The 72,089-nt window shown below is 34.9% G+C and overlaps 4 protein-coding genes across 9 annotated transcripts; all 4 read right to left on the bottom strand.

The window, feature by feature from the left end:
• Positions 1-16,119: 16,119 nt before the first annotated feature.
• LOC116113016 lies at positions 16,120-20,852 on the bottom strand. 4 transcript variants are annotated; one of them, XM_031399148.1, is made up of 5 exons: positions 20,563-20,852; positions 18,106-19,188; positions 17,903-18,021; positions 16,466-16,573; positions 16,120-16,333 (listed from the first exon to the last, which is right to left on the bottom strand). In XM_031399148.1, exons 1-2 carry the CDS (start codon positions 20,589-20,591, stop codon positions 18,183-18,185), a joined length of 1,035 nt encoding a protein of 344 aa, XP_031255008.1. In that variant the 5' UTR covers positions 20,592-20,852; the 3' UTR covers positions 16,120-16,333; positions 16,466-16,573; positions 17,903-18,021; positions 18,106-18,182. The 4 variants fall into 4 exon arrangements, with proteins under 4 accessions (XP_031255008.1, XP_031255009.1, XP_031255010.1 ...); XM_031399149.1 differs by having other exon boundaries at positions 17,903-17,988; XM_031399150.1 differs by having other exon boundaries at positions 17,903-17,976.
• A 774-nt stretch (positions 20,853-21,626) lies between these two features.
• On the bottom strand, positions 21,627-23,757 carry LOC116113116 (L10-interacting MYB domain-containing protein-like). Its single transcript, XM_031399262.1, has 5 exons — positions 23,743-23,757; positions 23,564-23,635; positions 23,015-23,083; positions 22,316-22,648; positions 21,627-22,235 (listed from the first exon to the last, which is right to left on the bottom strand). The coding sequence occupies exons 1-5, from the start codon at positions 23,755-23,757 to the stop codon at positions 21,627-21,629; spliced, it is 1,098 nt and encodes a 365-aa protein (XP_031255122.1).
• Positions 23,758-47,557: 23,800 nt separating this feature from the next.
• On the bottom strand, positions 47,558-51,202 carry LOC116113070 (GATA zinc finger domain-containing protein 10-like). Its single transcript, XM_031399226.1, has 2 exons — positions 50,559-51,202; positions 47,558-48,421 (listed from the first exon to the last, which is right to left on the bottom strand). The coding sequence occupies exons 1-2, from the start codon at positions 51,146-51,148 to the stop codon at positions 47,776-47,778; spliced, it is 1,236 nt and encodes a 411-aa protein (XP_031255086.1). The 5' UTR covers positions 51,149-51,202; the 3' UTR covers positions 47,558-47,775.
• Positions 51,203-54,350: 3,148 nt separating this feature from the next.
• Positions 54,351-60,241, bottom strand: LOC116113164. 3 transcript variants are annotated; one of them, XM_031399321.1, is made up of 4 exons: positions 60,029-60,241; positions 57,602-57,873; positions 57,427-57,531; positions 54,351-55,393 (listed from the first exon to the last, which is right to left on the bottom strand). In XM_031399321.1, exons 2-4 carry the CDS (start codon positions 57,783-57,785, stop codon positions 54,654-54,656), a joined length of 1,029 nt encoding a protein of 342 aa, XP_031255181.1. In that variant the 5' UTR covers positions 57,786-57,873; positions 60,029-60,241; the 3' UTR covers positions 54,351-54,653. The 3 variants fall into 3 exon arrangements, with proteins under 3 accessions (XP_031255181.1, XP_031255182.1, XP_031255183.1); XM_031399322.1 differs by having other exon boundaries at positions 57,602-57,839; XM_031399323.1 differs by having other exon boundaries at positions 57,602-57,774.
• Between the last annotated feature and the right edge of the window lie 11,848 nt (positions 60,242-72,089).

Here is a 72,089-nt window from a genome sequence, read left to right as displayed (position 1 = left end):
GAAGATAACTTGAACTGTAGACCTTAGATTTTGAAGCGCAACTTAGGCACTTAGTAGCACGATCTTGGTGCTTGAAAGCGTGATCTAAGAACTCTAATGTGTGCGATTTGAGAGGTCTAACTGTGCAATCTAAGAGATCTTGACATGCGATCTGGGAGCTTTGATGTGCGCAATCTGAGCGATCGGATTTGCAATTTAAAGTTGAAGATAAGAGTGATTTGAGCGATTATAGAGATCTAATGCGCGCGATTTAAGAGCTCTAATTCGGAACAGGCTTCAATATTTTGAAGATTACTTGAGCTGGAGACCTTAGATTTGAAGCACGATCTAGGCGCACGTAAGGACGATCTTGTCACTCGTAAGCGTGTGATGTGGTTGCTCATAAGTGCGAGCTTGGAGCTCAAAAGCACGATCTGACGATTTGGCCACGCGATCTAAAAGCTTTTATGCATGCGATCTAAGAGATTTGACTACATGATCTGAGAGATCTACTGTGCAATTTGAGAGATCTGGTTGTATTATCAAAGAGCTCTGATGTACGTGATCTAAGACATTTGATGCATGTAATTCGAGTGCTCCAATACGCGTAATTTGAGAAATCTAGCCGCGTGATCTGAGAAATTTGATGTGTGCAATCTAAAAGATTTGATGCACACGATATGAGAGATCTGGCCACACGATCTAAGAGCTCTGATGCACGTAATCTGAGAGATTTGATAGGCATAATCTGAGAGCCATGATGCGCCCAATCTAAGTGCTCTAGACGCATAATCTGAATCTAAAGATCTGAGTGATCTGAGTGTGAAATCTCAACAATCTTTATGCTTGGAAGCGTGCGATGTGGTTGCTCAGAAGTGCGATCTTGATGCTTAGAAGCTCGATCTGAAAGATTTGGCCGCGCGATCTCAAATCCCTGATACATGCAATCTGAAGATCGAACCATGCGATATTAGAGATTTGGCCCCACAATCTGAAAAAGCTTGCCAACCAATCAAAAAGCTTTAATACAGGCGATCAGAGAGCTCTGATACACACGATTAAAGAGATCTAATGTACACAATATGAGAGATCTAATGCACGTGATTTGAGAGATCTAGCCGCGCAATCTTAGAGCTTTGATAAACACGATCTTGACGGTCAGAAATGCACGAGCTGAGAGATTTGGTCGCACGATGAAAGAGCTCTGATGCGTGCATTTGAGAGATTTAATGTGCTCGATCTGATGTGCACGATCTAAAAGATTTAGCCATGCGATCCGAGAGCTTTAATGCATACGATCTGAGAGATCTGATACGCGATATCTGATGCACGTGGTCAGATAGCTCTCATGCGCATGATTTGAGCGATCAAGATGCAAAATCTAAAGCGAAAGATCAGAGTGATCTAAGCGATCTTGGCGTTTAGAAGCACGCAATATTGCCACTTGGAAGCCCAATCTTAGAGATCTTATGCGCGATCTAAGAGATCGTGTTGGGCGATCAATGAGTTCTGATGCACACGATCTAAGAGATCTGACACGCATGATTTGAGAGCTCCGATGTGCGCAATCTAAGAGATCTAATGTGTGCGATCTTAGAGATTTAATGTGCGTGATCTAAGAGCTCTAATGCTTATGATCTGAGAAATCTGATGTGCGCGATCTGAGCGATTTGGACATGCAATCTGAAGCTAAAGATCATAGTTATCTAAGCATGTGATCTGAACGATCTAGGAGATCTAATGCTTGTAATTTGAGAGCTCTGATTAGGAACATGCTTTAATATTTTGAAGATAACTTGAGCTGTAGACCTCATGTTTTGAAGCGCGATCTTAGCACTCAGAAGTGTGATCTGAGAGATCTGATCGTGCGATTTGAGAACTTTGATGCATGCAATCTAAGGATCTAACCGCGCGATCTGAGAGATCTGGTCGCTCAATCTAAGTGCTTTGATGCGCACGATCTGAGAGGTCTAGTCCGTGAGATTTGATACACGCAATCTAAAAGATTTGATGCGCGCGATCTTAGAGCTCTGATGCATGCGATATGACATATCTGATACACGTGATCTAAGAGATCTCATGTGTCTGATCTAAGAGATCAAACTGCATAATCTAAGAGCTATAAAGCGCGTGGTTTGAAAAATTTGTTGCACATGATTTAAGAGCTCTGATGCACGCGATCTAATCGATTTGGACATGCAATCTAAAGCTGAAGATAAGAGTGATCTAAGCATGCATTCTGACAAATCTGATGCATGCGATATGAGAGCTCTGATTCGGAATAGGCTTCATTATCTTGGCACTCAAAAGCACGCTATCTTGCCACTCGGAAGCTCATGATCTAGCTACTTAGAAGTGTGATCTTGGTGCTCGGAAGCGCGATCAGAGATATCTGGTAGGCGTGATCTAAGAGCTATGATGCGTGCAATCTGAGAGATTTATTACGCGTAATTTAAGAGCTCTAATGTGCGTGATCTGGACGCACAATCTGAAGCTGAAGATAAGATTGATTTGAGGGCGCAATTTGATAGATCTGATATTTGATCTGAGGGATATTGCCACGCAATCTAAGAGATTTGGCCAAGTGATCTGAGAGCTCTAATGCGCGCGATATGACAGATCTAATGTGCACAATCTGACAGATCTGATGCATGCGATCTGAGAGATTGATGCGCATAATTTGAGAGATCATACCACGCGATTTGAAAGTTCTAATGCATGCAATCTAAGAGGTTTGATACGTGCGATCTGAGAGCTTTGATGCACATGATCTGTTTATCTGTTGCGCGCGATCTAAATGATCTAATGCACATGATTTGAGTGATCTTGCTGTGTGATCTGAGAGCTCTGATGTGTGCGGTCTAAAAAAACTTTGATACACGCGATTTGAGTGATCTGGATGCACAATCTAAAGTTAAAGATTAAAGTGATCTAAGCACGCGATCTGAGAGATCTAATGTGCGCGATTTGAGAGCTCTGATATGAAACGTGCTTTAGTATTTTGAAGATAACTTGAGTAAGGGTGTACAAAACAGGATATTCGATCCGGTTTTCCAATTTTTTGAATCCAAATTTTATTCGGTTTCTGACTGATCCGGTTTTTATTCAATCAGAAATTTTGGGTCATACCAAGCGGATATCCAGTTGTGATCTGAATTTGAAATGCCTTTTTCTAAGATAGCAAAGGCTGAAGGACGTTAATGGCCTTCTCCCTGCCCAATAAGCCCTCACTCTGTCTTTAGCCTATTCTAATATCAACAGCCACATACCCACACCATTACCATTAACATTACCATCACCATCACCATCGTTGATCAACACCATCCACCACCATCACCATTTTCAGCAACAACAACAAAAAAAAAAAAAAAAAAAAAAAAAAAAAAAAAAAGACCATCACTAAGAAAATACCAAACTAAAATCAAGAAACTTGCACCCATATCAAATCAATCCATTAAGAACACAAACAACAAATGACTTTGCGTTTTTGAGAAACATCCATTCAAATTGCTTAATTAACAGATATATCTTCTATAGAGAAACTTGAATGACATCAGAATGCTCATGTCCCAAGCTTGGTTGATTTTCATCTTTGGTATTTTGCAAATTAGAATTGTCCGTAATCTCATCCTTGGAAGATGTCTCAAGGCTGCCATAGTTATGACTATTGTTGGAACGACAATGGCGACTTTGAAAGGTGAAGCTATTAGGGGCAAGTGGTCATGCAAGTTGTTTAGGGGAGGAGGCGGTTGGAAGAAAAAATGGTGGAAGGGTTTATATATTTTATAAATTTAATTTTTAATTTTCATTAATATTTTATTTTATTAATTACTAATCTTTTATACATATTTTTATTATATAATTGGGCCTAAATCAAACCATTCTATTATATAATTGGGCCTTAGGGAAATCAATCTAATGTATATAAAAAAAATCTGGATTCGGATTCGGATTCAGATATCCGATTTTTTTGAAAAGGCGATCGGGTATCCAACCCAAAAATTCGGATATTTCAAAATTATGATCTGGATTTTCGGATATCCTTTTTTTTGGATCAGATTGGAACGGATACAGACTGGATATTAGATAATAGATTTTTTTGCACACCCCTAAACTTGAGCTATAAACCTTGGATTTTGAAGCGCGAACTTAGCATTGGAAAGCACGCGATCTGGCCGCTCGTAAGCGTAATTTAGGCACTCGGAAGTGCGATCTTGGTGCTTGTAAGCGTGATCTGAGAGATTTGGCCACGTGATCTGAGAGCTCTAATGCGTGCAATCTGAGAGATCTAACCGTGTGATTTAAGAGATCTTGTCGCTCGATTTGGGAGATTTTGTTGTGTGATATAAGAGCTCTAATGCGTGCAATCTGAGAAATCTGATGTGTGTGATTTGAGACGTCTAATGCGCTCGATTTGAGCGCTCTGATGCGTAGGATTTGAGAGATCTGATGAGCGCGATCTGAGAGATTTGGTCACATAATCTAAGAGCTCTGATGTGCGAGATCTGAAAGCTCCGATGCACGCGATTTGAGAGCTCTAATGCACAAGATGTAGAGATCTGATGCGTGCGATCTGAGAGATCCAATGTGTGTGATCTAAAAGATCTGATACGCATGATCTTAGAGATCTAGCTACACGATTTGAGAGCTCTGGTGTACACTATCTGAGAGATCTGATCCAAAACAGGCTTCAGTATTTTGAAGATAACTTGAGCTGTAGACCTAAGATTTTGAAGCATGACTTTTGTGTTCAGAAGTGTGCAATCTGGCTGCTTGGAAGCACGATTTAAATGCTCAGAAGCGCGATCTAAGAGATTTGGCCGCGTGATCTGAGAGCTCTAATGCGTACGATATGAGAGATCTGAGCGAGCAATCTAGGAAATTTGACCGCGCGATCTAAGATCTCTGATGTGCGCAATCTGAGAGATTTGATGCATGTAATTTGAGAGCTTTGATGCGCACAATCTAAGAGATCTGATTTGTGTAATCTAAGAGATCTAATGTGCGTGATCTAAGAGTCTAATGTGCGTGATTTGAAACATCAGGTCACAGATATGAGATATCTAATATGCGTGATCTGAAAGATCCTGCCGCCCGATCTGAGAGATTTGATGTGCACAATCTAAGTGATTTGAAAGATATGATGCACGCGATCTGAGAGCTCTGATGCACACGATCTAAGAGCTCTAATGCGCATGATCAAAGAGATCTGATGCACACGATCTGAGAGCTCTAATCCGTGCGATCTTAGAGCTTAGATCTGCCCAATTTGAGAGTTATGATCCAGAATAGGCTTTAGTGTTTACAAGATACTTTAGCTGTAGACCTTGGGTTTTAAAAAGCGACTTTGGCTCTCGAAAGCGCGCGATCTAAGAGATCTGGCTGAGCGATCTGAGAGCTTTGATAAGCATGATCTTGGCACTCAAAAGCGTGCGATCTGAGAGATCTGATGTAAGCGATGGAAGAGCTCTTATGTGTGTGATCAGAAAGATATGATGTACGCGATATGAGAGGTCAGGTACGCGCAATATGAGAGATCTGGCAGCAAGATCTAAGAGCTTTGATGCATGCGATTTGAGAGATTTTTGCGTGCAATTAGAGAGCCTTAGTGCGTGCAATCAGAGCGATCTAGACACGCAATCTTAAGCTAAAGATCAGAGTGATCTAAGCGATTTTTAAGCTCTCGGATCGTGCAGTAAAATCTCTAAGATCGCGCTTCTAAGAGCAAGGATCGCTCTTCTGAGCAGCTAGATCACATGTTTTCAAGCACCTAGATCGCACTTTGGAGTTGCCAAATCACATGCTTCCGAGCGCCAAGATCACGTTTCAAAATCCAAGGTCTATAGCTCAAGATATCTTCAAAATACTGAACCTTGTTCGGGATCATATCTCTCAAATCGCGTGCTCAGATATTCTGATCTTTAGCCTTAGATTACACGTCCAGATTGCTCAGATCACGGGTATCAAAGCTCTCAGATCGGGCATATCATATCTCTCAGATCGCGCTCATCAGAGCTCTTAGATCGTGCACATAAAAGCTTTCAGATTGCAAGGCGAGATCTCTCAGATCGTGCTTCTAAGTAGCAAGATCACGTGCTTTCGAGCGCCTACTTTGCGCTTTCAAAGGCCAAGATCACGCACTTCCTAGCACCAAGATCGCGGTTCAAAATCTAAGGTCTACAGCTCAAGTTATATTCAAAATACTAAAGCTTGTTTCGGATTAGACCTCTCAAATCACGTGTATCAGATCTCTCAAATCGTGTGGCCAGATCTCTCATATCACTCGGTTAGATATCTTAAATCACACGCATCAGCGCTATCTAATCGCGTAGCCAAATCTCTCAAATCAAGCTTTTGGTCGCTAAGATCACGCTTTCGAGTGGTCAGATTGCGCACTTTCAACTACCTAGATTGCGCTTCAAAATTCGTGCTCTACAACTCAAGTTATTTTCAAAATATTGAAGCCTTTTTCGAATCAGATCTCTCCGATCGAGCGCATCAGATTTCTTAAATCGTGGGCTCAGATCACTATGATCTTCAGCTTCAGACTGTGTGTCCAGATCACTCAAATTGCATGTATCTTAGCTCTCAGATCGCGAGCATCAGCGCTCTTAGATCGCGCGGCCATATCTTTCAGATCACCAATGTCAGATCATTAAGATAGCTCGCATCAAATCTCTCAGATCACGCGTATCAAAGCTCTCAGATCGCAAGGCTCTCTCAAATCACATGCATCAGTTCTGCTAAATCATGCACATTAGATCTCTTAGAATGTGCACGTAAGAGCTTTCAGATTGCGCGGCCAGATCTCTCAAATCATAGGCATTAGATCTCTTAGATTGGGTGCATAAGATCTCTCAGATTGCGTGCATCAGAGCTTTCAGATCACGCGCATCACATCTCTAGATCGCACGCATCATAGATCCATTCAGGCAGCGGAAAACAAAATCAATAATAACAAGGATCGTTCCATAGAACCAAGATCAGGGTACAATTTTACAATTTATATCACAATAAGAATCTGCAGAAAATTAATCTAGAGTTTAAGAAACCATACGCACGTTTGGAGGCTCCTCCAAATTTGTCTCTGAACGTTTTTGGTACCGACCCAAGTGTAGGGTCGAACCGACGCAGTCCACACGAAGACAATCGCAAGGAACTAAGGAGGGATTTGCTAGATTCTCTTTAGCCTTAAGAATCAAGAAGAAATGAAGAGTGTTTGATTTTAGGCAAAAACCAATATTGGCGTGGGAGAGAGATTGGGGCTGTGTGTTTTTCTTTTCAATGAAAAGTGAATAATGAAATTCCTTACTCTTCACAAAGAAACACTTTTTTTTATAGTGATGTTTTTAATTGCTCTATTCCCATATGGAATAGGCTTAGGCTCCAACCCAAACACCATATGTTTCCAAACACTCTCAATTAGATATTTATTTTAATTCATCATTATCTTCAATTAAAATCAATTAATATATATATAAACATTTAACAATAATGATAATTTATTTAAATATATGCTAACACATATTTAAATGTAATTTCACTTATTCAATTTTTCTAACAAATTAAATAAAAGGCTACGACCTCAGCAAATTTAATTGCATTATGAAATTAACAAAATACCATTTCGCCTAGAAAGACGAAAACGCCCTTCTTTTTTCCTGAGTCTTAAATTATCTTTTATGTGTGTGACCCATAGGCTCCTCATCATACCGGTAGTGTGTAGTATCGCGATTAACACCAATTAATCGTCTCACTAATACACAGACCAAGATTGGCCCCCTAGCAAGGCATCATGGCCACCCAATAGATTTGGATTCAACAAAGTAGCTACATATCAACGATAATGGTTACCGTACAATTCGATCCTTTCATCATACCAATTAATCATCTCACTAATACACAGACCAAGATTGGCCCCTAGCAAGGCATCATGGCCACCCGATAGATTTGGATTCAACAAAGTAGCTACATGTCAACGATAATGGTTACCGTACAATTCGATCATTTCATCATACGTTATCTCAACGAGACGAAGACATAAAAATAGTGTCAACCTTGGTTACTCTAGATATTATGTATTCAGTTTCTGGACCAATGACCTGTATTATAAACTGGATAGAGCAACAACTCAATCACATTGTGGCCACAGTTTTACTGTCATTGCCAGATACTGAATTGCGCCATGAGATAACGTCTCCCGTACCTGGGAGTGATGAATCCTCTGTTTATCCACCATAGTCTTGATACACTCCTTGATGCAGCCAATCACTATCGTATTGACAACTCTAAATAATTGTGTTAGGCTAGTGTTAAACTGCACCAATCGGTGCACAAGGCGCTCTGGTGATCTCAAGTCTAAGGATCACATGCACCACCATTCGTTAGAGGATTTGTTCCATAGACACTAGAGTTACCATTCATATGGAATCCTCTAGTGAGTCAGTCCAGTGAACTTGCTGCGGTGTATTCGCCTACAGCAAGCACCCATGTGTTGCACCAGGTTGTCACCAAACAACCTTGACAAGTGAGATCAATCACTACCTTTCAACAGAGTCGTTCAACACTATGATGGCCTTACCGTATTATCTGTGCCCTTACTTCAGAATAATACTAGGGCTACAGACGTTTCTAGAATGACCACCATAGTGCTCATAGGGTTCTCACTATCAAGATTTGAAATACTTGATACCCTCGTTACGGTTTCACCATTCTAAGGACATATATCAATACATATTGCAATAATAATGATTTACGCGATATAGAATAAAATGCCTTTTATTGATTAATGAACATTATTACAAAGAGTCAATTCTACAATAATTGATTGGCTCTAGAACATCTACTCTAACAGCTTTCCCGTATCTTTGCGCGCTGTAGTGAGCATGGTATAAGCTTTTACTCGTTTCCACGCTTTCAAGCGACCTACATGCATTTTTGGAGGCAGTACCACCTTGTCAGAATTTGGTGGCATGTCCTAGTCCAAACGATCCAACCTCTGGCTCACGTTTGGAGGGTGTTGTTGAACTTCTCTAGGTATCCCATCAGAGTAGGATCAACCTAGGAAGATGAAGGGATGTCCCCCACAGTACTTTGGGGAGGTGTAACTGATTTGGGATGAATAGTTTCCTGGCCATGGGGAATCTCCTCGTTGTTGGTGCTAGTATGCTCGATTTCAAGACCATGAGCCACGAGTTTTTTTATGGTAAAACTGATTGATCAGTTGAGAATACCGAATAAAGAGTTGATGTGAAATCAGCCCTATTTCTAGCGCCAAACTGTTGATGCTGGATTTTGACAGCAACGACCTTGCACATGCAAAGTGCTAAGAATGTTTTAGAAATTACACATGATTAATTATGTGATTGGTTAAGGGTCATGGTTTTCACAGTTGCATGCAAAGACTTAAAGTAAATGAGACGATGAGAATTTTTATAGTGGTTCAGATGCTTAAAGCGATTCCTACATCCACTGTTTTCTTTTATATGATTGTTCTTGGTGATTAGCCAAGTTACAAGAGGTCGCGAGCGAACAAAATTACAAGAGCTTGGTATTCAGAGAGAATATTAAGCCAATCTCTTTCCCGTAGGTTGTCTTTGGTATTTGTTTTGTTAATTTCAGAGAATCTGATCTCGATTTTGTGAGGGGGACTCCTCTATTTATAGTCACTGAGTTCAGGGTAATGATTACAAGTCTGCAAATGAGTAGCTGTCGTGAAAGTCCTTCCTTGCATCCCATTGGTTGATAACTTAGGAAATATCCTTAAATTATATGGGGCTTGGACAAGTGTGCGAACAAATTCATTCATAGACAAAACTTGAGTCGGCAGGGTTGGTGACAACTATATTCTTTATGTCTTGGAGCAATGTGGCAGATTCTGGGCGACGCAAAACCTTCCTAAACTCTTATTGGTGCTCGCTGATATAAGCTTACATCAGCCCTGATTTTTTAGGCATAGCAAAAAAGTTTATGTAAAGAAGTTGAGTCTGTTCACCATCCTAAATACAACAAGAGAATTGATTTCAATTACTGTTAAACAAATCCCATTAACACCATTTTACGTCCAACAAAAGGGAAAAAACAAAGACCAATCACCAATTCCTTCTTTTAGTTTTATTTCTTCCTATTAGTTTCTTGTTTTATTTAGTTTCTAGTCATTGGCTACCTAAAAGCTTATTATATTATATATTGAATAAAAGTAATTGAAGAAACAAATTCTATAGATCTTTGCATGTCCTTCTCAGAGTTATCTACAACATTTCACAATATAAACAACCTTAACAAAAAAATCACCTGGCCTTAGAGCTTTGCTTCATTGTCCACTTTTGATCTCCACCACTTCCAAATCCTATGAACCAGACACAAACTAATTTAGTACTACATTGAAATATGAAAAACCAAGAACAGCAACAAGTCTTTCACAGTTACTTTCACCCGAGAAATACTTTTCACAAAACCCTACACCTATACACACCATCTACAACAACCAACGAACCATCATACAACTTTTGATACTCTTTATAGAAAAAAAAAAGTTGATGAATATCTACCTACTTCGTTAACCCTTCAATTTTCTTTGTTCAGTTGTCGATGATTTATCTACTGTTAACTCGTAAACAACCCCTACGTCGTCAAATGTCGTTGTTGTTCCTTTTGTCATATACCAACAACACCACTTCTAAATGTTTTTTTCCTTCACTTGTCGTAGACGATTTTCCATCACTCTGTCAGGGTCGTCGATTTTAACTCGTCCTCCCCTTTTGTTAGTTCTTGTTTCATTGGTTATTGTCAATGGTTTCTTTTAGGTCATCGTCAATAGTTGCCGTTTAGTTGCTCAAACTCCAAACAAAGATAAAGCCACAACAAACGAAAAGCCAATAGACTTTTCATTTACTCTTTTTCTTTTTTTATTCAATGTCAAATGTTGTGGACACATGTCAAGTCCCCAGTGAATCTTCCAAGAGAAGCTTCGTTCCATTAATCGAGAAAGATAATTAAAATTTAAAATTTTACTACTCTACTTAAAATTACTATGTTACCCTTTAGTAGACGGAAATTCCTAATAGATAATGACAGAAAGTACCAGTTTGTCCTTTTCAAACTATTTGGGTACCACATTGTCTTTACTTCAAACCTTGGGTGGGTGTATGTCGTTCGGCCAAAAACAAAATATTAAATTTAATTGGCCTTTTTGTTTTGAAGTTTAGAGTGAAATATTAAATAAGGAAAGAATTAAAAATAATGTATCTGATGTTGAAATACGAAACAAAATAATAACACACATATATAAATGTTCTGTATATATCCATAATGTCCATTTGATAATATTTAGATGTCAAAATATAAGATTTTTATTGTTTTTGTTTTTGAAAACGTGAGTCATGTGTCACCCCATTTGAAAACGAATTAAGACAGATGCGAAACCCATTTGAAAACGAATTAAGAAAGATGCGACATGGGGACATCAAATTAAAGATTCTGGCTAATCCATCCTAAACCATTGGAGATTAAATACCAGGTTCTTATTCTAAGTCACTAAATTAAAATTCGGATTCAATTGCCCAAAAGCATAGAGGATATCGGCAATTCTGCATTAACAAATCAAAACTCTAGCATATCGGCAATTCTGCATTACAAAATCAAAACTCTAATGTTATACAATACCACCAATGCAATCTATAAACACTTAATATGCACAACACACCACTTCATTTCTAAACACAATTGATACATAAATCCATCCAATACATATAATCCTTTTAAGACCAGTAAATCCACAATCCACAATCTCATATCGCATACTGATCATCAAACAAAAATTTAATTAAAAAAGGCACTATTTCCGAAACTTCTACCCAAAAAAACATAGAATAGTAAGATAAAGAAACTTACTATTGGTTGTGTTATGTGTGGTATATTGATGAAAGCTGTCAAGTGATAGAATTTGAGGTGGGTCTGACTCCTCACTCAATAAAGTCTTGTCAGGAGAGAATTATCCCCTCTATAACTAGTAGACTTGAGCGTGCCTAATCGTGTGGGACTCCAACACTCCCCCTCACGGCAAGCCCATATTTTCAACGTGTCTAGTCGGTGTAGGATCCAACACTCCCCCTCATGGTCAAGCCCATATGTTGGGTCATGTCTGTTGATGGAGGTAGTTGTTGGCTCTAACTCCCCACCCGCTGGTTAAGCACTCAGCTCAACTGAGTCTAGCTCTGATACCATGATCGAATTTGAGGTGGCTCGACTCCTACCCAATAACGTATTGTTGAATGGGAGGTTTATCTCTTTTATAAATCAGTAGGCTTGAGTGTGCCTAGTCGGTGTGGGACTCCACACAAGACTCTTCAATACTAAGATTAAAAAATTTACGATTTTAGGAATGGAAAATCATAAAAGTGGAAGATGGAAGAATGTAATGAGCCACAACTAGGGGTGTTCAAAACCAGTTAACCGTCCGAATCCCACCTTTTTCAAACCGAACCAGATTTCTGGTTTAGGGAATTCTAGAACCGAAATCAACTGATTATAAGGCAAACCGATTATAAACTAGACCGATTTACTAGTTAACTGATTACTTAAAATCGGTTAACTGGTTTTGGACCGGTTTTGCTAAACTCCACTAGTAGGATTACTGAGGTAATGTCAACTAATATTACTTGATTACCACGTTTGATTGTCAATTAATACAATATTCCGGTAATCTTTCAATACCATAGTAGTTACTGTTGGTATATAGGAAGTAATTTAATTAGTTTCATTTTCTTAGGTTAGTTAATTACTGGTAGCTTATTTTTGTTACAATTTTACCCTTCACTATTAAAATTTTTTGAACAATAATCCCTTATTTTGAAATTAATTTACATGAACTCTACCATTACATTTTACCCCTAAATAATTAAAGTTTTGACAGTAATGCCCCTGTTTAAACAATTTACAAGCATCCAAGAGGACTGTTGTACCACCACCACCACCACTATCGGCCAATGTCGTCAAATGCACGACTGGCCGGTCGTGCGTCGACATGGCTTTTCCACTATATCATGGCTTAAACGGCAAAATGGCCGTGGATTTAAGATTTTTTGGGTTGGCAGCTACTGGTTTTGCCAATCTGGGTTGATTCCTCTATTACCATCAACCCAACCACCACCATCTTACTCTCTCTCGTTGTCCTCTTCAAATCCCACCAAACCCATCACCAGAGCTGCCCCCAATCGCAGCAAGCCCACTATTTTTTCTGTGATTCTCTTTTTCTCAGTGCTTTTTCGGTCACGTTTCTACCGAAAATCACCCTACTTGCACTAATCGACTCCCTTCACTTCTACTTCAAAACCCACCAACACCTATCACCGGACCTCCCCCAATCGTGGCGAGCCCCTATTTTTTGCGCAATTTTCTCTTTTTCTTGGCACTTTTTTGGTCCGTTTTCTACCGGGAATCACCCCCACTTGCACCAATCAACTCCCCTTCCCCTCCTCTTCAAAACCCTCAAAACATCTCCGTTGTACTCTAGTCACAACAGGTGGTGGTTTAGGCGATTGGCAGGGCTGGGTGAGTGGGGTATTTTTGTTAAAAATTAAACTTTTATATGATGGAGTGTTTTAGCAAAATCTCAAATGTAGGGGGTTAAAAGAATAATTCAAAAAAATAATATATTATTAATATTTAAAAGAGAACAATTTAGTATCCATTAACATGCCTACCATTTATTTCCCCCAACTAACATATAATATACATACTCATCAATTTATTCCAACCAACCAAACACATGTTCCTAATTCTCACATTTAATATAACATACTCACATTATTTATTCCAACCAACAATGTTCCTAAACTTCTCAGTAATCTTCAAAGTAACCTTTCTTTCCTAAATAACATTTTCAATATCAACATTCCTAATATTTAAACACTTAATCTTCTTCTTTGCCGAAAATGATAAGATGTAGCATCTTCGCTGGACTTGAGTGCTCCATCTGAAGTGAAGAACGATTAACCTCAAATACAATTAACCTGATTATCAAATACACAACACAATACACACGATCAAACAAAGAAACAATCAACAAAAAGAAAAAAAGTTAAAATCCATAGTGAACTATAAATTCACACTCTTTTAAATAGCTTACAAACAATTAAAACCACTAGATGAACATTGAAATCCACTAAAAGGTAAAGAAACAATAAAACAACCCAATAACTGAAAAAATTTACCAATTACTGTAGAATCAAAACTAAAGTTTATTGTTATCAAAAAAAAAAAAAAAAAAAAAAAAAAAAAAAAAAACCACTAAATTTATAGTTTTCGATTACAGCTTCAACTGCTTTGGCTTTTGTCTCAACCCATGCTGGTTAGATCTCTAATGTAACTTTCTTCTCTCTCTTTAGCTGCTTTGGCTTTGGCTTTCTTCCCGCTCTCTTCTTTTTCTAACATTAACCCAGCATACCGAAGTGAAGTGGTCTTAAGAACGAAACGAATGAAGTGGTCTTAAGAGAAGACGAAGTGAATGGTTTGAGTTGGTTGGAGGGAAGAAGGAAGAACAAAGTGACGTGGTCTGCGTGTTGAATGTGGCGTAATGAAGTAATGAGAAATACAATTGGGGATTAGGTTTTTAGTTGAAAACGGTTCAAATTTTGTTGACCTAGTACCCGAACCAAAAAACCTTTTCAAACATTTTCTTGAATCAAATCGAACTGGTTTCATTAAAAACCGATTTTCAGTCTAGTTACTGATTCTATACCGGTTCATTCGTTTACGAAGTTCTTTGAACAGCCCTAATCGCAACACCACAATGAGAAGATAATTAGGGATAGGGATTTACCGTTACAAAATTATGATTTAGGCTTTACCTTTTAGACATTTACCTTTTTTTTTTTTTTTCAGGGGTACTTGTGGGCTAGCTGCCCCACCTGAAAAGAAAAAAAAGGGTCTGGCTGTACAGGTAAAATAAAAACAAGTCCAAAATGGTGGACTCGTACCCTATATTATTTTGATAGGTACGGGTCCACCCGCGAGTATGGACTCGTTTTGCCAAGTCTACTCGCACTAAGCCGAAACACATTTTTGGTGGCAACATATATATAAACTACATAGAATAGCAAAGATTTGATGATTTCAAAAGTGAAATTGTCAGTACAAAGGGTTTTGTAGCTCACACTAATGAGATGAAAATCTTGGAAACTAATGATGGACAAGAAACTCAACTGAATTTTGAAACTATTGATGGATGAAAATTCGGAGGATAATACTACACTTATAACCCAATTTCACAACCCTCAGTTGCAGTTCGCAATTAATTAACTTGCAATGGATCCTGCCCGCCTAATTGCGGTTGACCAATTCGAGCTACCATATCGAGGTTTTGAAAGAAAGTTTGTAAGTCAATCTTTATTGTAACAGAAACTAATGGTAAACAGAAAACAGATCAATGAATCAAATGCTAATGGGCAGTAGCAAATTGCCGGTATGTGAGATGCACCGCTTTTCTTGTCTGGCAAAGCTTATGTAAGATTCTTGTAAAAGTCATAACTAGAATATAATCAACATATGATCCTTGAAAATTAATACAATCTAATATGAATCAACAGAATCTAACACCTCACAATTACACAACATATGCTGGCCTGTGAAATGGACAAAGTTTTTAAGTACTGATTATCTCTATGCCCAATAATTGTTAAAAGTAAAGTGGCAGGATTCAGTTTAGGCACTTGCCTCTTGAAATCCATCGTATGACAATGACGTTAAAGCTAGTTTGCAGCAGCATTTTCTGCTTGTTTTAGATATTTGAAGACCTAGGCTCTCAAAATTGGTGCCCATCAACTGTAACTGCAGCCTTAAGTACGGGGCATGAGCTGGGCCCTCTGTTACACTGGCATACACTGGCGACTGAAGCATAAAAATTCTGCAGCTGCAATTGTATTGCATTTGTATCCAGTGATACCCTTTAAAGAGGTAAGCATTTTGTATTGCCTCAGCAGGGACATCCAAAGTATGTCTCAAGTAAGACATTCAAACCAGATAGAGATGACTCAAGCTCAGAGCAAGCATGAGTAAATGCTTGTATGATGAGAATCCAGATTCAGCACAAGATGGGCTTGTAGCACTAGCACTTGCAGCAACTTTAATTCACCACAATCTCAGAGCAAGCATGAGTAAATGCTTGTAATTGATGAGAATCCAGATTCAGCACAAGAGTTGGCTTGTAGCACTAGCACTTGCAGCAACTTTAATTCAGCCACAATCTCAGAGCAAGCATGAGTAAATGCTTGTAATTGATGAGAATCCAGATTCAGCACAAGAGTTGGCTTGTAGCACTAGCACTTGCAGCAACTTTAGTTCAGCCACAATCTCCCTGCCAGGTAACGTAAATTCATATGGATCAATTAAAGAATCAAATATCTACAAAGTACAACAGGCAACATTACCATGCTGACTCAAATCAAGCATATCTAACATTAATAAATATTGTTCTCATATGACTCACTTGTAGACAGGAAGAATCTTGCCAATAAGGGAATTAAGGGAAAAGGATTTCTTCACACCCTCTGCTGGTTTAGACAAGGACAGGAACAGTATCAACTCAAAGCTGCAGCTGAGAAAAGCAAAGAAAGAGAAAATTAGTGAATCAATAAATGCATAGGAAGTTAAGAAATTATATAACTCAAAACATCATTAATCATTTGACGTATATTTGTCAAAAAATAAAATAAAAATCCCTTAATTGAACATCAAGGACACAAACTGGAAATCTTCTGATACAATCCAAAAGTTTATCAATATCCTTAATTTACAAAAGTTATACAATAAAAGCAAAATCATAAAGTTCAAAAGTATTGTTGTTAAATCTAATGCTTGAAAACATTGAAGATTAATATGAACCCCTGTATATTTCATTTGGTTGAGTTTATGCATACCCTAGAAATGAAAACTTCCGTTTTGATTTCACAAAATCACAAATGTACTTTTAATCTATATGTATTTGATCATTTTTTAAGTACATCATTCATGTTACAATACAATATCAATAGTATCTAATCAAACTTATGGCTTTGGTCATGGATATAATGATTGTAGTCAAATCATATGTGACTTTGCTTTTTAACAATTGTAACTTTTATAAGATGAAATCCGTCCACGTAGTACAACATTTGTGCAAAACTACAATGCACAATCAATTAATGTACCAGACTATTATCAAGTACTTGTTTTAAACAAATGATGCAATAACCTTTTATCTATCAGAAAAATATTATCTAAAATTTTCAGAGAGCTAATCAATAAACATTGGATAGAAATGGAAGCAGTGCAACAAAGCAAGATGTGCAACATGAAAGGTGACTATTTCCTTCTAACCTGAAGCAGTCAAAAAAGCAGAAAAGATAATTGATCTCTATACTGAAGCAGTCAAAAAAGCAGAAAAGATATGTGATCTCTATATTGATCTACATTAGGGTTGGCTCACAGCAGCATAGTCAATTCGAAGAGTTCAGCATGCATTAACCTTAAGGCTAATGCAACTCAGTAAGTTCACGCCCTAAATGAATATCATGTTGAACCACAATTTCTTGAATTATTTTTCTTTCCTTTTTCTTCTGTGTCTGTGTGTAATCAGAAGACTTGAAATTAAAAGCAAAGGTGAGAAAAGAGTCTCCAGGGGTGTACAAACAGACTCACACCTAATGCCAATTTCTTGATTAATAAGCCATGGAGAAAGACCTCAACTTTTGCTCCTTACATTCTTAAGTAATATAACAGTTAAAATACAATAGCTAGCAGAAGTTATAATATTTGGTAAAACTCATAATGAATCTAGTTGGCTGTCGGTCCTAGCAGCAACGCATGCATTACTTGCTCAATAGAAGATATGATGTCATTTACACTTTATCAAGAAGATTAAAGGACTAGATAAAGAAGAGCTTACTCAAACTATAATCTCTAGACTGCAACTAATACATCAAGTCCTCAGTAAATTGCATCTTTAACTTCGCCATGCACCTTGGTCATCAACTATATTGAGTTAGATTTATCTAAGCTCACGCTCTGTAACATGAGAGATTCAGCTACTCAAAAATCTAAAAGAATAAAATAAATAAATAAGAATAAAGAAACACTCATTCAAGCTACCTGCAGCTAAGAAAATGGAACTGCTTTAATTCTAAACCACACAGATTAGGTGGAAAAGAGTTGAGCATCTACACACATTAGTTTCGCAGTTTCCCATGTATTTCACGCATCAGTAAACTTGAGTTATCAACAATGCGTTTGCTTTCAAACACTAAATCTCTCCAAAGTTCATGCCTAGGTGCTGGTTTAAGATATCTTAATTGCTTGAGAGGTTCTGAAATTACAGAGTTACTACACACCTCCCTTGCTGGTTGGACATGTTCCCACCAAAAATCAGAGAGTGCAATTTTCAAAACATCCCAGTACTCTGAATCTCTGTATAACCTGAATAAACTACTACCTTTAGGTGTCCAAACGTAAAAATCCATCCAATCCCTGTCTAAGATTTCCATTAAGCCCTGAGCTTGTGGAATACAAAAACAGGGCACTCGCTTCCATGGGTAGGCCCTTGTCATATCTCCATCAAAATATGGGCACTTGATCTCCAGCACTCCTCGGGAAGGCAAATCATAAACACTCCTATCAACCAACCCATCTGGTGAAGCTGCCAACCAATCATCTTCCAGGTTTTTATTGTCATGGACCTGAAAATTAGGAAACAAGACAGTATTTCCCGTAATCAGCTTGTATCTTTCGATAGCTTCCTCTTCTTTGATATTGCTCCAACATGTAGCCAGGTTACCAGAAAATGGTTCAATTGCGCCAATTTTCTCTAACCAGAGCTGGACTCTCCGGCGAGGCCAAAAACCAACAGCTCCAGCAAAAGTGCTTGCCGTCAGCTTATGCTTCCTTGATTCTTGCCAATTTTTGAACCAGTGCTTAAGACTACTTGACTGGAGAACAGAATAAGTCTCACCAGATGCAAAATTCAGAGAATGACAGTGGCTTGAATATCTTCGAGATGCATTGTTAAAACTTTGAACACGAAATGTGAGCCCTCCACCAGTTGATTCTAACAAATTACGAGTGCTATGGGTTTTTTTACAGCTAAAATCAATAAGAAGAGCACTTATATCATGTCTATTCTTGTAATTGTTATACGAAAGCCAACCAACAAGGGGAAAGCAAGAAGCAAATTTTTTACTGCCAAAAAGAAATAAAGTCAGGTAGGGTTAAAGGAATCATCTACATTCATATAATAACATAATACCAGCAAACTCGTCAAATAGGAACTCACTCCCAAATTGATAGGAATTGTGCTAGGCAGTGGTCCCTTTGTGGGTTTGCGTAGAACTCTCCTTGGAAAACCAGCTTACCAAGGGAGGGTGCCTAAGCCCTTATAAACCACATGCCCACCCCTTTTCCCTCTCAATGTGGGATCCTAACATTCTCCAGGGAAAAAGGGTGGGCATGTTGTTTATAAGGGCTTGGGCACCCTCCCTTGGCAAACCGATTTTCCAAGGAGAGGTCTACACAGGCCCACAAAAGGACCACTGCCCAGCCCAATTCCTATCAAAGGCCTACTGCCCAGCTCAATTCCTATCAAAGGCCCACTGTCCAGCCAAATTCTTATCAATTTGAGAGTGGGTTCCTATCAAATGATATTAGAGCAGGCCCTACCTGCTGAGCTCACGTAGCAGGGCCCAGTGGGCCCCCCGAGGGGTTGAGAAGGAGAGTTGCTGATAAGCTTCTAGAACCTAACAAGCTTCTAGGCGAAGTAAGACCCAAAGGGAGGACAGTAAGGCAGATGAGGGCGGGGTAGCCAATGAGCATGGGTGCTCTTTCGAAAGAAGACCAATGAGGGCGTTGGGTCTCGAAACGTGGGGAAATGTTAAGATCCTACATTGAAAGGGAAAAGGGGTGGGAATGTGGTTTATAAGGGCTTGGGCACTCTCCTTTGGCAAGTTGGTTTTCCAAGGAGAGTTTTACCCAAGCCGACAAAAGAACCACTGACCAGCCCAATTCCTATCAAAGACCCACTGCCCAACCTAATTCTTATCAATTTGGGAGGGGTTCCTATCAAATGGACAATTATAAATATCTGAAAGCGTAATTTGACTATATTAATCAATGAAATAGTGGCGCCAGAAAAATCCTTATACAGGATCAAGATTTAGGGTTTTGGTTCTGAGAAAGGCTAAACCGGAGATATGCTTTAACTAAAAGGGGAAAAAATTTCAATCAGTGTGGCCTAAATACATTCACATAATTTCTAATTACAAAAATCATACTCTGTACCTGAACACAAAGAAGGTGAAACATAAACATAAAAATAAAATAAACAACATAATGTTCACATATAAAATAACAAATTAAACTATCTGACTAAAAACACTTCTAGTGCTTGATATTGCACTTTTCACATAAAATTAATTTCGAACTTGAAATAAAATTAATCTCTTAAGCTCCAACTTATCATTATTTTGGCGATAAGATCATTTGTAAATGCAAATATTAATATAAATTAGAGCACAAAATAAAGAAAGAAAAATAATTTGAAAGCTAGCATTGACTAACCGTAGGAGCTTATTAGAGCCACGACACATAGAGACTGCAGAGGGGATGAAATTGAGTCTTGCGTTTTCGATAAATTTCAGTTGATCATTTTTGTCTCCCTAAACAAAAACCAGAGTTTACGAAACAGAAGCCTTCCTTCAATAGTTGAAAAGGGAAAGGGAGGGTTTTAGGAGGAGGGTTTTAGATATCTATGAAAAGGAATCCGAATCCGTTTTGGAATTTCCGGGTATGACCCGGGTGTAGTTTGCAGTTGACAAATGTATACGGTGAATTTCGAAAATGATGATGAAGAAAACTGTCAAGATGCCGGACTCTGTTAGTATAGTCAGGGTAATAGTGTAATTTTCTTGTTTGAGATGCTAAAGCAAGTTAGATTTTGATTGGATAGAAATTATAAAATTAAAAGTAGGTGGGATGGCGATGAACTCTTTAAATCAAATTCATTATATTGTTGGAGTTTAAAAGGTCTAAAAACCTATTAATTATAATTATAATTATAATTATATTCATAACATTAAAACACATCAATTGTATAAGAGTTACAAAATTTAAAATACGAAGAAATTTTGTAATAAGTTACAAAAATAATAATAAAATTATATGAGTTACTAAAAATTTGAATCGGGCTATCTATATTACTAATATAAAGCTGAGNCTCTGATTGAATGGTAAAGAAAGTCAAAATTAAAACGCAGCTACGACACTACCAGTAAATGTGTTAGCACCCTTGATTGCCACTCCCATTAGCAAGCTGCTGTGACTTGTTGATAAAGAAATATATAGTAGTCCGCTCCAGTAAGTATTAGCTAATACTTCCCATTAGCAATTTACATTTTACATGGTCCAAAGGCCTTTTCAGCGTTGGACATTCGCATGTCACATACTCAGTTTATAAAAGCACAACCAAAAGTTTCAAAACTGCATGTTTGCGTATGTGCACTTGATATCATTGCTAACAAGTCCTGTCCAATAATCTTTGATGCCACAATATGAACAAACTAGCTACGCCGAAACTAAACTATTTCAAGATTTTTTACACTTCCAAAACGCCCAAACTCCATCCGCTAACTTAAACTACATGTGGTTATATTTTTACCACGCTTCCCTTGCAACCAGGTCAATCTTATTTTGTCACCTTTCAAAGATATAAAGGTTTCCCTTAAGTTGGGATCATCAAAGAGGTCCAAGGCTGCGAAGTAGAGTTGTTCATCAATGGCTTCCATCTCATCCAGTGCTTTAATGCAATTAGTTATACTAAATCTTTCATCAATCTGTGTTGTCATCCCTGTCCTCAACTTTGAAGCAGCAACCATCTCTAACATAGCTCCGGCCATGGCTTTAAGTATTTCTTGATCTCTTCTGCTTTGACCCAACGAAGTTCGTGTCTCAGATTGTTGTTTCCTTTTTCTCTCGGCTATATTCTTCGTCACCTTCTCTGGTGACAAAGCATTTCCTTGTATCAACCTTGAAGATGATGGATTCTTGGGATGTTGGGTTTCAGCCTCTGGGACTGAATTTAAGATCACATTATTATGCCCAAAAGATTTGTCAAATCCTTCAAAGTGACTTGATTGTGCATATTTCCCATCTGGTGAAGTATCAGTGAAAATTGCACATAGCTGCTCATATATTGGGCAGTCCTTGACTTTAATGGTGTCTGGTCTGGGCTGTGCCTGCAAAAACAATCTATCAGGACACAGAAAAATATTGTTTAAAAGAAAAAGAAGTCAAATCCCAGAAGTAAAGAAGTCACCGCAATGTCTTCCCACAGGTCAAATCCAATGCAACAAGAGTCCTCAATAGCAAAGTCGTTTGGATTATAAGCAGACTTCAGATTATAGTAGCGTGTCCGTAGAACATCTAGGTGCTTTCTCAATTGGTTGTTATTGAAGTTGAGTTCTGTTTGCCTGTTAAACTCATCACGAATATGATTCCACGTTTTCTTGTCGAAAACATTATTTGGTCTGTTTCCCAGTTGAATCTGCTTGACTACCAGGTCCGCAAATACCTTGTCCAGTGATGCCGTCCACCTTGTTCTTGAACGTTCTTGCTTGTGCTGTTGACTGGCTTCACTATCCATCCACAACTGCATAATACACATTTAGAAACCATGACATACAAGTAAAGCATGATAATTTTAGAACACCTAGCTAAAAAGCATCCACACAGTTTGCCTATCATATGCATGGTTTAAGGAAACCTAGCAAGCAATGATTGGATAGGTTGTAAAGACGACATCAGGTACCGGAGCAGAGAGTGCTTCGTTTCAATAACAAACTATCAGAACTTCAACAATATATATAAATTACATAATTGGCTGTAGTAAAAAAAAAAAATTTACCTATATATCTATATATTATTCATAATTTCTTATCCACTCAAAAGCAAAAGGAAGTAACAATGAGAAAAGTTAGATGTTAATGTATTAGAGATACTTATTAAACTTCATTACCTGTAGTTGATTTTCCACCCAGGTGATCTCTTTAGTTGGTGCATGTGAAATGTCAGTTGTGCTTCTACTCTGAAAATACACATCACAAAAACAAAAAACTATTCCTTATCAACAATGTAACAATCTGGATAAAACCAAATAAACATGAGAAGCAAACAATCTTATTTCATTTGATCCATCAGATAACAATTGGATAAAAAAAACTCTGCAACCAAAAAATGCCAGAGAAAAAAAAAATACAAACACACACATAGAGAGCGCGAAATATACCCAATTGCCCACAACTTTAAACCCTAAAAGGCTAAAACAAAAGACAAAGACAATACTAACCCAACAACAATCAAAAGCTACATCCTGCAAAAACTAGCTTCCATGCGGAAATAAGTCAACTTGATTTCATAAATGGTATATATACAGAAAATATACTCTCAAATCTCCGGTACAATCTAAATACGGGGAAGATAAATATTTAAAAATGGCCGATTATAAGAAAAGAGTTTAATGATATGTTAAAAATCCTGAGAACGACATTGATGGATGTTGGTTTACCTGAACGGAGATTTTGCCGGGAAACCGGAGAATGGCGAGAGAGGGGTGCTTGCCTGTTGCCTCCAATCCCGTCTTTAACCAAAAAAAATAAAAAATATGTTTTGGTTAGTGAACAAGCATTTTGCGGAAACTTAAGTCAAGGAAACATGTCATTAGCTAATTGGGTGTTGCAATTGCACACATAATTTCACCATTTTATAAAACTAATTAATACTATTAAATGGTAAGATAAATTTTGTTAGTGAAATCATTTTTAGGTTAAAGTAATGGTTTAATTAACATATTTAGAACATTTATTGTTTTACTTAATGGATTAAACAGTTATTAGTAATAGAAAATGATGACCAATGTAACGTTGAATTACTGAAATCTATATTCTAATACAATAATGCTACGGACATCGATACTATGCACCAAATTGTTACACTGAATTACGTGTCATGTGAATCAAACCAGCCACGTATCCCATGAACCAATATTTTGCGAGTAAACGGCCGTTCATCACCTATGGACGGTTGTTCACTGTTATGGGACGCCAATCCAAAACTCAGGGAAGGCCGTCCATAACTGATGAACGGTCGCCCCTGAATTTTGTATACAATTGTATTTTTTTTTTTAATTTACAGAGTGGACGCCCATTCAAAACTCAGGGATGACCGTCCATAACTGATGAACGGGCATCCCAATATTGTAAATTAAATAGTATTTTATTTAAAGTATGGACGGGTGTCCATTATATGTGGACGCCCGTCCACTTTTTAGGGATGGTTGTCCATAAACTAGAAACACCCGTCCATACCAAGAAGTTTGATTTCCTAGAAGAGATTTGGGAGAAATGTGTCTTGCTGGATTTGGCCCAACTAATAACAAGTGTATTGAGTTAATTTTAAGTTGTGTTAAGTCAAAGAAGCTGAGAAAAGCTTTTGATATTATTCAGACCATGAGGAAGTTCAAATTCAGGCCTACTCTTTCAACTTACACAACTTTGATTGGTGCTCTTTCTGTAGTTCATGAATCTAATCTCACGCTTGCTCTCTTTCATCAAATGCTGGAGCTAGGTTATGAGGTTGATGTTCATCTGTTTACAACTCTTATCCGTGTTTTTGCCAAGGAGGGTCGTGTTGATGTTGCTCTCTCTTTGTTGGATGAGGTGAAGAGTAACTCTTTTCATGTTGACGTTGTTCTTTATAATGTATGTATAGATTGTTTTGGTAAGGTAGGAAATGTGGATCTTACTGGAAATTCTTTCACGAGATGAAAGCAAATGGGCTAGCACCTGACGATGTAACTTATACCAGTATGATAGGGGTTCTTTGCAAAGCTAACATACTAGAGGAAGCTATGGAGTTGTTTGAGCAGATGGACCATAATAGGAAAGTTCCATGTGTATATGCTTATAACACCAAGATCATGGGTTATGGCTCAACTGGAATGTTTAATGAAGCATACAGTTTACTTGAGAGGCAAAAGGCAAAGGGGTGCATACCAAGTCAAAGAAGCTAAGGGAAGCTTCTTTAAGTATGAACGGGCGTCCATTTTATGTAGACTCTTGTCCATAGTAAATGGACTCCCCTCCATATAATATGGACGGGAGTCCATCGTTCATTTCTCATGGATCAGCGTCTACATATAATAGACTCCCGTCTAATAACAATGAACGACCGTCCATAGGTGATGAATGACCATTCACTCGCAAAATATTGGTTCATGGGATACGTGGCTAGTCTAAGTCATGGGACATGTAATTCGGTGTAACAATTCGGTGCACTGTGTCGGTGCCCATAGCATTGTTGGTTCAAATATGAAGCTGAGGCATAAACTATCTTATTGCCATTTTGAAGCTCTAGAATTCTTTTATTTTGACATGGTGGAATAATGTTGGACATGTGGCCTCATGTAATTGGTAATGACGTGGTATTTTTTCATTTTGCTGTATGTTATTGGTGATGATGTGGGATATTTAGATGAGTTGGATTTTTTGTTACATATGGCTTATTAATGACACATATTAATAACTTTAATCATTGATGTTTTACATTCACATTAAATGCGTTTGTTTCCATAATTTTGCCTTATCCTATTCTTATCATTTTCAAAATACACGTTTGTTTTCTTATTTTGAAAATACTATTATATTTTATTCAGTTATTTTTAAACCCCCTACGTTTGTTAATTTAACTAAACACTCCAAAAAAGAAGTTTAGAAATTGACAAAAACACCCCCACCCACCCACATTTGTCAGATTTTGGCCACCACCGTCGGAAGGTGGTCAGAATCTGGTTTAGTGACGCACTGCTGACTAGATCTGGCTGATCGTGTGCCGATATAGTCTTTTTCAGCATACCCGTGGTGAATTTGGCCGGAAAAGGCTAGATATACGGCCAAAGATCTGGTCGTTGATGGCCAGATCTTTGATCATAGTTAGTCCTCAACGACGGTCAAGATATGGCCATCGTTGACCATCAGCGACGACCATATCTTTGGCCGTCATTGAAGACCAAACGCAGCGAGATCTGGCCATCAATGGCCAGCTCTAACCGTAGATTTGGTTAGAAAATGCCATCTCGATGCACGACCGGCCAGATCTAACCGATCGTGCATCGATACTGCAACTTCGGCCACCCTCTGGTGATGGCGGCCGACTATCGGTATTTAATGGGTGGGTGGAAGTGTTTTTTTAATTTTCATGTTTTTATTACAGGGGTGTTTAGTAAATTAACAAACCTAAGAGGTATTTTTGTTAATTTACAAATCATACCTCATTATTACCACCCAACTCTTACTTTTTCAAAATACTAAAACAAATGCATTCATTTATATAGAGATAAATTTATGTGAATGTAAAGAGATTTATACGTTGTATGTGTTTGATATTAATGTGAAGGGTTAGAGATATTCATGTGAATATGAAGGGTTTGATAAGTTTAATTTTTGATACATTGTATGTGTCATGGGATGCTGTTTATGTGGAATCAATATAAAAGGTTAGAGATATTAATGAGAATGTGAAGAGATTGATACGTTGTATATTTCAAATGGATTGGAATCATATATATTTGTAGATATTTTTATGGTTTGGTACATTATTACCAGCAAGTAAAAGTGGTATAAGTATTCCATATTAAATTTGTATATATTTGATATCTTATGTTCATGCCAGTTTATTGTCAATATTTTTTTCTTGAAATTTGATGCAAGTATATACGATTTGTGGGATAAACGAAGCTGCTGCTCATAGTTGTTGGAATATATATCCCGTTAAATGTAATAGCTGTTTTTATTATTTTATTGTGAGACACCACAATAATTGCACCTGATAGTTGTATATGTTGATTCATTCTAAATATTTTTTCCCTGAAATTTGATTGTAGCCGAACCATATCGAATTATTAGTCTACCCACAATTGTTGTAGTTTGAATTTTAAGGTTCAATAGCCGAACCATCTTTTGCTCGCCGCATTTTATCATTCTTTCGCTGCCAAACCATTCATTTTGTCATTACACACATTTCAATTTTTACTGAATAATCAGTAGTGAATTGGTTATAACTTGCTCAAAAAAAATCTAATTTATGAGAGGTTTGAATATTTGGAAACTAGACAAACAAAGCTTTAATTTTATATATTATACGCATAATTTGGATAACTGTAGACCCACTGCTGAACCATTCATTTTATCATCATACACATTTCGGTTTCCATTGAATGGTTGACCATAATTTGCTCAATAAAAATTCATTTGATGAGAGGTTTAAATCTTTGACAACTAGACAGAAAAGGGCTTTAATTTGATATATTATACACTTAATTTGGATAATTGTAGACCCACTGCCAAACTATTTCTTTTATCATCACATACATTTCGATTTTCACTGAACAATTTATAGTTAATTGACAATAACTTGCTCAATAAAAATCCATTTGATGGACGGTTTGAATCTTTGGAAACTAGATAGACATGACTTTAATTTGATATATTATACGATGAATTTGGATAGCTATAGACCTACTAGCAAACAATTCATTTTATCATTACACAAATTTTGATTTCCCTTGTTTATTGGGTTCCACTGAACAGTCAGTAATAAATGACCATTTCAAGATGAACAGGCGAGGGTTTGTGCCATAAGATCGAATTCAATTTTAGTGATGAGAAAGGAAAACAAATGTGATATGTAGTTTTAATTGTATTTGTTCTATCTCTCTTTGTTAATATTTTTTTCTGTTACATAAATATATCATGAAAAGAGGTTGTTGTTGAATATAACTAATTTTATTTTTTTCTCAAATATCATTTGATGTTTGATACCGAATCATGTAGCTTTAGTAAACTATTTATAATATGTCGAACCATTATTATTATCTTTAAAAAAAAGATTGAATCATTGTTATTATCTTTAAAAAATCCACCATTTAAATTACTATTGCCAATACAAAAAATATGCTTAACAATGTTTAATTGAAACAATGTGCCTATTTAAATTAGTATTGCCCATTCAAAAAATTGTCGAACCATTGTAATATGCCGATCAATTTGTATTATTCGGAACCATTGTAATATGTCAAACCATTATTATTATCTTTAAAAAATTCACCATTTAAATTACTATTGCCTATTCAAAAAAATATGTTGAATAATGTTTAATTTTGATCACCACACACATTTTGGTTTCTCCTGTTTTTTGGTTTCCACTGAACAGTCAGTAGTAAATTAACCATAACTTGCTCAATAAAAATCCAATTGATGAGCAGTTTGCATATTTAGAAACTAGTCAGATAGGGCTTTAATTTGATATATTATATGTTGAATTTGGATAGTTGTTGATCTACTGTCAAATCATTCATTTTATCATCATACACATTTTGGTTTCCACTAAACAGTCAATAGTAAATTAGCCATAAATTACTTAATAAAAATCTAATTGATGAGAGGTTTAAATCTTTAGAAATAAGACAGACAGGGCTTTAATTTGACATATTATATGCTTAATTTTGATAATTATAGACCCACTGCTGAACTATTCATTTTATCATCATATACATTTCGATTTTCACTGAACAGTCAGTAGTAAATTGGTCATAACTTGCTCAATAAAAATCTAATTGATGAGAGGTTTGATCTTTGGAAACTAGACAGATGGGGATTTAATTTGATTATGCTTAATTTGGATAACTGTAGACCCATTGTTGAACCATCCATTTTATCATCACACACATTTTGGTTTCCACTGTTTCTCGATTTCCACTGAATAGTCAGTAGTAAATTGACCATAGCCTGCTCAATAAAAATCTAATTGATGAGTGGTTTGAATCTTTGAAAACTAGATAGATAAGAATTTAATTTGATATATTATACGATTAATATGGATAATTGTAAACCTGCTGTCAAACCATTCATTTTATTATCACACACATTTTTGTTTCTCCTATTTCTTGAGATCTTGATTCCATAGTGAAAAAGCCTTCAAAACAATGTTGTTTCCGGAGTGCAAGATAGTTGGTGGCCAGTTTGAAATAAACCCAACCGGACCACTTATGAAACATTAACTATCCGGTTCACAAAACTTACAATTTAATATTAACCCTAAATAAATAAAAACCGTATTTCCAAACAAAACTTCCTGACCGTTGGTTCACCATTAATTGTCCAGTTCAAATAACAATACAATTTAATATTATTTATTTGGATTAAATGGGTATACATTGAAATGTAATATTTATAGGAATTTACTATTCTTAATTTCTTTATTGTCCACTTAAAAAAAAGATTATACATAGAAATGTAATATTTATATGAAATTACTATTCTTAATTTCTTTATTATTTATTACTTTTAATTATTAATTGAACATTTAATTAAATATTATAAGAAATATTTTCTAATCCATTATTTTAGTCAATCTTATGACACTATTAGGTAATTCAGTGGATAAATTTCTACCAATACAATGTATGTAACTGCATAACAAATATCAACAAATCGAAACATCTAAATTTTCAAACAAACATGGTGTATTAAAAACAATTTCATAAGCAACCTGTGCAACGTCTGGGCCTTTCTGCTACTTATATTTATAATGCATCCTGTCTTCCTAATTCAATCCACCAGAGTTTAAGTAAAAAGGGTGAAACCAAACCTTTAAATTTTCTAACTGACTAAACAACATATTCTCACCCGAGGTTTGGCGAAATCCCAAGTTGGTACCCCTGGTTGCATTTATTCTAGATTCTCACCCTTAAAGTGACAGAAAAGCGTTTGATATAGCGGCAAATGAGTAAATTGGTCATTTTGTAGGAGGCGGTGCACGCTAGCAAATCATCGCTTTAACAGTGCTCCTACGCACGTTAGCAGACGTCACCTCTGGTGTTTTTCACCCTTTTTCGGTGATTCTTCCACCCAAAATCACCCTTGTCACCACCATTCGAACCTTCATCCTCCCTTTTACAAAACCTTACCCTTCACAACCCTCATCACTCGCTGATCGTCGGCCACGACAGTAGCGACATGCGACTATTTTTTGCCCTGTTTTCGATAGTTTTGAGTGGCGACAACCCCAACCACCGCCACTGTTTGTCTCCTCGCATCCCCCCTAGAAAACCACTAACCTTCCCGGCCGATAGCTCACCGTTTGTTGTCCATTACTTCACTAAAAACGGGATGAACACGAACCTTTCGGTCGGCGAACGACGACGAAACGATTGGTGGGGACATAGGGGTTTAGTAGAGTTGGAGACGATGGTTGCAGTGGTGGTGTCCAATTGGATTTTTACTGCCAGAATCTGGCGAAGAATAGCGAAACCCTAAACCTAACAACGCTAACGATCAGAGGGGCCAATGAGTCGTGAACCAGAGAGGTTTTGGATGACAGACTATGGGGAAGGTGATGGAGGTGGTTCAATGCTGTCGAAAATAGCCTAGATCGGGCAAAAAACGAGAGGGTGCACAGTCACCAAGGATGTTATTGAAGTAATTTGAAAATAAAATGGTAGATTTTATAATTGTAATAATGTAGGGGTTAAAACATAATTTATTAATTTATTTGTTAAGGGTATTATGGTAATTGCACCCTCTATAACCCAAAAATTGCTAACAGTGTTACTTTAAGCCAAGGCGGATCCAAATTTTTTTTTAGAGGGTGGGCCAAAATCCAGAAATTGTACATATTAATATTTTTTTTAAAAATTTGAGAGTGGGTCATGGCCCACCCTCAACTAGTACTACATTCGCCCCTAACCTTAAGGGTGGGAATCTGTAACAAATACAACCAGGGATAGGGGTGGGCGGGTTCGGGTACTCGCCCAAAATCAAAGGAACCAGAATCGGCCGGTTCCTTTGATTTGGAACTGGAACCTGTGTTATAAGGTTCTGGTTTTGGGTACCCTAAAAAATATCAATTACCCCCTTTTAAAAAAATGACAAATAAACCCTTATAAAATTACAATTACACCCCTAACAATTAAGTGCAAAACATTAAATAATATATTTGCTTATATTTACTTGATGCTTGATTATAAATATTTAATTGTTTGTTTTCACCGATAATAAATATTTAAAAGCTATTATTTAACGTAAATATCTTAATGTATATTGATTTCTTAATCAAGTAATAAGTGAAACTTAAATTTTAATAAAAATATTTTTAAAAACTGATCTTTTAATGAAAATTAATAAGACTTTTGATACTAAGATAAAAAAACCGGTGCGTTTGGTTTATTATTTTGGATAGGATTTTGAAAATAATATTGGGTAGTTGGATTGGGGAGTATTACGAGGTAAACTTTAAAAATTTATGAAAAAGCCCTTTGGTTTGCTAATTTAATTAAAGACCCTAATATATAAAATTACAAAAACACCCCCACCACCTGCAGTGCCAAATTCGGGCCACCACCGCCGGAATCTGGTCGAAAAATTTCTTTACGGCACAGACCGGTCGGATCTGTGTCATAACGCGTCGCTATGGTCTTTTCCGACCAGATCCACCACGGATCTGGCCGAAAAAGGCCAGATCTACGGCCAAATGCTGCCGTCGACCGTCGAAAAATGTCAAAAGAAGTCCATCTTTTGGCCGTTAGCGACGACAAAAGATATGGCCGTTGTTTTCAGTCAACGACGACCATTTCTTTAGCCGTCGCTACCGGCTAGATCGGTGAACTTTCGGCCATTTCTGGTCGACAAGTAGGCCGTTGTACAGATTTCGGCTACCACCGACGGTGGTTGCCGGAATCTGGCAAGTATGGGTTGATGGGGATGTTTTTGTTAATTTTTAAACTTTTTTTTTTGGGGGTATTTAATGAAATTAATATGCTTAAGGGGTCTAAAATAATTGGGTCTAAATATAATTAAAAAAATATAGTAATATTTCTAGAATAATGTGTCAAACAATATTTGGGGAATATGATTGGGAATATGGATAAAAAAAATGAACCAAACATGGCCCAAAATTTTCTTATATATTTATATGATATAAAAATATAAAAAAAAACCTCATATGCAAAGTATCAAAAAACCCCACATTTTTTAATATTATATCAATTTAGTTCCGATTCCCGATTCCGATTCCTTTGATTTGGAACCAGAATCGGAACTACACAGTATCAGTTCTAATTTTTTGAAACCAAAACCTACTATATTACGATTGGTTTCAGGTAAGAATCAAAATCGATATCCGATTACCTGTCGATTCTGGTTATACCCTCAAATTTTACCCACCCCTAACCAGGGATATCTTTGGGATTTCGCGAAAATATGCCCTTTACTCTTTCTACATAACATACATGACATCACTCCGAGTTTTCCTTCATCCCAGACTTCAAAATCCTGCCTTTTGACGCAGTCAACACTCATTCTCTCTNTGGAAGAGTGGCCAACCAAGTATTTGCATGTGCATGTGAATTGTTTGATGAAAATTTAAAGAGAAATGCATGCATGAGTTTGTTAAATCTTGTTGAAGAAATTATTTGAGAAAGGAAAGAATTGGAGTTGAAAGGTTATGCTAGGCTTAACCAAGTGTAAGTTTTTAGTATTCAAGAGTGCATTTTGTTATGCCAAAATTTAGAATAACACTTGGTTATGTTAGTTCAATGAAATGAATGGTCTTTAGTGCATGGTTCAAGTTCCTTGAACTTTTAACATTAGTTGGAATAGCATATTGTAAGTCATTGAATTATGAGTTTTGAAACTTATGAATTAGAAAAATGATGGCAAGAATTGCATATTAAATTGTTGCAATAGTGTAGTATTGATGATAGTAAAAGATGGGTGATTATATTATAATATTACAATATGCCACCATAAATTGTCAAGCTTGTATGCTTGAAATTAGAAAGATTATTCAAAGAATGGTTTGGCCAAATAAGTATATTGTTGTTTCCTGTTTTGAGATTGGTTATAAACAATATGTAATAAGTGATTTTATTGTATAAAGAATAGAAAAGCCTTCCCAAGTATAGATATCAAAAGAAACATCAAAGAAATAGAAGTTTGGTTTATGTATTAAATACATGACCATTTTAGAAATTGATTGGTATGAGTATAGTTTTCATGCCTTATTATATATTACAAGCCATAGAATTTGCTAGAGGATCTTGAGAATATTTTGTATTGGCCAAAAGTTTGGTTAAGAATGTTAGAAAGAAATTAGAATTTAGCCAAAGTATATATGTTGTGTCATATTTTAGATTGAATTTACAATGATAAATATGTCAATATAGATTAATGTATAGAATGTAGCCAAAAGAAAAGAAGAAAGAAGGGCATGTATAACAATTGAAGTTGATGGTCATGTAAGAAAATGCACATTTATGGCATTAAGATTTGTATTTAGAAAGTTGTACAAGACATGTTTGTTACATTAGAAAAATATTAGAGAGTTGTTTAATGACATGGTTATGTAACATATAAGTTTGAAAAAAAATCTAGTAGCATAATTGGGCAAGTTAGTAGACTTGATACCTAAGTTGTGGCATAGCTTTTTATAAAAGAAATTAGATTGCCCAAAATGTAGAATTCATTCCCTAGCTGAATTGTGCCGTTTTAATATCTCACTAATAGAATTATAGAAGAGTAGAATTTATGAGAGATAATGTAATTGTGTACGTGTACATTTTACATAGCATGATAGAATTGAAGAATTATAGAATTATGTAGAACTTATAGAATTGTGTACGTACACACGATGCCTAGAATTTAGAAATAAAGAATAAAATAGAAAATATTTAAGTTAAGCGTATTACTAGAATAAAACTTTGGGCTTTCCAGAAAAGTATAAAAATAAAAGCCTTAGAATTAATAGAAATCATGCCAGAGTTAGACACGTATTCTGGGATCATGCATAGATAGCATATAAATGCATGACATAGCATAGCATATATTTCAGAAATTTTAAAATTATTGGAAAATGTCTAGCTAGTTATTTTGCAGATTTATAGAGCATGTTTTCAGAGGGCTGTTGCGATGGGGAACCTGTGAGCATTCACTGCGTTAGCTAGTGGCGACAGAGATGCAAAAGTTTCCCACATGCACATCGCCATCAGTGAGAGGCCTCAGAATAGAAAACAGAATTGTACAGTCTACTAGAATTGCATGTGGATGAGGACTATACCCAGAAAGAATTTCAGAATACGCTCACATGGCCAGGGTTCCAAATCCATGCCTTAGCCTAGTCCGATCGGCAAACCAGAATAGAATACAGAAAGAGAAAAAGAAAGAAAAATAGAATAAGAAATAGAAAACTGAAAGAATTTCAGAAAGAATTAGAAAAGAATTTTCATAAAGAATACAAACATGATCATTTGCATATGCATCAGACATTTTATGTGCAGTGCATCTCATGCATTTATGCATAGATTAAACAGTTTATTTTATTATTGCATGTCTGACTAGCCAAGAAAAGAAAACAGAAGCCCATGAGAATAGAAAAGAAAAGAAAATAGAAGGCCATGAGAATAGAGAAGAAAAGAAAAGAAAAGCCTATGAGAATAGAGAAGAAAAGAAAATAGAAGCCCATGAGAATAGAGAAGAAAATAAAATAAAAGCCTATGAGAATAGAGAAGAAAAGAAAATAGAAGCCTACGAGAATAAAAAAAAAAAAAGAAATTAGAGATATACAAGAAAAAGAACAGAAATTAGAAACATAACAAATAGCAAGGAAACTTAGCGATTTGTTGAGTAGAGAAAGAAACAGAAAGTTATAATCTAGCAAAGAAGAGAAATAAAATGATAAAGAATAGCACAACCCTAGAAGGTTTTAGAAAGATTTTTGTGAAAAATAAAAGACTGCTAAGTAGTATGCCTGAGAATAAAGAGAGAAAGCAAGCAAAAATTTAGAAACAGTACAGCAAAAACGGGGACAGTGGAGTAAGAGCATAGTTAGATTTGGTTTACTTACTAAGCATTTATAGCTCACCCCGTTGCTTTCCCTATTTTTGTAGGTATCAGATTGTAGTCGTTGGGATACGTCAAGCTGGTGAGAGGATTTAATTGGTTATATTAACGCTTAATTTGGATAACTTTAGACCCACTGATTAATCATTCATTTTATCATCGCACATATTTCAGTTTCCACTGAACAGTCAGTAGTAAATTGATCATAACTTGCTCAATAAAAATCCAATTGATGAGAGGTTTTAATCTTTTGAAATTAGGCAAGTAGGGATTTGATTCGATATATTATATGCTTAATTTGGATAACTGTAGACCTACTGCCAAACCATTCATTTTATCATCACACACAGTTCAGTTTCTACCGAACAATCAGTAGTAAATTGGTTATAACTTGCTCAATAAAAATCCAATTGATGAGAGGTTTGAATCTTTAGAAACTAGATAGACATGGCATTAATTTGATATATTATATGCTTAATTTTGATAACTGTAGACCTACTTCTGAACCATTCATTTTATCATCACACACATTTCAGTTTCTCCTATTTCTCGATTTCCACTGAACAGTCAGTAGTAAATTGACCATAACTTGCACAATAAAAATCTAATTGATGAGAGGTTTGAATCTTTGGAAACTAGACAAATAGAGCTTTAATTTTATATATTATATGATGAATTAGGATAACTGTAGACCTACTGCCGAACCATTCATTTTATCATCACATAAATTTTGGTTTTCCCTATTTCTCCAAATCTTGATTCTGTAGTGAAAGAAGCTTCAAAACAATGTTGTTTTTGCAGTGAAGGATAGTCAGTGGCGATACAATAACACAAAAAGATAAAACCAAAATGAAAACCTAAGTAAATAGTAACCCAATTTGAAATAAACCCGGCCGAACCGTTTATGAAACATTAACTATCCAGTTAACGAAACTTACAATTTAATAATTAACCCTAAATAAATAAAAACCCTATTTCCAGACAAAACTTCCTTACCATTGGTTCACCATTAATTGTCTAGTTCAAATAACAATACGATTTAATATTATTTATTTGGATTACATGGGTATACATTGAAATGTAATATTTATAGGAATTTACTATTCTTAATTTCTTTATTGTCCATTTCAAAAAAAAAAATTGTACATAGACATGTGATATTTATATGAAATTACTATTCTTAATTTCTTTATTATTTATTACTTTTAATTATTAATTGAACATTTAATTAAATACTATAAGAAATATTTTCTAATCTATTATTTTAGTCAATCTTATGACACTATTTATTGTAACTAAAATAATTAGGCAATTTAGTGGATGAAATTCTACCAATACAATGTATGTAACTGTATAACAAATATCAACAAATTGAAACATCTAAATTTTCAAACAAACGCGGTATCAAAAACAATTCCTAACTTGAAATAAAACCGATAGACCATTTATAAAAAATAAATAAACTGGTTGACAAAAAAACTAAAATTTAATATTAACCCTCAATAAATAATAACCAAATTTTCAACCAAAAATTCGAAACACTTAGTTTATCATTAATTGTCCAATTCAAAAAACAATACAAATTAATATTATTTACTTTCATTAAATTGGTATACATGAATATGTAATCTTTAGTTTATATTACAATTCTTAATTTCTTTATAATAAAATTCAAAAAATATTACAATTAATATTACTTATTTGGATTGAATAGGTATACATTGACATTTAATATTTATACCAAATTACAATTGGTAATTTCTTTATTATTTAATACTTTTAATTATTAATTGAAGATTAAATTAAATAATATAACAAATATTTTCTGATATATTATTTTACTCAATCTTATGGTACTTTGTTATTGTATTATTTTGAAAAAAACATTACAATTTAATATTACTTATTTGGATTAAGTAGGTATACATGGACATGTAATATTATATCAAATTACAATTCGTAATTTCTTTATTATTTATTACTTTTATTTATTAATTGAAAATTAAATTAAATACAATAACAAATATTTTATAATATATTATTTTACTTAATCTTATGGTACTTTATACACTATATACTTTCAAAAAAAACATTAAAATTTAATATTACTTATTTGTATTAAATAAGTATACATGAACATGTAATATAAATATCAAATTACAATTAGTAATTTTTTTTATTATTTATTACTTTTAATTATTAATTACACATTCAATTAAATACTATAACAAATATTTTCTAATATATTATTTTACTCAATCTTATGATTTCTTTATTATTTATTACTTTTATCTATTAATTGAAAATTACATTAAATACTATAACAAATAATTTCTAGTAAATTATTTTTCTCAATCTTATGATACTTTGTTTGTAGATTATATAATTTCTTAAAAAAAATTACAATTTAATATGTAATATTTATATCAAATTACAAGTAGTAATTTCTTTATTATTTATTACTTTTAATTATTAATTAAACATTAAATTAAATATTATAACAAATATTTTCTAATATATTATTTTACTCAATCTTATGATACTTTGTACGTTATATAGAATTTTATAAGCAACCCACACAACGCACGGCCTCGTACCTATTTAAGTTATAAAACTAGGGTGTTACTAAAAAACACATAAATAAAAGGGTTTAGTCTCACTCAAGACACAACTTACAAGTTAAAAAGATACTCACAAATTCCGTTATAATATATTCTTTCAACTTTGACACCATGGACATGTTTATCTTATGGTGATTGTACTCATCGAAACTCTTATAATATGTTCTTACAACTTTGACACCATAAACTTGGTATTTATCTTTTGGTGATCTTACTCATCAAGAAAAATGGCTAAGAGCTTTTGGGTTGTATCGCAGAGCCCTTGAAGTACCATTCATTCCCACACGAAGCAAATGACTCTTTTAACTTTAGGACCAAGTCTATTCATGTACAAGCCAAAATTCTCTTACTCTTTTCCTGTTTAATTGCTAAACATTTATTAATTTATAAATTGTTCATAAAAATATTCAACTAAAATATTAAAATTTTTCTCTAACATATACTTATTGAGTTATGTCATTAATAAAATTAGGTAAAAATCAATGAAATGATAATAAGGTAGAAATTAAAAAAAATAAAAAAAGCAAGGGTAAAGTTGAATTTCAGTAAATTGTCATATTTCCAGTTAAGGTAGTTTAATTGCATTAGGGTTTAAGAGTAGTATTGAACTAAATCATGGATAGTTGCTATATCTTTTTGACTATTCATGAAAAGTTGAAGATATTTTCTATGGCAAAAGAATTTCTTTGTTTCGGAGCACAAAAGTTACTTCAATGTTGAAGGCTCCTTCTATCTGAATTTCGAGTTGATCCACTTTATCACTAAAATAACAAATTTATCCTTGTAAAATTTTGTAGAAAATAATAATTTAACCCCGAATTAATAAAATTTCATAAACAAATCCCAATTAACAGTCTCCACCAAACTCATTCCATCACATAAAATTATTTAAACATGTGAAGTCCTAACTCATTCATGAATTACTTCCAATGGCTTTTTGAAGATGCAATTCCAAACGCCCACTAAAGTGCATTAAACAAGACATAATATTACACATATAATATTTTTTTATAACATTTCTCATACAACATGATGTAGCAAAAAAATTAATTGATTGATTTTAAATTAAAAATAAACTTTCACTTAATATCTTTTTGCCGCAAGTGAGTAGTAGCACCACCAGTGCTGGGACTAATTTCTTCCTGTTATTAGTCCAACATTTTATATTGTCCCATGCATCCAAAATTTCAACCAAAAACATGACTGAATCAAGAATCCATTGTAGCGCTACTGTTCACTTGTTTAACGCGTTTGGAATTGCATCTTCTCTAAGGGGCGGATGATAAAAAAACCCTCCTAACTTATCAACATCTTATCAGTATCAAAAATTAACATTAAAAAAAAACAATTATGCTAAGTCTACAATCCAATCTCATAACTTTCTCTCACCACCCTCGATCTGACAGCTCGTGATTAGTTAATTCACAAATGGGTCCTGACTGGTTGTTATGGGTCCTGTATGTCAATTTACAAATTAACCAATTAAGAACTACCACCTTAAGGGTTGTGAGAGAAGGTTATAAACCTAGCATTACTCTATACAAAAATATTCCTTGGCTTTTGATTTATGCAACCATGTCAAATCTTGGCCCGAAAATACAATGTTTGGCTGCAAAAGGCAGCCAAAACTTTGATTGCTTCTTATGGCTTATAAATAAGTCATTTTTCCATGGTAGTTTCGTGGTTAGATAGAGAATCGGGTTTTGATCTTTTCGATATATGTGATGCCTCCGAACTTGCTCCTACAACGGTGGCTAGTAACGGTCAATGACGGGCGGTAGCGATTGGTCATTTTATTTTTATAATTTTTAATAAATCATTAATTTATGTAATCTTAAATATATTTATAAAATAATTTTATATGTAAAAATGTAATTATTATTGTTGTTATGAAAATCTGCAACAATTAGAGGTATCCAGTCAACTAGATGGGACTGGATAGGATGTAGACGTGATTATGAATAATTAGCTAAGTGATGGAGTTTGTGCTAAATAACGAAAGAAAAAAAAAATTAAGTGGTTCGATGGGTTAAGACCAAACTTATATCCATTATTATCTTATTATTTGGACCTAGATTACATACAAATTGAATACAAGAGGGAAATTGTTATAGCAAGCTTACAGGTTTCATTAATTAGGTTCTTTGCCTAAGTGTATTTCTCTAGGGTTGTCTCTCCTTTCTGAAATGAGGGTGATGTCCCCCTTTTATACATGTTGTCGAGTGGTGGTTGAGAGTTTGTAGATTACAAGGTAAATTACATGCATAATCCCCCCTAATCTGGATCTATGTTAGTGTTCTCCCATACTTAAATCAGAACAATTATGTTTAGGGATTGATGAACTTATTGGTTAAGTCGTCTGTTGTGGAAGTGACACGTGCATGATCCTAGTCGCTCGATCTTGGTGTGGTATTGTGGATAGATGGCGCGAATCTAATCGTAGGAAAATCATGTACAACAATTATGTATATGTTAAATAAATTTAATATATTGAAATTTATATTAAGAAAAAAAAAGATGTTGGGTTAAATGGTAACCCAATCCTTTTTCAAACTTTAAATAATGTGGTAGGGGTGGGATGGATAAATTTTGTTGCTTGGTCTTACGATTAGGGGAGTAGTCGACCCCAACCGTTCATGAGTAGTTTGGGTTTGGCTCAACTGGAGCTCAAGCTCGGCTAAAAAAGGTCGAGTTGAGCTCGACCTCAAGCCTCTCGAGTTTTTAGTTGAGTTGAGCTCGAGCTCCTTGATGCTCGGCTTGAGTGGCTCACAAACTTAGCCAAGCTCGATAAGGGGGTATATGCAAGTTTTGAAATTATGAGCGGGTATAAAACTTACCATTTTGTATATAAAATTGAAAATTTTCCATTAAACCTAATCTCTTCTTCTTTAGTCGCCAACTTTTCTCATTTTCTCTTTTCTTTTTCTTCTTCATCTCGATTGAGCACAAATCAACAATAAGTTTTAACATACTTCGTCTTCTATTTTCTTTTCTCATTTCTCCTTCTTCTCTTTTCTTTTCTCTTTTCTTCTTCTTCTTCTTCTTCCTCCCGATTGAATGGCAGCAAAGTAAGGTGTTGATGTGCTTGCTTGGAATGTTGGTTAATTTATATGTTTGTCGGAAGAAGTCTTCCATTGTTATGATTGTTGGTTGTTTGATTTTGATATGATTTTCGTTACATTTCAGTTATGATTCTTGTGAATAGGCCAAAATCTGACTCTTAAAACGAGCCGAGCTCAGGCTCAAGCCTGGTTTCCAGAGCTCGTCAAACCCAAACTCGAGCTCGAGTTCACTAAATTTTCAGAGCTTGCAAGTACCATAGTGTTCGGCTCGGCTCGTATGCACCCCTAGATTCTTACCCCAGTGCAATCCACCCACTACTATTGATTAGATTTCATTTGGATGGAAAATTTTGGTTGACATAAGTTACCTTAAAACTATTGATTACTCGGAATCTTTTTGACAATTAAACTGCATAAAGATTTATCCATACTTTACACGGTTTATGAAACAAAATCGCGAAGAAATCAACTGAAATTCCAAATTAAATCCAGCAAATTCAATTACTAGCAGGCAAAGCTAGTACAGAATGACGAACCTTTTTATAATAGTTTGCCAATTTATCTCTTGGTGGTAAATTTTGTTTGACAAAAGGCCACTCAACAAAATCCACCATCCATTTGGCAATACATGCACATTTTTCTGAATCAAATATTTTAACTAAACTAGCTTCTTCAATAGCTACCAACCATATGCAAATCCATCCCAAAACTATGTCAAATAACCCAATTTTGTCTCCTCCAAATAATTTTTTGCCCTTTGGCTCTTCTTCAATCACTTCCAGGGTTTCTTTTGCTTCCTTCACTTCTCTTCTCTTGTTGCTCCCCTTTGGAAAATAAAACTCTCCTTACAACTTCTGTAATCTGGAATAACATTGATTCTATCACCAAACTCATTACATAATCTAGTTTATTAGATGGTCATTTAATAAAAATTCACCTTTTTATTTAGTCTTTTAGATTTGAATCTAAAAGCATTTTTCTATAAACTCTACTCGATTAATCCATACCAAACGAACCCTCAATTTTTAACTCATCCTTAATATGAACTTCAAAAACCAAAGACAATTTAATAATTAATTAAAAAAGGAAAAATAAAATAAAGATATATACCTTGTCTTCCACAAACTTGGCCCAGAGTCGTTCAATAGCTTTCTTTCTGATAGGGATCCAGAGGCAAGATGGCGTCGTGTTTCCAAGTTTCATCGATATATTCAGTAATAACAAGGGATTCATTAATGGGGTTTCCATTATGAATGAGAACTGGGACTTTCTTGTAGATTGGATTGGAGTTGAGAAGAAGAGGGCTCTTGTTGACCAGATCGACTTCCACAACTCCATATTTGATACCCTTGAGCTTGAGTGCCCACTGAACTCTCTGAACAAAAGGGCTGGACCATCCTCCCAAAACCTTCACCTCCTCCTCTTCACCCATGCGCCTGCTTCTGCTTGAAAACTCAAATGTTACTGTTTATAGATATTAAAATTGGCATCAACTTTTGAAAAAAGATTTAAAGAAGGAAATGGTGATTTAAGTTTAATAATATTAGTTAGAAATTTTATTATGTTTAAACTATCTAGAATTCATCACTAACACCCGTTAGTGGTTTAGTGAGAAATGTCCTAAAAATGTTAGTATTTCAGTTAAAGACAAAAGTGACCAGAAGAGACATATATACCCTTATAATTTATATTACAAAAAAATGCAGAGTGCATATTAACGAAATGTCCATGTTATCCTTTTGCTATTTACTAGAATAACCTTTTTAAACTTTAGGGGATTCGTGCATTCTACATTACGATTAAGAATGCCCAGGCCAGGGAAGCAGAACACATAAAGTAATGCAGTCCCAAACTCAGTGTTTGAGTTCAACAGTTACTATTTCTGCAATGTGATATATGTGGTTTTGGTATGTTTGTCTTTTCTCAACTCTCAACCACCCCTAAAATTATTTGTAAAAACATGCTCCTTATTTAAGAAAATTAATAATTAGATTTAATTGCTTGGATACCCTTATGTCTGAATTGGTGATAAGTTACACTTTCTAATCTCAAACATGTAAATGTTTTAAGCTTAAAAAGGGTACATTTGAAATTTATAGCCTTTTTTCCCACTGTAAAACCTGACTTAAACTACTTTAACGGATTTTGAATGTAATGTTATTTATTTAAATATATTTTTGGAAATGATTTTTAGCTCTGTCTCTATGCAGCTGCAATCCAAATGACTGGACTTGAGTTTATTCAATTTTTTTGGAAATTTGTTTACTGATTCAGGTATTCAAAACTGAGTTTTTCTTTTTATTTCCCTTTTTCACTTATATTAAACACATATGTATATAATCTACACCTCTAAATATACATAAAGGGGGCATTTGGTTCAAGAATGTTAGATTACTGGGAATCTTTAAGAAAATGTGTTTGGTTAGTTGGTGGGTATGTTATATTAATATGGTTGGTTATGGGGAATAAATTGGTGGGTATGTTATTTAAATTACTAAAATGTCCCCTTTACAAATATTAATATAATATTATTTTTATTATTAATTTTTGAATAATTTTTTTAACCCCCAATTTTTCAGATTTAGTTAAAACACCCCTGCTTATATAAAACTTTAATTTATTATGAAATCACCCCCACCTCCTGCTGCCACGGCAGACCACCACCGGAAGTCTCCAAAAGTCCCCATCAGCAACTCACCGTGATTAAGAGGCTTCGCTATGGCCGTTTTCGGCCATATTGATGGCCGAAAACGGCCATATCAAGCTAGATCTGGCCGTTAATGGCCAGATCCCTGGCCATTATCGGCCAGATCTATTTCGGTCGGAATAGATCTGGCCATTAACGGCCAGGTCCGTGGCCGTTAACGACCAGATCTGGCCGGATATGGCCTTTTTCGGCCATCAATATGGCCGAAAACGTCCATATCGATGACTCCCAGAGCCTCTCACTCAAACTCGTTCTTTTTTAGGGATTCCGACGAGTTTTCCGAGGCGGTCCGTGGTGGTTGGCCGCTATAGGCGGTGGTGGCTGGGTGGCAGTTGTGGTGGTGGCTGAGTGGCAGTGGTCTGTAAATTTTTTTAAATACAAGGACATTATTGTCCAAAATTTTAGTTAAACAAGGGTAAAATTGAAATAGGATATTAATATAAATTTGTTTTAAAATGAGGGCATTATAGTCTGAAATTTTCATTAATAAGGGATAAAATTGTAAGAAAAAATGATAACCTTGGTAATCTCAGAATACCTAAGAAAATGGAGGTAATCAGATTACTTCCAATATTACCAATAGTAGTTACTATTGGTATTTGAAGATTACCGAAATCTTATATTACTTGACAACCAAACGTGGTAATCAAGTAATATTAGATGACATTACCCAAATAATCTGACATTACCGCGAACCAAACGCCCCCAAAGGAAAATGTTACATCCATAATCTCTTCTCACAAATTTTCTCTTACAACTTCGATGTGGCAGTTTGCAATTAATTAACTTATAATGGGTTCCACCTAATAGATTGTAGTTGATAATTACGAGTTGTCACATTGGAGTTATAAAAGAAAGTTTATGAGAAGAGGTTGTGAGTATAGTATTACTCTATATATAAATAATATAGAAAATATAAATATAAAAAGATTAAGGAGAAGAAAGAAGATAAAAGAAGAAAAGGGGAGAAAAAAAAAAAGTGAAGTGAAGTGTATTAAAGAAGAAGGGTAAAATCGTTCAAAGTCTATATTAAAGGTCTTACTTGGAAAAGAATTGTTTTTCAATTTGACTAGAGTTATATAGGTAATTTTCTCCTATTTAATCTGTATATAACATTATATTTAATCTGTAAATAAGGAGATATCGTTTAATGGGCTCCCCTTTTATTTACCGTTTACTTATTTATATTTAAAAAGTCTCACCGCCTTTCTTTTCAAGTTTTGAATATAAAGAGCCGTTGGCGTTTGCGCGGTTCATAAATTTCAACATTCCAACTGCTAGATTTGACATATTTCTGAAGCTCCAGAGGCGTCTTATTGATTTCTTCAAAAATATAAGAGAGAGATGGGCGGAGGGAAGAAGAGAAAGCTCGAGAGACGTGACGAAACAGCGATCGATCAACGTTGCAACAAGAGACGTGAAGGTCTTTTTGATGAGGCCCATAAGTTCTTGGCCGATGCTTCCTCCGTTGAGTCCTGTAGTCTTTGGCTTCAGGCTGTTCTTTATGATTACGATTCCTACGATTTTAGCAAAGAAGAGTTGATTATGTTTAATCGAGTCATTGATATGGTTAAGGCCAAGGTTCTCTCTTTGTACGCCGCTCTTCAAGCGCAAAAAAATCCTCGTGTTTGAGACGTTATTTAGAAGGTATTTCATTTTCATTTGATTAATTAACTACTGAATTTCTGCTTATCATTTACTCCCTCCGTTTCCTTTTAATTGTCGTTTTAAGACTTTTTAAAATTTTCAAAATTAAAGTCGTTCTGCCCTTTATCTTGTCTGCACCTTTCAAAATTGTTAAAACAAATGAATAAGACAAAATTATTAAAAATGTTACTGTATTTCAATAAGCGGAAAGTTTCCACTTTCAAAGTCTCTCCTACTACAAAATCAGGGAAAAAAGTGGTGGGAGAGAGAAATTTTTGTTTTTATTAAAATCTGTGCCCACACTTAAAACGTCAATTAAAAGAAAACGGAGGGAGTAACTTTTTTATGTTACACTTAGCCGTTATAATTAGGGTTTGTAATTAAAATTGATGTTTAAGATTTGGAGCTGCCAGTATAATCAAATTCTAAAATAGCACTTAAAACTTTACGATTAGAGTTTTTAATTAGGGTTTCCAGTGATCACTGGCATTACTAACTGTGGTTATTTTTTAATTAATGTTTTGGGTTTGTGTGTTCGAGTAAAAGCAATATCTAAAATTTAAATTTATTGGATTCAGCGATCGAGTCTTATCAATGTGAAAATGCTCTTTTATGGATTTTATCCGAGAACTATTTTAAAGTGGTTATTGTAATAAGAAAGTTTGAGTTATGTGGGTATTTTTAACTTCTTTGATCATCTATTGATATTTATGATTATAGGTGGTGCAAAAGAGTCTGCTCCTTATGAAAGCATTTGAAAACACTTGTTTAGAAAAATTCAAGACTCTTTAGTTACTTAATTTTGAAGAACAAGGGGTATAAATTTCCTCTGATCTGGGATCTTGTGAATTCCTTGCTTGGATTAAAAAGTGGCAAAATTCCTTCTCTTGTTGCCTCCTCTTTTTTTTTTTTTTTTAATGTCTAAAGTGGGGAAAGAAACTGAATATGCGCTTATCATGATACTTTTGTTCTCTAGTTTTGAAGGCGCTTGTGAATGATAATTTGATATATTTGCAGACTGCTAGGATTTGCTAGAGCTTCATTCTTCCTTGTCTTTGTAGCTGTACTGTGAGCTATTGCATTATTGGCCTTGTGGACTTTGATACTTAATTTGGTAAGCCAGTGGTGTTGGTTTTGTGGCTGTGCTGACTGAAACAAGAGGGTGTGTCTGTGTCCTGTTTGTGGATTCTTTTAGCCTTCTGGTCAGAGCTTTGCGCCTGCTGTTTCAGTTTTATGTTTCCCCGCTTGGATTTGGTGGATAAATTGCTCTTCTGCCTATCATTAACTGTTGATTCTTCACTCAATGTGGAGAGCGTCTGTTGCACTCAAGAGTTTTGAAACGAACTGGAAATTGATTTCTACTGAGAAACCGTCTGCTCTAATTTGATTTAGACGGCTGTCGAACTATACAAGATTTGAAGAGAGGAACTTGTGGCTGTTATTTGCATGTTCTTCCTCTAAGACATGGCTAGTTTTGCAGCGGAAGCATATGTTTGGTTTTGGTAGTTTAGAGGAGATGCCGTTGTATTGATTTGGTCTTACTTCAAAAGTCTACTGTAGCTTGCATTTTCATAAACGCATATTTTGAGCTGCTGAAGTGTTGATATCCACTACCCTTTGATGGTTAGTTAGTTAGTAGTTACTGAAGGGAAGGCTTTGTTGCAGATAATGAGTTACATTCTACATCTGGTGCTCTTTTATTTCGGCGATTGCCTATTTTAGGTGGTGATGGATTACCAAGACACCTATATGCATACAGCTTTTGAGGCGAGAGACTTGTAGCTGTTATCTGGAAGTTGTTCCTCTGATAAGTGATAAGCAGTAGTTTATTACTGAAGCAGTCAGCTGCATTATAAGCTATATGTTTGGTTTTTGATAGTTTACAGGACATGGTTGAGCTGATTTTGTTCTAGTTGGCATTACAAGGCTTAACTGTCAAAAGTTGCTGATATCCTTTGCTCTTTTGATGGTTTTTTTGCTGAAGCGAAGGCTTTGCTCCTAATTTTGAAGTGAAAGGCTTTTCTTTTTTCACTATGGGATCTACCATCTTTTTGGCTTTGTTTAGAAATTGAATTTCAGTCTTCTGTATATATTTTTTTTTTTTCTAATAAAATTTTAAACATTTTAGATGTCATATTTGCATGCTTTCTCATATTATATTATGGATCTTATTGACTAATAATAACAGTAAAAAGAAAGAATAAAAGGTCACATCATGATACAATAAAATTGAATAGTTAAAAATTATCATAAGACATTTAAGATCTTTTTTCCTTAAGTAATTATGATCTTTATCATTTATCCGAATACTTCTGTAAGCTTTAAGACTTTAAATCACATGATTTTGATCAACATTCAATGATACACTTGAATGTACGTAAAAGAAATCCTCTTTCAGTAATTAGAGGATGCACTGCACTCTGTTGTTCACCTGAATTGAAATGCTCATCTTACCCAATTCTTTTTGTTCAGAATAAGTTTGGCATCTTCAGCTGTAGAATTCTGAAATGCAACACAACGCCCAAAACTGTTCTATAAGTAATTTTCAGCAAAAGTAATATAGAATAGAACTAATTTGAAGCTAAACAGACCATTAATATAAATAATATTCAACCTACAATTGCCACTTTACATAGATTTATATGTTTTGTCTGTCTCATAGAAGGGGAAAAAAAATTAGACATTTATCTACCAACTTTAACTTAAGGCTCACGCCATTGAAATTTCCAATGTCATGGAGATTGTTCCCTACTCACTGTTAAGAATTCCAGCCACTATGCTACTTCCATGGTTCATCTAGAGTTCAAATCAAAATTCCCCACTTCACGCCACTCATCCTGCATGCCCGTCTCCCCATTTTCAGTTTCCTCATCATTTAAGAAATCTTCAGATGGCTCCTTCTCATCTCTGTGTGCATTGTTTCCCCATCCATTCATCATTTCATCTGGGTTAACACCTTGTTCCTGATCTCCCATATCATGGCCAATTGAAACATTATTGACTTGAGAACCAAGTGCACTTGCCCTTATTGGTGCTCGAGTCATCATTTCATCACAAGCATGAGACTCAACTCGAGCTTGCTCAGCTTGAACCATGGCAGCCATTCGCAACCTAGCCTCATGAGCCTCTCTACCAGCCTTCTCTCTTGTCTCTATTTCTGCCCTCAGTTCCAGTATGGCTCTTCTCTCCTCTTGGAGAAGAGCCTGCTCAATCATCAACCTCTCCTCAGATCGAAATTCACCTACAGCTCGCTTGCGGGTTATTATGTTGAAAGCAAGGGCCTGTTTCTCAAATGTTCCTGTGAACTCTGCAACTTTGGCAGCAATGTTGTTATCCCACTGCTGGGAGCGAGAAGGCATTTGGCCTGTTGTGTCAGAGTCAAGGATTCTATCATCTTCCTCTGCTTCATAGTCTGCTACCACATGATAAGGTAGTAGCCTGCAGAGATAGAAATGAGAAAGCATGAATTTCCAGAATATTCTTGAACATTGATGTCGCAAATCCTTTTGAGTAAAACATAAGCTTCAATTTCCTATGTTTAGAACCATTTAAATAAATCATCCGATAAGCTTGTATCAAAAACATTTAAGACTTCAATTACTATGTTCAGTATTATTTGATTAATTCAATTACCACATGCCAGAAGCGTTAAGCGATCTTATTCACCATTTCCAATTTCTTTTCTATGTGAAAAAGGAGCGTATTCTACCTGATCTTCCCAAACCCACTTCAATAATATCATAAACTGCATATAATGATGATCCATTAATAGAATGAATCAGTAGAATTAATATAAGACATCAACTGACGTGGAGCTGAGGGGATACAGTTATTGATTTGTATATTTATTTTTGATAGGAAAGACGTATAGTTAGTAAACTTAGAAAAATCTGTAGTTTATTAGCAGTATCAATAGTAATGAACATTCCACTGAATCAAGATGCGTTTTACATCATGCCTCATGGAAGAGAAGTGTTGGCACAGAATGACCAAAAATCAATGCATCTGTCAAATCACCACTCCAATTGGTTTCAACAAACTAAACTTGTACTCATGTGAATACTTGACATACTATCAAGGAGCTATATCAATATTAGATATGTCTCATATAACAGTACTTCAAGGATTACCTTCAATTGTATCAAAACTTCTTATTGGTATCCAAGATTTGAAAATTAATCTGAAAAACGTAAAAATTTATAAAGACTGTCTCCTGTGACATCCTTATAACCCCATACACCAAAGAGCACACAAATATTATAACAATATAACATAATGGAAAAAGATTTTACAAAAGAATAACAATCAAAATCTCCAACTCACTTCGCAAAAAATAACAAATGGTGTTTAGATGGGTTTTAATATGCCAGATAATATAAGCAGGCCTAATTCGCCTACATTAACCAGGCAGTGATTATCAGTAAGAAAATAAAAATGCATGGAACATGATGCGCAGTCTATTAGACAGCGGCAGGAATTTAGGAGAATCAACAACGAAATTAAAATGAAGACAATAAAACAAACCAAGATTACAGAGTGCAACTCCTAGGACATTCAGACAAATAATTTTCCCACTACCTGAAAATGATTATAGAAGTTTGGGAGATTAATGTTTTAATAAAATTTACCAGAATAAAAATAAGACTATTTTATTAACATTAAAAAAGAATTATCAAAAAGTATAAAAGAATATTGTGTTATGTAAATATAAATATTTCTGAAAATTGTTACAGGATTGTATGCATCATAATTGTGATTAACAAATTAAATTAACAATCTACAATAGGATAAATACCCTCCAAGAACCACCATCCAAATAAACTGTAATTCTGCATTTCTAGTACAAGCAATGCCAGCACTTTTTCAAACTATAGGCAACAGGGCTGCCGAATATAGCATCCTTTTATGGATGAAATATTGCTAGCCAAAGACTTTTGTGCCAAATAGTGCATAACTCCAAGTCCAAACACTGAAATCACGAATGACTTCATATTTGATTCAATCTCCTATTTGTTTGGAAAATCATCTAAAACTTACTTTCTCAACTCCTTCCATGCCACATTTATTGATGTTAAAATATAAAAGGTATAATTCCTATGGGTATTCATCAGAGGTCCTAATCATCTTCATCCAAATTGACAAGTGTTGCCAAACGTCAACCAACTTATTCGTCTTTATCCATATTAATTCTAATTTGATCACATTAATGTAATGTAATCTACATCATTTTTGGACAAATGCTGTACAAACTTTCAAAAACTTATCTAAAATGGCCCATAACACTGCCAAACTAAAGCATTCATTAAATTATTCTCACCTCCATTGGTATCTTTTTAATACATAACAATAATGTCATGTCACGTTAAATACGACCTAATTGCATTCTTCAAGGCACAGTTCATACTTATATATAGCACAATAAGAATGAAACTTCAACAAATATAAACTCACAAGTCTACAACCATAAGCAAAACCCAAATACCTACCCTTCCTAACATTTCTTCAGACACCTAACAGTTAACAAAACGAGGCATAAACTAAAATCAATACTCTTAAATAACAGATAAAAACAAACCTCTCACAAGCATCTTCAAGCGATGTGAATGGGCGCTTGAAATCCGGGTGGCAGACCCGCCAGGCGTCCTGGTAAGCCATCTGGAGCTCCATTTGGTTCAACGGCCGCATCCCTTTCTGTTGTTGCTGTTGTTGCTGCTGTTGCTGTTGCTGTTGCTGTTGCTGTTGCTGTTGCTGTTGCTGTTGCTGTTGCTGTTGTTGTGGCTGTTGTGAATTTTGCTGACTCGGTTGCTGCAAATTAGAATTAGCATTGGCATTAAGATTGGGATTAGGGTTAGGGTTAGTATTAGGGTTAGAATTAGGGTTAGGGTTCTGTGGTTGGAGAGTAATGGGTCGGTGGAGGCCAGGTGGGCGAAGATGGGCATCGATGTTAGAAGGGAAGCGAGAGATGGCAGCTTGTTGTTGAAGTTGTTGTAAGAGAAGAAATTGTTGTTGTTGTTGTTGTTGATGTTGGTTTTGATGTTGTTGTTGGTGTTGGTGTTGGTGTTGTTGTTGTTGTTGTTGAGCTTGCTGTTGCTGGTGTTGTAAGAGAAGTTGTTGCTGGTGCTGGTGCTGGTGCTGGTGTTGAGCTAAGGCCTTAGCTTCTTCCATTTCTCTAACTCTCTTCACCTTCTCGTTTCAGAAGAGTGATCGAGTTTCAGTAATTGTTGACCAAAAGAGAGCTTGGTTTGGAGGCAAGGCAAATGGAAACTTTTAGATTGGGCTTCTAAGGCCCATTTGAGAGAAATGGGTCCAAAAAATTGGTTATTAACACACACATGCATCATTGACCTATGTTTTACCCCCCTTTTTTTCTTTTTTTTTTTTTCTTTTTTTTTTAGGGAAACTACACTTACAATCTTATATCACAAATTTTCACTCACAACTCTTAGATTGCAGCTCCTACTTTTTTACTGATGAATTAGTCATTCAACGAGATAAAAAATAAAAGATAAAGTAGTCATTTTATATAAATTTTATACAATTTTTGTCTTGTTATATGACTCGGTTATAAGAAAATATTATTATTCTATAAATGTATAAAGACTAAAAAAAATAATAAAAATTAGCTCACAATCCAATCTCATAAACTCTCTCTCACAATCCCTACATAATAACTCTTAGGGGGCGTTTGGTTCAGGAATGTTAGATTACTGGGAATGTTGGATTACTGGAAAGATAGATTATCTTGGAAGATTACTGGAAATTTTTGGGAAAATGTGTTTGGTTAGTTGGTGGGTATGTTATATTAATATGTTTGGTTATGGGGAATAAATTGGTGGATATGTTATTTAAATCACTAAATTGTCCCTTTTTTAAATACTAATATAATATTACTTTTATTATTAATTTTTGAATAATTTCTTTTAACCCTCAATATTTCAGATTTAGCTAAACACCCCCGCTTATATAAAACTTTAATTTATGACGAAATCACCCCCACCTCCTGCCGCCATCGCAAACCATCGTCGGAAGTATTGGAAAGTCCCCGCGACCAAGAGGCTTCGCTATGGCCTTTTCCGACCATATTGATGACCGAAAACGGCCATATCAGGCCAGATCTGGCCGTTAGCGGCCAGATCGATTCCGACAGTCCATGGCCGTTAACGGCCAGATCTTGTCCAGATCTGGCCGATAATGGCCAGGGATCTGGCCGGAAATGGCCAGATCTGGCCGTTTTCGGCCATCAATATGGTCGGAAACGGCCATATCGAAGCCTCCCAGAGCCTCCCACGTAATCTTGTTCTTTTTTAGGGACTCTGATGATTTTTTGGCAGCGATCCGTGGTGGTTGGCCGCTTTTATCGGTGGTGGCTGGGTGGCAGTGGTGGTGGTGACTGGGTGGTAGTGGTGGTCTGTAAATTATTTTAAATATAAGGGCATTATTGTCCAAAATTTTAATTAAATAAGGTAAAATTGAAATAGGATATTAATGTAAATTTGTTTTAAAGTAGGGGTATTATTGTCCAAAATTTTTATTAATAAAGGATAAAATTGTAACAAAAAAAGATAACCCTGGTAATCTCATAATACCTAAGAAAATGGAGATAATCAGATTACCTTCGATATTACCAATAATAACCACTATTGGTATTTGAAGATTACCGGTATCTTATATTACTTGACAACCAAACATGGTAATCAGACAATATAAGATGACATAATCCTAGTAATCCCACATAACCCCCAACCAAACACCCCTTAGTTTTTTACTGATGATTTTGATTTAAGGAAATCATAGTAAAAAAGTAAGAGTTATCATGTAGGGTTTTGTGATAGAAAACCCACTATATTATATTAACATAAGTGCTCCCTAATATTTTCATCGCTAGTATGGGCTTCCATGGCACTATCAACTTGTTTTATTATTATATTATTTCTTTATTGTGGATTTAGAGGCATTTATTTTATTTTTCTCATTAAATTCAACTATAAATAACCCTTAGTCAAGCTTTCTTTTTTTTTTTTTTTTTTTTTTTTTTTGGGAGTTTTTTGACACCTTCTTTACATTTGGAATAAATTTTTGGAAAGATTATACCTAAATTCAGTGTTTTGATACTTAACTCAGCTCTACCGATTGAATCGGTTGAACTGAGACCATGGGCCTTCGCCAGACAAGTTATCACTTTTAGTTATTCATCCTAAGCCCTACAATTATGGACGACAATTGGTAAGCATACGAAGGCAATTATGTTGGGGCTTTTGGAGAGGGAGTGCCGGTGAGTTCAAAGGTGATGAACAGAGTGATTTTCGATGAATAAATCGATCGAAAAAGGCAAAAATCAGCCGACTAAAACAACATGTTGTCGACGATTGGTGGAACAACGAGATGGGTTTTGGTCAAGAGCTGAGGGGAGTGTTGTCGTCGCTAGAAACATGCTCTATTTGGCTTGGGTTGTTGATGCTGATGGTGGAGTTTGTGACGTTTTTGTAAGATTTCAAACTTATAGGAACTTACATATAATTTTTAAGGATATTTTGTTGAATTTCAAACTATTGGACACGGGTCAACCTAGGACTTGGTTATTAAAACATTGCCTAAATTGATAATTAACACGTCTTCTAATTTTTAAGTTAGTAACAAGTTGGGTTTTGATAATTTAGGTTAGTTCAATGACCAAGTACTTTGAATAGGAACAAATTATTTATGCAAAAATTCCATCATCTGTTAAGCATCCTCGTCCTTCTATAATGAATTTCTGTCATCTTTCTACTAGGTTTTTTCTTTTCTTTTCTTGTTATAACGAATGCCATCATTGACTAATAGTATGAATTTATTAAAAAATAAATAGAAATGAAATTTTCTTTGACCCTAATTATTCACTTGTACATTTCTGTCGCCTCACTTTAAGGTACCACCACTTCCCACAAACATCTAAAGTGCTTTTCTTTTTATTATTTGCGTTATTGAGTAATTGAAGGAAAAGGCATGCATGATCAGATGTTGGGAAGAAAGAGAAAAACTGACCAATTGCTTGCGCACAACACACCCTTTTGGGGAAACATTTAAATAGCAAATCTTTTACAATTGAGGATATTTCACATTTTCAGTTATTCAATCTTATTTGCTAAGTTCAACAATGTCCCATGCAACTTTATGACACAAAATTACATAATACAAATCACAATGTCTCATGGAATGGAAGAACACCATTTACACTCCCTTATAATCTTCTATCATTCACTATCGCTAATTATGAGATTAATAAATCAGCGAGTAAAACTGTAAAAGATCAAAATCTGGTAAATCATTAAAAGCCATATTTATATACCCATAACAATATATAAAAACAAACATAATTAACACCTCAAACATTTGTGGAAACTTTCTTTCAAATTGGTGCAAACTAGGAGGCATTCGCAAAGCCATTGAGTCAAACTACAAGCCAAAGCCAATGTCATAAGTAATCATCCCACTTCTTTGCTTTTGCCTCTTCTTTCTTTCTCTCGATCTCACATGAACAATAACACGAACCATGCATTGAACAGTAAAACTAAACTAAGGATTTTGATGAAGGAAAGGAAAAAAAAAAGAAGCTTCTCCCAATTTTTTTAATCCTTTTTCATTTTCTGGACCTTGAATCAAAGAAAAAAAGAATTCACAAACCTAAACGTACCTACAAAATATTAGGGACATGGGAATCCAATCTCTGCTGCAAGTCCTTGATCTTCATAGATAACTCTGTCTTCTGCTCCTTGTAGCTCTGCAACAAATACTCTTTACCTTCTATTACTTCCTTCAACTCTCCAACTTCCCTTTTCAGCATGTCAATCCTCTCCCAATCTCCCTTTCCCTTTTCCGGAAATTCAAAATTGCTCTCCCCATCAGTGTAAACATTTGCATGACCATTTCTTGCATCAGTTGGCCAACTTGTGACCCTTGATGGCTTGTCATTGGTGCCCACTTGTCCGGCACAATGATCTGCAATCGCCTTTCTCAGCCTCTGGATTTCTCTCTCAGAATCAAACAAGTCCCTATTTGCAGCATCAAGCTGTGACTGCAAATTAGTAGACAGACCAAGCTGAGCGTTGAGGGAATTCTGCAACTCCATAATCTGATCTTGCATCTCAAGTATCATATCATCTCTTCTCTTCAGTTGTTGCCTTAGCTTGTGTATAACTTCTCTTTTGCTGAAGATATCAGAGCCAGATTCTGAGACACATGGTGAGTCTGAGCAGTTTGAATGATGGAACGGCTTTGGAGGCAACTCAAGGCGATCAGGAGATGATGCCCATATAACCCCATTCTCCTTAGCAAATTCAGGAACAGGTACTGTCACCAGAGGGAGAGAACCATCAGTTTCAGACAGAATCTGGGAATTTGCTTGGTGCTTCATCTCCATCATGCCCTCAGTTCCTGATTCAAACCAATAAGAAACCAAAGGATATCATAAGCACCTTAAAATATTAAATAAATATATGACTTTTGCAAAGTCAAGTACAAGGAAACAAGAGCAAGAAAAAGGGTACAGCAACAGTCCACATGGCCGCAAGCAAATTCTTCAAAAAAAAAAAAAAAACACAATGAATAATTGCCACTTCCAACGGTTTCTAATTTCAACACAGCTATACTGTTAATACAGGAAAATTCAAGTGAAAAAACAGAACTTGCTCTTCTTTGCATCCAGACTATGTAACATACATGACATTCAACAAGCATTAATGTAACCAAATAAGCAATGAGAAACATCACAGGCAGCAACCAGTAGAAGTGCTAAGGGCCAGATTAGGGGTGACTTTAAAAAAGTTAAAAGTTACTATTTAATATATATATTTTTTTTTACTTACTTTGTGTTCAATAAAAATTTCCAAGAGTGATAATTGCATAATTTCACGAATCTTGATAGTTGTAAAAACTAATTAGGTGAGGCCTGAGGGCTACTTTCCAAACAATAGTAAATAGTTTACAGTATCCACTATATCATTATAGATTTATAAAAGACATCTATATCCTTTTAGGACATGTAATTATTTTTTTAGAATAAAAGAACTTTTTATATTTTTATTGTATATTATTTGTGCTACATTAAATTAAATAAAGGCTGATTTTTTTTTTTTTTGGCTTTAGATAGAAATAACGAACGTCATAGATATGTCATTTAAACACCATATCCATCTTGATTTTATATCTTGTATGCATTTTTCCTTTCTATTTTTTTAATTCATTTTTATTATTTGAGTTAGGATGTTGTGTAAGTTTTGTTAAATTTTCTTGACTTCACTAATCAGTGGGTCTTATGTTGCAGCTGCTGATATCATGGAATTTTAAGCGGTCTAAGAGTACTTTTGAAAGTTGATTGTTATTACAAGTCCTAGTTGTTGTCCATATGTTAAGGTCACTCATTAAAATCACCACGTGTTTAGCAACCAGTCCAGCAGCATTTTTGCAATTTCTAAAGGTGTACATACCTTTTTCTATTATTATTGGCCCATGCCTTGTTTCTTCTTTTTTCTGTCTTAACTATATCCACCAAAGATAAAATTGTGGTTTCTGAACAGTACTTAATCTACCAAATGAAACCATAACAAGCCCTTAATCTTACCAACCCTAAACTTTGGCCCAACTCCCTTAAAGAATAATTTAAGCCTTTTTTATAGAATTGAAACTGATGTTAGCGTGACCAACAAAGGTTCATTTTCGTTCTGCAAATTAAACCATACCAACCCTGAAACCCCAAAGTTCCATTCGCCTACAGCTCAGGTATACTAAAGAACCTGGCATCAATCTAACCATTAAATCTGATGCCGGCATACAAGAAACCGTCAAAAGTTAGATTTTATCTCTAGGCCTACTTACACCTTGCCAATCTTTGAACCCTAAAACCCTTAAGTTTCATTTAACTATAGCAATAAAATAATAACTGTTCAATTATGATATAATGGGTATCTTAAAAACACATAGAATGTTAAATCCTTAGCTATCATGCCTGACTATCATCTAGAGAAGATTTCAATACTTTTTAAAAAGAATTCTTTATCCCTTCTATTGAAAAATACCCACCCACACATGTGCTGGGCCTTTCACACAAATCCCCAAGAGTGCAAAGCTGGAAAGCTATACATTTAAACTTTTACACTGCACTAACTATTTGAACAGATCTTTTCCAGTTACACTCATCCATGGCTGTACAGGTTGCACCCATTTGATACATAAGATCCATTGTTAAAACAAGCAGTAGCATCTTAGTAAAATCAACTACACCTGATTCCCCCACATAAACTTGCAGTTCTTACACATGAAAAAAGAAAAGGAAAAAATTAAAAAGAACACACAACTACCAACATGTTCAGTGGTATCAACACAACCAAAAATTTGCTGTAAAGCTTCACTAGCTTGCCCTAAATCCTAATCATGTGCAGGTCAAGTGACAAACAAGAAAGAATTCACACCTGAAATGCAGTTGAAGCAACCATCATCATCTTGCGCAAAGGAATACATGTTTGTATGCAAATGGTGACTCGGTGACCTCCTCCTGCCAGAAGATTTTCCGCTACCTGTACAATTTTGAGTTAGAAAAAGTCTCAAACTGAAGACAGTTCACTAACATAACTGATAGTAGAAGACCTTTCAGAGCATTATCAGCATTTGCCTGTTGCTTGGAGTCAAGTGTCTGCTTCAACTTATAACCAAGACGAATTGACAATGTACTTAACAAGGCTCCACCAGCAATAAGTATCCAATTTGGCCCCTCGCCCTGTATACTCTTGGCCTTCTGACCTCTAGATGCACCATCAGTCCTTGATTTCATTTTAATTGCAAGCAAAGAGTTTGAGGAAAAAATTCTGAATAATCCGAATATGACCTACATTGACAATGCACCAAAATTCCATTGCTATCTATATGAAAGAAAATTAGATGAAAGTGCATCAGGAAAACGACAATTTAATCCATAACATACTGTCGTCATCAAAGAAAAGGGGTTCGTCTCAAATTAGAATGGCATTTACCATGAAGAAGCCACAAGAAAGTTTGGACATGATCATAAATCTAGAAGTTTGCTTCATAGTTGAATATATTACATATTTAGTAAATGTCAAAGATACTTCATAAGATCTCCATGATTCCATTGATATTTTAACCTATGGACAATCAATCAACTATTGACAAACACAAACAAAGGTTTTTTTTCATCTTCACTGTAACAATAAAGTGTTAAACTGTGAGCAAAATTACATGGCTTTCTATATACAGAGTCACATGCATAAACATAGCAGTGTTACCGCTATCGTTTGCTCTAGGTCACCTAGAAGTCATCGCGCTAATTGTCTCTTCCATATCAAGCAGATTACCTTTCATTGCAGACACAAGTCTTCAAAATCATTCCATCACATGGTGGCATAATACTACTCCTGAACTTATTGGCATTCTTCACAGGATATTGGGGGTTCCCTTATTGTTTAGCTTGATTATTTTCCTCATTATTTCTTTCATTGGCTTGCTAGAGTTTTTATTGCACAACCACTAAGCATTTTCCAACATTTCATTTTATTACTTATCTCATCATTTTAAAGATTTCCTACAACGGGTACGGCTCATTATATTTCCCCCTATTTAAAGGTCATTTTACTTCTTATTTAATAAAAGTCTCCTCGTATTTTTGAGATTCTCAAAAAAGTAATTGTTTGTATTACTATACCCTTTCTGAGTTCATATATTTGAACATATATCTTGTCAGTAAGGGATTGTCTTGATATTCCATTTATAATCCACCTAAATGGTTGTTAGTATGTCAAAGGCTAAGGAGTCTATGGCATGCTAGATTTTATAACTTCCCCCTACCATGAATCTTAATGCAACCTCAATATTTAAACCAGATTCAACATCTTAGGTAAATATTAAATCAGAATATCTTTATTAAGCTAGCAACGTTGAAGAATATTCCCTAGATATTTACGGGTTTTGGATCCATAATAATGACAGCATACAGCAACAGTAACCAAACTTGTAGTGGATTCTAAATATGCAAGGAAACCCCAATTACCATGCACATGACTTCAGCAACAATCACACCTATCCATACCTATTCTTGCAAACAGTTCCCTTGCAAAACAAAAACTGTTTTCATTTCCACCATTGTAAAAATACAAACAAGTGACCACACCTATGACTGCACTTCAGCATCAAAACTGCAGTGAAATTCAACTCTGACAACTGTCACCATTTTCCACAGTTTGACTAAGTGAATAAATTCAAGTTGTTTTGATAAAAATGGTTTGGAGTCCATAAACATCTAATAATGTGGAATACTACAGAATCACATTTTGACATTCTAGAGCTTGATATAAGATATATCTCATTAACTAAATCCAACTCAAAACTTGTGGGTGGTAGAGGACTGATTTTAACATCACCCATACACATGTATGTTAAACACTATATGGCACCATTGTAAAATGGGTGTCATTTTGTCCTCTAGACTTGTGTTACATAAATATTCCCTTCTGAACTCGCTCAACAATAGGAAAATGTGAAGTTTAAAATGCTTTTCATCAATTATAAGAACAAATTTGTTAAGTTTAAATAGCACATTACATCTAATTCAAAATCAAGATGGATGCCTTCTAAACTAAAACCACGTGGCAAAGGTAACACCACTCCCATCTGACTGGACAGGAATATTGCAAAACGACGAATAAAGGTGGTTCCTTGTACATGGCGGTTGCCCCCTTCTTAAGTTTGTCTCTTTCCAGCCCAACTATTCATGGTTTCCATTTCTAGCTTATTAATTTGTTACCATTTCAATTATGATCCCAAATTAATAATTATTCAACTACTCTTTGCATAGATTACCCAAAATCATTAAAAAAATAATTTAAAAAAAAAAAAAACTCTCTATCATCAATCACAATCTGAACGCATAAACAAAATCAAACATTTAGAATCGATTATGAAAATCTAAGAATCAAAGCTCAAAATAAAATCAATAAACAAATTTAAAACAAAAAAATCGACGAAAACAAAGAAACGTTTACAAGAAAAGCAAACACCAACCTCATTCAAGAGTTAGAATTCGAATCTCTATCTCTCCCTCGCTAAACTCCAGCACGATGTGGTTTTGGCATCTCTCTCTGAAACACTTCCTCGTACAATAAATTTATCTGAAAATCACTGAGCTTTCTCTCTCTCTAGAAATAAAATCTCGTTAAAAAAAAAAAAGTAAAAATAGCTGAGAGAAGAGAGGGTTTTTGGAAATGGCGGCTTTTGGCTGTGTGTTTTCCCCTCCTTATAAATAATACGCGTAATTTTTTAAAAAAACAGAAAAATTGAAGATTATTTCCATGCCACGTCACTAGGATACGTGTCATCTCACGCTCTATTTGTGACTTGTAAGATATTCACTCAATATAACATAGTGGGTATCATCATCCAGGGAATCCAAGTTTACTGAAATATTTTAGAAGATATAACTATCAAAAATATTAATTAGTATAATTATAAAATGATATAAATGCTCTTAAGAGTTAGAAACAAAATTCAATAAAAAAATTATTTGCATAAAAATTATTTTCAATTCTATTAATATTTTTAGTTTTACGGGTCTTGTAGTTTTTTTATATTTAAATTTTATTTATTTGAATTATTTGCTTATTTGATTTTTTTAATTTTATTTGTCATCGTTTTGTGATCATACAATTAAATATAACATTCAAATATCGTTAAGTTTCCTCTTATTGATATTTTTGAAAATTATGTTTATGATTATAATTAGGTAAAGTTGTATACCCTCAAATAATATTCCATAACATATTTAATTTTCTTTTAATATAATATACATTATTTAACCAAATTACTTCACTCATCTATCATAAAAAATGGTAATATTATAAAAGGAAAGTGTCAAAGAGATATCTTTATTCTTGATTTTCTCGTCAAATTATATTATTTTTTATTGTGTTGTCTACTCTAGAAACTATTAATGGTGTTGAACTGTTGATCACATTTAATATTGTAGTAATATAAAATACATATAGAACAAATTTCTAATTTTTTAAATGTTTTAATTATATTGTACTTAAGAAATGGAGCCCCAATTTTCTTTTAAAAAAATACATTAATGTAATTTGAGAAAAAAATTCTCCCATCAAATTCAATAATATTTTGTTATAATTAAATTATAATCTTACCCAAGATATAGATGTTAAAAGTACTTTATTGAAAGCATATAACGTATAACCCTATCCATTATTCATTTGCTTTTTTCTGCTTTCAATGTTTACAGCATTTTCTTTTTCTTTTTTTACTATCGAAAAGAATAAAAATAAAATAAAATAAAAGAAGCAGGAAATGCACATGCCAAACAGGGTAGTGTGATTTGGCTGCTTTATTAATAAAGGAACAGATTGGCTGGAAAGAGAAGGTAGAAGGAGTACCGTTGACTCAACAAGTGATGATGTAATCATGGGAAGCATGTTTCAGGGCGTGTTTGCTTGCTTAAACAACTTGATTTTTCGGAGTAAATGTTTTAATGGGGTAGCTAAAAATTGTTACATGAAAAAGGAAAATATTGTGGGACTTTAGTTTTTCCTTCTAAATTGTTACATGAAAAAAATATATATATATATTTAAATTGAATTAAAATTAACGTCATAATATTAAATGAAATCAACACTCTCAATGTATTTCATTACAATTTACAACTAACAAAATTAATTGGTATTTAAATAATTTGGTTAAGAGTAGTTATATAGATCTACTTGTCAAACTAGACCATATACTTTATTTTTTAATTATAACTATAATCTTACAGAAATCTTTAATGACCAAACACTTACTCTTAGGCATGATTATTATGTTACCGCCCGAGATTTAGCGAAATTCTAAGTTCATACCTCTAGTTGCATTTATTTTAGATTCATACCCTTAAATTAACACTGTTAATTAATTTTGAATTTTGACTTGTGTTATTATCATCCTACCCTTCACTTTGAATTTACACCCTTAAATTAACATAGTTAATCTCGCTACAAAGTTGAGAGAAAATGCAAACGCCAAGGAGGCTATTTTCCAGCAATGGGAAGGTACAACAATGAAGAGGTTTGGTGTAGGGGTTACAAGGAAGAGGTTTGAGGTGATTTTAGGTGAAAAACCAATTGGAACTAGGCTGAAATTGCCAGAGAAGAAAAAAAGGAGAAAAGAAAAAGGAGAGAAAGAAGAAGAAGAGAAGGAGAGGAAGAAGAAAAGAAAGAAGGGAGAGAAAGGTGAAATCTGAGTATAGAGAGAGAGCAATGAAGGTGGCTAGAAGAGTTGCCGCCGGCGACCAAAACTCCGGTGATCGGAAAGAGTGGAGCAAGATCAAACATATGGGAGGTGAGTAAAGCATAAAATTTCCCCCTTTTAATGAGTTTTAGTTTATTTGATTTGTGTTGGTTATAATTGAGTGTAATGGCATGAGATTACACTGAAATGAGAAGATTGAGTTCAATAATTTTATGTGAGTAGAACATATATGTTGTTCTTAAACAAAAATGGGTAAAGATATGATTGTTGATATAAGAGTTTACTGTATAAAAATCTGACTATTTGGAATTCTGAAAATTATTTACGTGTTTTGGATCGTTGTTTGAAGTTGGATTTCGGATTTTGAAGTATGTTGTAAACTTCTTGAGGAGTATTTAGAAATTTATTTCACTCAAAAAGTCAAAGTATTGAATTTTCTATGGATTTTTGAAGTTTGCCTTGCAATTCTAAAATTTCTATTTTCTGCAGAACATGCATTTTTGGAAAATGATTTGATGCATCTATCCTTATCCAAATTGAATGATTTTAAATTCTGGTGAATCCTATATGTGTCTAGTTTAATTTTGGAGGTTTTCATGAGATTTCAATTAAGGGTTAAATTGTTATGAATTTTACAAGTTAAGAATCAGTTCGCAGTTTTGAAAGGGTAGAAAGAAAATTATGTTTTAAATATTTGTTGATTCTGGAATGGCTTGAAACTTTTATGGGGACAACATATGTGTTTAGAATACCCCATTAAATTTATAGCTTGTTTGAGTGAGCAGAGTTTTATAAAAATCCTGGAGTGATCAGTGTTCAGTTATGAGACAGCTTTTGTTAAAGGATTTTAAGTTAATCTTTTGGTGTTTAACTGTCCAATGAATTTAATGTTAATGTGTTACCATAGAGAGGCCTTTGTGTGATGAGGTTATTGGATTTTGGATGAAGGAAGGCAAGCGGAGGCACCGTTAGAGGATTTCGACCCTTTCTTCATATTAAGGTTTTTGGCTTCAAAAAGGTGAGTGGATTAGTAATTTTCATTAAAATTTATATTGGTCTTAAGTTGATTAATTATTTACCATGCATGTATACAATATATGTTGAGTTAAGTTGGTGAAGAGAAATCCAGTCAATTGGTGGGGTTGGTTTGTTTGATTAATAAATGTGAGTGTTTTTGTTTTGAATGAATTATAATGATAACGTTTGATTGGGGTTTTGGCTGGATGATGCATAAAATGGGGCTAGAATTATATATATTGTGGATTGCATTTATGCTCAATTTATGCTTGAGAGGGGTGACTGGATTACATGTGTTTATGGGGTACATTGTTGGCCGAATTGAGCATGGAATATACACTGCATGAATTGGTAGATATAGTAATTGAGCTTTGAAGTTTATTTGGGATTTATTAAGAGTTGTTGGGCTAGCTTAGAAAGGGTTGTATAGATTTATAGCCCATTGATTAATAGTGTTGTTAGTGTGATAAAAATTGGAGTATCGGTGGCTTATAAAAAGAGATGGGCTCGACCTGAACATAAGAATTGTGAGTAATGGATAAACTGGGCTGAGTAATTGGGTCTTATTAATTGGTGGTGAGCTGGCTCACTATTAACAAGGCCCATCTTGTTATGGGTTTAGTATTGGTTTGTAATTGGTGGTAGGATTTTAGGGGGCATTTTTTCATTTTTGTGAACATTGAAGTACAATTAGGGGGTTAATCGTAAGGTTTGAAGCCTTTAAGACTATATTTAACTTAAGGACAACTATGGGTTGTAAATGGATATTTTACATGTTGTGATATTTCTAGAATGTGTTCGAGTGTTGTTCTCATATTTATATGCCTTGGCATATGGACGTGTATGAAGTGTGATGTGTTGAATATCCGGGTAAGTGTGTAAGGAAGTGTTTGGGTTGGAAAGCAAAAATATGTTAGTTGGATTTCATACCACCTTTCCATAGTACCCGTCCCTCTTCAGACATCAGCTAGCCTGTATCTTTTTTCTTAGCCTCCTGTGAGTGTTGAGATGGTTTGTACTACTGCATGGTGGTAACATCCTATCGGGACAATACGGATGCCTTAGGAGCTCCAGGCGGGATATTATGGGATACCATATCATGACACCCTAAGGAAAGACTGTGGGTCAAGTATGGTTATCCAGTGATGAGTATACCATCCCGAGGATAGACTGTGGATTGTACCACCCCGAGGATAGACCGTGGATGGGATATTGATACATGACACCTCGAGGATAGATTGTGGACAAGATTCTTCTATATGATACCATATCATGACATCCCGAGGATAGACTGTAGGTCGAGTATGGTTATCTTACGATGATTTAGCCATCCTGAGGATAGACTATGGATGATACCACCCCAAGGATAGACCGTGGGTGGGATATTGATACATGATGCCTCGAGGATAGATTGTGGGCGAGATTCTTCTATATGATATCATATCATGACACCCCAAGGATAGACTGTGGGTCGAGTATGATTATCTTGCGATGATTTAGCCATCCTGAGGATAAACTGTGGGTGGGGTATTGATACATGATGTCCCAAGGATAAATTGTGGGCGAGATTCTTCTATATGATACCATATTATGACACCCCGAGGATAGATTGTGTGACATGACCCGTGTCGACGCTCCCTATCCCATAGGCTTTGGGCGCACCCATGATACTCGGGTGATCAAGACGTGCCATGTGGGAAAACTATGAAACCTGTTTATGAATTAAAACATCATAAAACTCTAAAACAATTATAAACACTCCTTTTTGTTTCTCATAAATAAATATAACATCATTTGCAAATAAACAAATGCAACTGAAATTTTACAAAATGAACATATGTTATCAGATTTTTCCATATCTTTTACAATCCAAAACATGAAATAAATATATGATAAAGAAACATAAACTTTGTAGCGGAAAATAAAATAGAACTATGACACATATGAGGAAATGAAGTCGTGTGGCTCAACCTTGAGTGGGATTCACTCCTCTGCATGATCTCTTTCTTGTCATGCCTATAAAATCTCATTTCCATAAACACATTTTATAATATAAGTCATCTTTCATAACCAATGCTAAAATCTCTCATTACAAAACTTCTTTCTGAAAACTTTTATGATAAACAAATCAATACTCATGTTTCCCTAAAAATATCATTTCTAAAAACATTTTATATACAGATAACATTTGAATTTATAAATTTTCATTTCATATATATACATCAAACCATCTCTCAATCACATGTGAAAACTCTCACCCAATAGTACCTAGGGGTAAATTTGTCCAACTCGGCAAGAGCTAACATTGCACCGGTTGAGCCACTAGATCCATCCTGGTAGTTATCAAGACAATACACCCGTACTAGCCGAACTCATACTTTACATTTATAATTGCTTATATGGCACATAATAAATTTCAACTATTCTTGCCCAATTGTAAAATCTCTAGGACCATTTAATGGTCCCATCCAAACCTTTCCCCATTGATGCCTAAAAATCACAATTTTGAGTGATACAATAGATCTCTCCTCCATTTCATCTCTAGGCACATTTCCCCTTCCTCATGTTTGAGGAACTATTAATTTTACCACAAGTCTCGTGTGAGGTTGACCACATTGACTCATGCTCATGCAATTAAACTTTCTTTCTCAAAGATAGAAACTTTATGTATGCATCATGAAAATGTCTGAAGAATCTAAAACCTTTGCTCTGATACCAAGTTGACATGACCTATCCCAACCCTCCATATCTCACGGGCTTCGTGCACACCCATGAGACTCAGGTGACTGAGACGCACCATGTTAAATATGTAAAACCATTAAAACCTGTATTTCTGAAATATCATCATAAAACATTTTCCTTTTTGCATCATTATGTACATACATCAATAATTCTTTTACAAAAATAAGAGGAATATTTGGTATCAGGTTTTGTATCCTTTTTACAAATCCAAAATAAAACATGAAATGACACATGATGGAGCAAAACACAAGTCTTTGCGATGTAAAAGTAAGATCCATCAGTTACACACTTGGTCAAATGGAGTCGTGTGGCCAAACCTTGAGCGGATATCACTCTTCTTGATTTAATTATATTAAGTGTGAGTGAGTCAAGCTAGATCAAAATCAACCAACACAATAACATCTCCACCTACGGTTCTACTCATCAAGCATTATCAAACTTCAACTCCAAACTCCAGCAAACAATCAACACAAAACAAGCAAGAACAAGTTCATCCGAGCCTTAATAATTCACAACAACAATAAATTAACAAAGAAAGTAAAAAGTCAACCTCAAGGCTTAAAGGCCAAGCCACCCGCCAAGAGATCCTAACATAAAGGCAAAGCCACCAGTTTGGATATTCCATCACCAAATTCGGCTAAAGCTTGGATAAGGATACGGGAAGACTCTTCAAGTTTGTTTCCTTGGCTTGGGCCGAACCAACATCACAAGTTTGGGTTAGTTTCGCCTTGGACTTGACTTGGCTTGTATTGGTGGGCATATTTGCATCACTACTACACGATACATTAAAATAAAAAAAATAATAAGGGTGAACTAGAAATACTTAGTGAGTGGGAAAAAAGGAGAAAATATTTTAATATACAACAAAACATTTATATTTATAAATTTCCACTTCCATAAACACAAACATTTCCTAATTTCATGTGAAAATCCTCACCATAACTAGCACCCAAAAGTAAACCCATCCAACCCAGCAAGATCTAACATTGCGCGGGTTGAATGTTAAATCTATCCTGCTAGGAAATCGCTTAAGCCTTTGAACCTGGCGGAATTTGCACACTCAGATTTGACACAACCAAATCCTGCTAGGTGGAATCGAACATCGCTTAAGCCTTCGACCCATTGAAACCATGCATCGCTCGGGTCGACACTAACATATCCTGTCTAGCAATATCTGTCTCGCTTGGGCCATCAACCCACTTGGGTCAGCAAATAACCAATCATACGCATGCGTAGAATCAAATCAATATCATGAGGGGGATGGGTACTATATATGGTGGTTTGAAAACTACTATCATCAATATACATACGTTAAACTCACAATTTTTCATAAAGCTCATGCCTTCATTTACAGAGAAAACATATAATATAATATCAAGTCATCATATACAATATGAAGCTATAAATACAAGTTTTCAAACATGATTTCATAATAACAATGTAGCCAAATTTCTGTATTATCAATGATTTTTGCCCAAAACATATTGAAACCTGATCATTCTCATATCAATTCTCAAATCTAAATGATAATTTTTTATTAAACAAATTTCCACAACAAAATCAAAGGATTTAAGCAATCAAAACATTAATAATACTTGAGTGAATCATTTATATAATTTTTACTAAAAATAAAAGCTAGGGTTTTGGATTTCCACTCACTCCCATGAAGCTTGTCCCAAATAATGAAAGTCCTCAAAAAGCTTGGTTCTCTCTCCTATTTGAATCAATTCTTGAAAAAAATTAGCTTAAACCCTAAACTTAGGAAAATGAGGAAAAACAAATAAAAATTTACCCAATTAAAGGCTTACCCACGGGTAATGCATGCCCAAAAATCGATTCCTTAACAAAATGACGGTAACAACCCCCATTTTCCTCTTTTCTTCCTTCTTCCTTCTTCTTTCTCCTTTCCCTCTTCTCCCTCTTTTTCTTCCCTTCTTCCTCCTTTTAGTCGACTGAAACTGGATTTAAGTTGGTTGAGAATTGTAACCATTGCACCCCATTGTGTTCATGTATGTTTGCACCCCAACTAAAATATATTTAAGAAGGGTTTCATAATTTAGGGTGACAATGAGTGTTAAATGATCCTCAGCCCATTTATATTTATAAAACATTCTTTTTGTTTTATATAATTTCCTTTTTTTTTAAAATAATAATTAAAGATGGGACTATTTAGTTACTAATTATATCATTTCACTTAACTTCAAGAGATTAGTCTGACAATCAAGAGGTTTGCTCTCTTCTTTGAGTTTTTGGGTTCAAAACTTGGGGCTACCTACCGTAATAATATTGTAGCTTATATGATCTTTTAAACTTGTAGGGTGTTCAATGGACCTAATGATTAGTTGAAATACGCGTAAGTTGGCTTGGACACCTTAGTTAACAAAAAAAAAAAAAAAAAAAAAAAAGTTTATATCATTTCACTTTCAATTGTTAGCATGTGATTGGGTTTACGCAGTGGAAAAACACAGTTTTAAAACAAATAAAAACTGATCGTATGCTTTAATCCCAAATTTGGATACAGATTATAATGTTTATAACCTTTTGCATTACAAAATATGATAAATCCATACAAGGATTTAGAATGCTTACTCACGTTTGGAGGCTCCTCTAAATGTCTCTGAATTCGGATACGAACACTGTTTACCAACAACTGTTCACCGACACTGTTCACTAGCAATGTTCACGTAATTCTTCGCTAATCGATCCAAATAGGACCGCACTCATGGTAATCGACACAAAGACAATCCACAGAACCCTTGATTGTTTTGCTAGAACAATCAAAGGGCTTCAAGAATCAAGAAGAAGAAAAGAAATTTTTTTCTCTTTATCACTCAAGAGTGAAACGTGAGAGAGAGAGTAAAAGGGTGGTTAGGGTTTTAATTTTTCAATGAATGAATGAATCTCTCTATGTTTTAATTTTAAGTTGCACTTATATAGTGCAACAACTAAAACCCTATTCCACTTAAGAATAGTCAGGGGCTCTAACCCTAGTTCACCCTTGCAACCAAACACCCCCTTTATGGTATTTTTAATTTATTAATTATTATTATAATTAAAATCAATTAATATATAATAATATATTAACATTTAATTAATAATAATAATTCATTTAAATATATACAGAGATATATTTAAATATAATCTCACTAATTTAATTTTAATATTAAAATTAAATACAAGCGACAACCTCAACAAGTTTAATTACACTGTGAGATTACCAAAATACCCTTTCATCCTGAAAGATGAAAATACCATTCTCACAAATTGATTCTCAAATTATCTTCTAAGTGTGTGACCCGTAGGCTCCTCATCATATCGACAATGTGTAGTATTGCGATTAACACCAATTAAATGTTTCACTACACACAGACTAAGATTGACCCTTAACAAGACATTATGGCCATCCGATAGATTCGGATTCAGCGAAACCGCAAGCTGTCAACGATATGGTTACCCATGCAATCCAATCATTTCATCATCTGTTATCTCATCGAGACTGAGGTACAGAAATAGTGTCAACCTCAGAAATTCTCGACATGTTTGTATTCAGTTAATGGACCAATGACCGAAATAATAAATTGGATTGAGCATCAACTCAATCCCACTGTGGCCACAGATTTAGTGTCATTGCCATTTACTGAATTACCCAGTGAGATAACTTCTCCCGTACCTAGGAGTGATGAATCATTTGTCGATTCACGATAGTCTCGATACACTTCTTATGTAGCCAATCACTACTGTATTGATAGCTCTGAATAGCACTACCGTATTGATAGCTCTGAATAGAACTATGTTGGGCTAGTGTCAAACTACACCAATTAGTGCACAAGGCGCTCCAGTGATCTCAAGTCTAAGAATCACATGCACCACCATTCGTTAGAGGATTTATTCCATAGACACTAGGGTTACCATCCATATGGAATTCTCTAGTGTGTCTGTCTAGTGAACTTGCCTCTAGCAAACACCCATGCGTTGCACCAGGTTGTCGGCAAACAACCTTGACAAGTGAGATCAGTCACTGCTTTTCGACAGGGTTGTTCAACGCTATGATAGTCTTACCGTATTATCTGTGTCCTTAGTTAGAATAACACTAGGATTACGAACATTCCTAAAATGGTCACCATATGTGATCATAGGGTTCTCACTATCAAGATTTGAAATACTTGATACCCTCGTTACAGTTCTATCATCTTAAGGACATATATCATTACATATAACTATGATTTACACGATATAGAAGAATATGCCTTTTATTGATAAATATACATTTATTACAGAGTCAATCTTACAATAATTGATTGGCTCTAGGGCACTTACTGTAGCATTAATATCTAGTAAATAACTGACTATTGTGAATCATATTTTAAGCCTTCAAGCTCATGATATATTTTTTTTTTTTTTTGCTAGATTTGCTTTTGGATACCCTTTTCTTTATACTTATTTTGTTTAATTGTTTAATAGTTTTAAAAAAAAAAAAACTGAAAATATATTAGGAAAAAATTGACAAAAGCCGAAATCCTCGTCTTGCCGTTGGGTCTATGGAAATTTTCTAATTAGTTTTGCTCTTTATTTGGGAATTGAAATTTCCTTTTGGACAAAGCTTATGAGATTTATTTTAGCAGTGAAAATTAGTATTTATTAGTATGTTGTGTTATAAAGGAATGATATGGTTTTATTATAAAATTTAGCACAGTAAGACATTATTATTTATGCTCTTACATCTTTGTTTACAAGGTAAATTATATTGCATATTTTCTTGCCAACTTTAGGACAACAATACTAGAATCTTCAATGATGACTAGAATGGCAATACTTGGGTGATTTTAATATATTGTTATATGATTATGGATAGAGGCTAAATAAGAAGTTAATTTCAATGTTATGAAAACTGGACCGGACTGGTCAGTTAAACTAGTCTGACCAGCAACCGGCGTTAGATTAGTTAGGAAGTAGTAGTCTTCTTATTTGCAGTAGCAAGATCAAATGGTGTCAAAGAAAGGCAGCTTTGTGCAACCAACATTCCTCGCTTTGATGTCACTACAATCACTGGAGCATGCTGATGGAAAACTTTCTGAGATCCAAAGAGTATGAGGTCTTATTGAGAATGGCATTATCGAACCAGCAGAAGGGGTAATCTTGACTGATGCATAGTTAAAGGTTTTGGATGAATAAAAATTGAAAGACTTGAAGGCAAAGAACTACTTGTTTCAAGCAATAGATCGTGCCATCCTAGAAACTATTCTTCATAAGAATAGTATGAAACAAATCTGGGACTCCCTAAAGAAGAAGTACCAAGGCACATCAAGGGTGAAACGTGCTCAACTCCAAGTTCTTCATAAAGAATTTGAAAATCTCCACATGAAAGGAGAAGAGTCAATAAATGATTATTGTGCAAGAGTACTCTCAATTGCCAACAAGAAGTGATTTCATGGTGAGACGGTATCAGATGTTGATATAATTGAGAAAACTATTTGCTCAATGACTCTAAAATTCAACTATGTGTATGCTCCGTTGAAGAATCTCATGATGTTGATAGTATTACTCTCGATGAGTTGCATAGTTCTTTGCTGGTACATAAACAAAAGATGACCAGTCATGTTGTAGATGAGCAAGCCTTGACATTCACCACTCCTAGAGAAGCTTTCTCAGAGAGAGGCAAAGGGCACGGAGGATTTCGAGGACATGATAGAGGAAGAGGACGTCAATCTTTATAATATCAACGACAATCCTCATACAATCAAAGAGCTTATTTTGACAAATCAAAAGTTGAATGTTATCACCATCACAAGCTAGGTCACTTTTAATATGAATGCCTTGACAAAGAAAAGGAAACAAAGATGAATTTTGCCAAGACCAAAGAGGAGATACTTCTGATGGCTTACATTAACAAACACGAGCAATCAGGAGCAATTTGTAGTAAGACTCTGTCTACAGGAATCACATGGGTGGTAACAAGGTTTTATTATCTGATTTAAATGAAACCTTTAGAGAAATGTGAAGCTTGGAAACAACTTTAGCATCAGTGTTATGGGTAAAAGCAATATTGAAATCATGATGACTATTACTGGTGTGTTAT

Source organism: Pistacia vera, unplaced genomic scaffold, assembly GCF_008641045.1.
Source record: "Pistacia vera cultivar Batoury unplaced genomic scaffold, PisVer_v2 Contig673, whole genome shotgun sequence".
Lineage (NCBI taxonomy): Eukaryota > Viridiplantae > Streptophyta > Magnoliopsida > Sapindales > Anacardiaceae > Pistacia > Pistacia vera.
Note: the sequence above shows the minus strand (reverse complement) of the source record. Positions and strands in the feature narration are given on the sequence as shown.

Excerpts from the sequence above, each read along its gene's own strand:
- LOC116113016 (XM_031399148.1), bottom strand. The coding sequence starts at position 20,591 with ATGTGTCGTGGCTCTAATAAGCTCCTACG. Across the intron at positions 19,189-20,562 it reads GGCTCTAATAAGCTCCTACG|TAAAAAATTTGCTTCTTGCT; the intron begins GTTAGTCAATGC and ends TCTTTTTGGCAG.
- LOC116113116 (XM_031399262.1), bottom strand. Across the intron at positions 23,084-23,563 it reads CCGGCAAAATCTCCGTTCAG|AGTAGAAGCACAACTGACAT; the intron begins GTAAACCAACAT and ends GTGTATTTTCAG. Across the intron at positions 22,236-22,315 it reads ACCTGTGGGAAGACATTGCG|GCACAGCCCAGACCAGACAC; the intron begins GTGACTTCTTTA and ends TTGTTTTTGCAG.
- LOC116113070 (XM_031399226.1), bottom strand. The coding sequence starts at position 51,148 with ATGGAAGAAGCTAAGGCCTTAGCTCAACACCAGCACCAGCACCAGCAC. Across the intron at positions 48,422-50,558 it reads CTTGAAGATGCTTGTGAGAG|GCTACTACCTTATCATGTGG; the intron begins GTTTGTTTTTAT and ends CTATCTCTGCAG.
- LOC116113164 (XM_031399321.1), bottom strand. The coding sequence starts at position 57,785 with ATGAAATCAAGGACTGATGGTGCATCTAGAGGTCAGAAGGCCAAGAGT. Across the intron at positions 57,532-57,601 it reads TGCTGATAATGCTCTGAAAG|GTAGCGGAAAATCTTCTGGC; the intron begins GTCTTCTACTAT and ends AAAATTGTACAG. Across the intron at positions 55,394-57,426 it reads TTGCTTCAACTGCATTTCAG|GAACTGAGGGCATGATGGAG; the intron begins GTGTGAATTCTT and ends GGTTTGAATCAG.